This window comes from Lotus japonicus, chromosome 2, assembly GCF_012489685.1.
Source record: "Lotus japonicus ecotype B-129 chromosome 2, LjGifu_v1.2".
Taxonomy (NCBI): Eukaryota; Viridiplantae; Streptophyta; class Magnoliopsida; order Fabales; family Fabaceae; genus Lotus; species Lotus japonicus.
The window spans coordinates 89,657,459-89,729,547 of record NC_080042.1 but is presented as its reverse complement, the minus strand read 5'-3'; the positions used below and the strand labels follow the sequence as shown (position 1 = coordinate 89,729,547).

General features: G+C 34.2%; 3 protein-coding genes across 3 annotated transcripts; all 3 read left to right on the top strand.

Moving 5' to 3' along the window:
* Positions 1 to 20,786: 20,786 nt before the first annotated feature.
* Positions 20,787 to 25,674, top strand: LOC130740816 (uncharacterized). The gene is made up of 6 exons (XM_057593525.1): positions 20,787 to 21,091; positions 21,748 to 21,983; positions 22,059 to 22,317; positions 24,179 to 24,358; positions 24,429 to 24,584; positions 25,191 to 25,674. Exons 1-6 carry the CDS (start codon positions 21,062 to 21,064, stop codon positions 25,356 to 25,358), a joined length of 1,029 nt encoding a protein of 342 aa, XP_057449508.1. The 5' UTR covers positions 20,787 to 21,061; the 3' UTR covers positions 25,359 to 25,674.
* Positions 25,675 to 43,145: 17,471 nt separating this feature from the next.
* Positions 43,146 to 49,149, top strand: LOC130740815 (uncharacterized). The gene is made up of 3 exons (XM_057593524.1): positions 43,146 to 43,349; positions 44,384 to 46,241; positions 47,217 to 49,149. Exons 1-3 carry the CDS (start codon positions 43,309 to 43,311, stop codon positions 49,116 to 49,118), a joined length of 3,801 nt encoding a protein of 1,266 aa, XP_057449507.1. The 5' UTR covers positions 43,146 to 43,308; the 3' UTR covers positions 49,119 to 49,149.
* A 4,448-nt stretch (positions 49,150 to 53,597) lies between these two features.
* On the top strand, positions 53,598 to 63,060 carry LOC130737247 (protein FAR1-RELATED SEQUENCE 5-like). Its single transcript, XM_057589003.1, has 6 exons — positions 53,598 to 53,738; positions 54,097 to 54,188; positions 59,873 to 59,942; positions 60,053 to 60,124; positions 60,215 to 62,649; positions 62,988 to 63,060. The coding sequence occupies exons 1-6, from the start codon at positions 53,598 to 53,600 to the stop codon at positions 63,058 to 63,060; spliced, it is 2,883 nt and encodes a 960-aa protein (XP_057444986.1).
* The last annotated feature ends 9,029 nt before the right edge of the window (positions 63,061 to 72,089 follow it).

The following is a 72,089-nucleotide window of genomic DNA, read 5'->3' as shown; positions in this document are numbered from 1 at the left end:
TATCATACTCCACCATAAAGAGTATACCTCACTTGGAACTAAACCATTCCAAGAATTTCTTCATGTCGAAACCATGCTGAAAAGTTATGGTGCAACTTCCATGTTGACTTTCTCCGGAAGTTCATCAGCAACCAACATAGCCGCACCACACACCTTGCATCAATGTCAACCAATGCCCGTGTGCATTTCTGAATCCGCTAGCAATAGCTTATCCTTTTCCATGGCAATGCGGTAATGCCAAGAGGATACACTTGTCATTTTAGAGAGCATCATCTTCTCCCAAAATGAGGGAGATATTGCTAACATTTTCCTCAGAGCCCCTTTCTGATGTTGCTGCACCTGGACAATTTTTCTTTACATGCCCAGACCTTCCACATTTCCAGCATGTAATATTCCTTCCCTGGTTCTTCTTACCATAAGGCCCACCTCTGGCTATTAGCGCCGAGCTTGATGAAGTGTTGTCCTCACTTTTCATTCTTCTTTCCTCAGAAATAATTTTGTTGACAACATCTTCAAAGCTCAAAGTTTCCTTCCCATATATCAAAACAGGTTTGATATGCTCATAGGAAGATGGAAGAGACCATATGAGTCTCAGTGCTTTATCTTCATCATCAATATCGACTCCAATAGCTTCTAATTCGGAGACAATTTCATTGAGAGCACTAAGATAATCAGAGACTTTCATATTATTCTCCATGCGTAAATTGTGGAACTGTTCTTTCAGCAGCAATCGGTTTGAAGTGTCTTTTGCCTGATATAATCCTTCGAGTTTCTCCCAAAGTTCTTTGGCTGAGGAAATACTCTGCACATTTGCAAGAATATTCTTAGCCAAACATAGGCGGATTGCACTTGCGGCTCTCAGATCTAGTTCCTCCCACTTCTCATTCTCCATGTTGGAAGTGTTTCCTTTCAACGCCTTGTGAAATCCTGCTTGTATCAACACATCATTGACTTGTATTTTCCACAAGCCAAAATTGATTCTTCCATCAAACTTCTCTATGTCACTCTTCACAGCATTTGAATAACTTGACATTGTGGCTGCGTGCGAACTGTAAATTTTCACAGTATCACACAACACTGTACCCACAAAGCATACTAAGAATAGTCCCACCGAACCAATGGCTCTGATACCAGTTGTTAGGAAATCGCCATAGAGAAATAGAAACAATGACACAATCACAACACAAGGATTTAACGTGGAAACTCCAAAATCGGAGAAAAAACCACGGCCGTTGTCAAAACCAACAACCAGAGAATAAACACTATGTGAAAATTGTTACAACACACAGATATTTCTCTCAACTACCCCACAACCCCAGTACACCCACACTCTCCAAAGCTATTATCTGATCAAACCTCACAACACTCTAAAACAAGAGTATAAGAAAAGGAGCAAATAAAAGCTTAAGTGTTTGTACTATGAGATACTTCAGTTTGTTGGGATGCATTTCTCCTACGGGTTGCTATGGTATTTATAGGAGCTAATGCCAAGCCAATGCATATGCATTATGTGTGTATGCATACCATCATTTTCAACAAGTGCTGCACCGTCCTTTTTTACCCATGCCAATGTATTTAATTTCCTTGACTTACCAATCCTGCAATGTTAATGGGTGGCATAGTGTAGCATAGTGATTTTGACTTACAGGAATGTCAAGGGAAGAAGATGTGGGGTTTTCCATTGCTATTGATGTTAGAAAACTAAAATCAACTCAATGACCAACAAGCTGCACCTCAATATGCATAGAGAACTTAATGTGTGTATATATAATAGAGAATTCATCCAACATCTTTTTAACTACAAGTATCATAAGTCAACCCTTATCAGAGTCGACGAGTAGAACTATTATAGTATCTTCAAATATGCATTTGAAAATAAACTTATCTAACATTTTCATAATATTTATATTATACATTAAATCCAAATAAATTCTCTCAAATGTAATCTTGATGTTTATACGCGCAATAAAACAAAAGTATGTACTATCTCTTATCTTTGTTCTTATTTACTCCCTCCGTTCCTGATCTTTTGTTGTTTTAAGTTTTGGTCTAAATTCCAAAACATTTGTTGTTTTACAAACCCAATGCATTTTTTCTCAATTTATTCCATGTATACCCTCATTTAATACTCTATCTCTCACCTACCACCTTTTATTTTCACCAATCAAAATCATAACAAGTTTTTTAACCAATAATTACTATTCTCTCTCTTCACTCTAACTCAACATTAAATAAGGGTGTTTATGTCAACAAATATTTCAATGATTGCACTCTTAAACAATGTGCATAACCTTAAACAGCAAAAGATCAGAAACGGATGGAGTAATTGTTTGGAGAGGAAGAGGCACACATATTAAAAAGTGTAATTAATTTTGTTGATTTTCAGAAAATTATTCTTTAATTTGTTTTTTATTTTACCCTCTAGAATGTGATTTATTTTTCTTCATTTATTACTCATATAAAGATAACTATTAGGAAAAACATCAATTAATGTTTTCTTGAAATGATAAGTAGATAGATATAAAAGAATAATAAGTTAAAGTAGTGAATGTAAGTTATTACTCCCTCCGTCCCTAATTATAAGCTAACATTGAGACTTTTTTTGTGTCACTAAATATAAGCTAACCTTGCAAAAGTTAATATTTCTTTCCATATTCACCCTTGCATTTATTGGTAGTGGAGCACCACCATTAGTAGTACAATGATGAAAAAGTGTTATCATAAATAGGGGTAAACATAGAAAGTTGTACATTTTTTTTGAAAACCAATGCATCAATTAAGGCTTTCTTAATAAGTGTGATTTTTACAACTTTAGCTTATAATTAGGGACGGAGGGAGTAATAAAGAACGGAGACAGTAAGTTATTAATTTATGTTTCAATGATTAGCAAACGTATGAATACGGATGGGTTTTGAGGCACAGGATTTTGACTCGTAATGCTACTTATACTTATTTTAATACTGTATTTAATTGGTTAAAATATATATATGTGTGTGTGAAATCCACTAAATCAGGAGTCTCACTTTCAATTAGTTGAATCTACCTTGGGGTGTTAAAGCGGGTGCGGCCCGCGAACTCAACCTGCAAGCCCGCAAAAAAGGGGCGGGGCGGGCCATGAAAAAAGAGCCCGCGAATCATGCAACCTGCTTGTTTGCGGGCCAACCCGTAGCGGGGCGGGTCAACCCGCGTTTTTTTCCCCATATTAATATGTGAGCTGCTATTTCCATTTTTTTTCTCTCGATTTTTTCATGTTTTATATGTCAGCACTTCTCACTTTGGTATGTGTTATATGTTGTGTTTTGTCACAATAAAATGCTCAAAGCAAAAAATAAATGTTTGATCCGGATGAATATTATTCCATATTTTCAACATATATTTTCCTAAAGCTAAGTAACACTACCACATATATGGTTAAAATATATGTTTTTTTTCCTAAAATACGAGGTTTATTTATTAATTGATCTTGATCTGATTTCTTTCCCAGCCTCAAATACAACGCAATCAAATTTTCCCTTTCAAGTCAAGTTACTGTTAGTCTGTTATGACATGAAGCCATTAGCATGGAGTTGTGGTAAAATATAAGAATCAAGTTAAAACAATTGATGATTTGTTTTTGGTGAATTGGTGGAATTAATTGGGAGAGATTAACATACTGTGTGACAAGTTTTTGTGTTTATAATTCATTCATATTAATTATTATTAAGAAGTGGAGTTTGACTCTTAATATTAGGCCAATATCATCATTTTATCGACTAAAATCAGTTATTTTAAGGGAAAAATTATCATTTTATAGGTTAAAAACTTGATTTTCTTTTTTGTGCGGGCTAACCCGCGAGCCTGCAAACCCGCCATTATGCGGGGCGGGCTAGACTTTTCCAACCCGCGTCTCATGCGGGCTAGCCCGCCCCACCCTGCTTTTATGCGGGTTGAGTGCAGGGCGGGGCGGTGTGTGTTGCCTGCTTTGACACCCCTAAATCTACCTAATTACATACTTAAGTTTCAACTAATAATAAAATGTTAAAGTAGTGAATGTAATTAGGAGGCCTCAAGAATATATTATTCAATGTACATTGACCTTATAAAAATTAAAACCCCTGTCAAGTGGGGTAATGCTATGATGCTTGAGGTTAAACTAATTATACTAGCAATTCAATTGGGTTTTTCTTTATGTCTACTTTTTTTTATAATTCTAATTTTTCAGTTTGGATTTCTATTGGGTCCATATATTATTCTTACTTGAGATATAAGTGGAATATGTCTAGCACGTATTTATGTGAAACAAGAATACAGCAACATCATTTTATATAAAAATATTTGATTGACTATAATTTTATCATATTGGGATAATATCTATCCATCAATTAATAGAATTTAAAATAGAAGATAAATTTAATCAATCATATATTTAAATTAAATTTTAATATTTTTTTAAATAATAAACTTGTGATAATTGAGGGGTTAAATTAGAATTTACAAAAATATTTAGGTGGTGCAAAATAAGAGTTATAATAGGAAATAAGCAAAATCTTAAGGACGTTAGATTAAGAATAAATTAAAGAATTAGATATAAATACATATATTAAAATTGGCAAATAATTTCAAATTCTATAAGATAAAAAATTGAGCATATAAAATATAAGATTTTGAGAAAGTCGGTGACTATTTAACTTGTCAACTATTTTAAACTTGTATAAATATATATATTTCATTATTTTGGCTCGTCCTCTGAAAAAAAAAAAGGCTAACGAGTTTGTTTTACTTCTAAATCCTAATTTGCATTGCTCTCTCTCTCTCTTTGCATCTTGTCACTGAGTAGCTTCTCGTTCTCTCACCGGAAGATGGCTGAATATGATCTGACACCGCGGATGGCGTCGAGTCTAGACAGGCACTTGGTGTTCCCACTGTTGGAGTTCCTTCAGGAGAGACAACTATACAACGACAACCACATCCTCAAGCAAGGCCAAGATCAAGTTTCTCAACAATACCAACATGGTCAACTACGCTGTGGTAACTCACAAGAGTCTCTACCACACCGTAGGCGTGCTCTAAAAACATATGTTGTTATCTTTTTTTTTTTTTTGAAAAGAACATATGTTGTTATCTTAATATAACATGTTCTAAACAACTGATAGATATATAACTTAATTTGTTAAGATTTAGTTCATGTGTCGTTATTTAAGTATGCGTGCTATGAAGAAAAGACCCGTTAGAAGAGACCAACTCTCTAAAAATGTGATCTACAAGCCTCGATGAGATTAGTTTTATGATTATTGGATATCAAGATATATAGCTATTGGATTAACACTAAGTGATGGTGACCCCTAAACTACTTAAAATAATTAATAATAATCAAAAGATGAAAAATATAACATATAGCGCTATATATTGGTAAACCCTAAATTCTAATTTTTTTACAACAAGAATACAAATATACGATTTTTTTCCTAATTTGTAGGTTTTTAACTTATGTTATATTAGTTTTTTTTTGTTATATTAGTAGCATCTTAGAATGTTGAATTGTTACATAAAAAATAAAAAGTCATCATTGCCAACCTCATGATTAACCTCAACTAGGCTTTATTAAACATGTCTATTTTATTCAGCATATATAATACAAATCTAAAGGTTTTTTTTAAAGTAACATACAGTACAATTCTAAAGTTTTTTTTTGTTACAAGAGGAAATGTAAAAGAAAACTAGGCAACAACGTCCTTGTAGAGCGCTCATATCACAACAGATGGTGGAAGAGCCAAATGCGACGTGGTGAACTCCTGGAAGCTTGTCTGGCGAGACAATCCACTTGGCACATGTACAATTTGCACTGAAGTTTAGAATAGAATGGTTTTATTTTATTTTATTAATTAATTAACAATACAAAGGACAAAGGTGAATCAACACCCAGTGCAGAATTTAGAATTGTGTGTGTTTGGGTCGTTGTTGCCTATGGACTATGTACTACGGACAAATTTTTTTTTTTTGAAACCGACTTGGAGTTGAAATTTCTAGAAAGTCTATAGTGGGATAGAAATCAGAATGGCTCTTGGACAGTGGTTGGACTTATGTTTCGGGTGAAGACTACAGTGTCATCATTTTTTGGGGTTCCACTGGTGCCCTCATCAAAAAAACTTTTATAAAAAGGGGGACATACAATACCTCTTTAATTACCACCATTGATATAATATTAAAAAAATTGAATGGTTCATATTGAGTTAATAAAGTTACCAAAATACCCATTTCAAACCCTAATTCTTCTTCACTTAAAAAAAAAAAAATCTTCCTTCCAACCTCCACAGCCACCTTCTTCCACCTCCACCCAAGCCTGGTCCTTTTCCACCCACCTCCGACGACCATCCACCCCCGCGACCCCACCCCGCACCCCTTTGATCGAGTTCGAAAATCTCACCAAATCCCCACACACATCAAGTACCTCATTCACCGCTGCTGCACCGTGTGAGGCTCCAGTCGAACACTACTCGCCATCGATCGAAGATCCTCGGCGGCCGTTGCGGTTTCCCTCAAGGATTCCTCACCGAATGCTACATTCCTCGCTTGGACGGTGGATCCATATTTGGTGATGTTTTCCCAGTTGATGGTTTCCCTGACATGGCCCTTCTCAAGGTCGAGGATCTAGAGGCCGGAGAAGTCGTCGGCACCGGCGGCGGCGAGGGAAGGGGAGATGGCAAGGAGGAAATCCACGACAGTGGTTTTTGGTTGTTGGGTGCCTCAATTGTGTGTCTCGTTGGGAAGGAAGGAGGGAATTATTGAGTTGGTGTTTTCTGGTTTGGAGGGCTGGTGCTTCAAGTTCAGGTGCTGGTGAGAAAGAGATTGCAAGCAGAAGAATTATCTGGGTCACTTCAAGATAAGAATTTACGGTCCCATTTTTACATCTGCAACCTCTTTGAGTTTGCAAAAAATTGTAACTTGACCATTGATATTTAATGTATTGAGCATATGTTTTCACACCTGTTGTTTTGAGGGTAGATCTGGCAGGTTAGCAATGTTCAGATCTAGATCTACTGGTTTTTATTTTTATCAGACTTGATTTTCTGTCGGTGCTTTTGCTTCCAAGAACCTTCATGGGTCGGTGTCAGATCTTGATGGAGGAAGGTTCTTCTTTTTCTCTGTTTACAAATTTTATGATTTGTCCAAATGGTTCGAAGGTCTGGAAATGTTATTACTGAGGGTGTGGATCTGGGTAAAAATACAAACTTTAATGTTGGTGAAAGGAGATGGAAGCCAAACACAGAAATTTCGAATTTTGATTTGCAGAGGAGAAGTTGGTTTCCTGGGTATGAAGAGAAGAAGTGATGAAGAAGAAGAAGAAGAAACGGATTTGATTTTTTTTTTGTACAGAGGGTATATTTGTAATCTTATATAAAACAATTTAGGGGACACCGTGTCCCCATTTTTATGGGAGTTACCATAGGCTCAACCTATGTTTCGTAGCCCGATAACATTGAGATAAATTGATAACTTGGAAGTTAAAATAAAAAGACTTATTGACCAAAAAAAAGAAAAAAACTTGGTAGTTTTTGTTTTTGAATTCAAACTTGGTGGACTTAGGTCCGTCTTCTTGAATCTAAGTTCATTCGAACAAAAAAATAACTTGGTAGTTGAATTGGACCAAAATAGTAATAATAATAATAATAATTTGGTCCTTTAATAATATAATTATATTGCTAGTTACAGTTTATTTGTTGGTCATAGATACTAGAAGTTCAAATCAAATATAAAGACTCGGATATCTAATTTTGTTATTTGAATTTCTAGAAAGTGACGAGTGTTTGTTTTCTATTGTTAAATGTTTAAATTGATTAGGGTGAACGAGCTTTTATTAGTCTCATAGCTGTCGGCTATGGAGACACATTGGGAAATAAAAAAAAAAGAGTTTATTATGCTTTAATTTAAAGAGAACCTATTTTTTAAAAATGAAAAAAATAGCGTATGAGGCGATCGGGCGGAGCTTTGTGATGACTGGGGTAGCATGCCCGCCTCCTCAATTTATTTTTCAAAACAAGTATTATTTTGTCTCAAATTATAAGAACATTTAGATATATATATATATAAAGAAAATCATTATCCAAAAACATTGTACACATGACATTACAAGAATAAAAGTTATCACACCCCCTCTCTGGCTGACAAGTGTCACGACCAGAGAGACTCACACACATTAAAAACAGTTAACTGATTTCCCTATAATTTTGTATCTTTGTCTCATATTAAATGATAGTTATGAATGCAATTAAAATAATTTAATGTTTACATGATACGAAAATAACATGATACGAAAATCACATTAATATGTATTATTGACAATTTCAAACATTTAATAATTTTACATGTTTAAAAAAATCATAATACAACATTTAATACTAATTACTATTAAAAAGAGAAAAAAAAACTAATTTCATTATTTAACATAAATTTAATTGAAAAGAAAATAATGGTTCTGAATGCAATTAAAATAATTTAGAATATTACATGATACAAAAATACATTAAATGTCTTTTACATTAAATGGAAAATCCGGTTTTTTAGTTTAAACTCTCATTCCTTACAATTTTTTTCTGTATATCATGAGATGTAATTAGGATTCTCTATTGTAGCAAGTGGAGAACAAGAGTTCGAGAAAGATGGTACTAAACAGAAAATGATAACTATTGAACTTGCCCAAGATGGGTACACCTCATGTTCTTTGTTTATTCAATGGATCGATCCTAATTTTATGTATATGAAAATTAATTTTAATTCCTTTAATTATCATTACAAAAAATTAGGAAAAGTCATGTTTTTTAAAATTTGTAAAAAAAATTGTAATTTGAGTTTGAAATTTAAAATTAGTACTAAATAATAGTAATTGGGGTCAAATATTCCGTCAGATTTTAAAACATTTTTCTTAAATGAGTACTATATACTTATATTTAGTATACTGAAAAATATAATTATATTTAGATCACATGGTAAAAATCTTCCACGGGGAAAATATTTTACATAAAAAATAATTTATGTAAAAACTAATAATTTTTGCTAACTCTCCATTCCCCTTCAACCCTTATGTCTCATAGCTTCGCAACTCTCGGTAACAATTTTTCATCTCATTTAAGTATGTTTTTCACAATTTTAAAAATGTTTTTCACAAACTATTTAGGATTAAATATATATGAAATTTTTGACAAATTTTGCAAGTTGCGCGATACTCATTGTGATTTTGCTTGGTTGAATACTCATTTTTGCGAGATCATCGATTCACCATGCAACGCACGGGGGTAAAAACACGTGTATATTTTATATATTTATCACTTGATATAATATCTCTTACTATACTTTCAAAAAAAAATCTCTTACTATATTATATAAATATTTATTGTTGTTTTTCATGTATACGTATCCTTGTATTTATTACTCCCTCCGTCCCAATTTATAAGCGTTTTTATCTAATTCTCTAGAATTAAGAAAAGAAGTTGTTAGCATTAAATTTGTAATTTTTTGAGTAAAATACACTCCCCTCCCTTGAGGTTTACCAAAATGACACTCAACCCCATTCTTAACCAAAATCTACACTCCACCCCACTCAATCTAACAAGTTAACTACATGTTAAAAGATGCTAACAGAATATTCTCTTTAATTCCAAACTAATAAATTTAAATATTTAAATAATAATAAAATTAAAAAATTCCGTTTATTACTTTTTATTTCAAGAAGTTTAAGATATTTACAATTAAATATTTTCACAATGTTGTATAGGAATATCAATAACATTTAAGTTTACAAATATAAATTTAGACTAAACAAATACTTCTATTTTTCTTTTAACTTATTTTCATGATTAATTGTACTAACAAAATTTCATGATTAATTAGATGATATTTATTCCAATGAAAAGCCCAAAAATAAATTTATGATTGTTCTAGTCACCTTCTCAATTAGTATATTATTAGCTTCATAGATTGGTTGCACTTGCAACATGCAATATTATCTTAGCAAATAAAATGCGAAATGCAACAAATAACAGATGATTATTACGTGAGGCACTTGGTCTACTAGAATAACTGAATGAGGTATAGTTTCATATCTCAAAAAAATGGATTTAAATTCTTAGTAATCTCAATCACATAATATTGTATGTCCTCCAATGATAGCTCAAGTGGTAAGAGCTTGGGGATATATGAGTTGGGTATGGGCAGTTACAATTTATCTTTTCAATGTACCAATATAAAATTAAAATATAATTCATATATCTTGAAATTATATAATCCAAGATGAATTTTATGAAGAAAAAAGTCATATAATATCATAAATTATATTGTGAGAATATTTGTAGCTTTCGTCAACATATAATACAGTAAATAGTTTAAAATAGATTGTTATAAAAATATTAATCGTAAATTTCTTAAACTTTTTTAAATAAAAATAATAATAAAAGATTTTTTTATTATTTAAAAATTTAAATCTATTAGTTTGGAATTAAAGAGAATATTCCGTGAGCATCTTTTAAGATGTAGTTAACTTGGTAGAGTAGGTGGGGTGGAGTGTAGATTTTAATTAAGAATGGGGCTGAGTGTCATATTGGCAAACCTCAAGGGAGGGGAGTGTATTTTACCCTAATTTTGTTTATTGAGTTTCCTAGATTACCCATCAACTTCTCTCTCCAATTTAATTTCTTTTCAAAATTACATTATTTCTTTCATATTAAATATGAGGGTAAGTTTGGAAAAAAATATTAAATGTTTCATTGGTATATACTCCTTTCGTTCCTATTTATCTGTTCAGGAATAGAAGGTTCACACGAATTAAGGAAAGCAATTAATTGTGTTGTTCTTCATAAAAATGTTATTTGTTTTCCTATATCACCATTTAGATTGTATTTTATCTTTCTTCATTTATTGTTTCTGGAAAGGTATTTCTTGGAAAAACATCAATTAATGCTTTCTTGAAACTTTAAGTGGACAAATATATAGGAACACAATTTTTTCTTTAAAGTTGACAGTTAATAAGGAACGGATGGAGTATTATAAAGTGACTTACATTTTTGGACTAAAAAGACTCCAAAAATGGGGGCGGATAGAGTATATTTTTATGATTTCAAAATTTGATTATCACAATACATTTTCACACTTCTCAATAAATTTCCTACATGGGGCTATGCCCATAGCCCCACCATGTAAAAAAAAAAGTCTAAAAAATAATATTCAATTTTTTCTTAAAAAATCAAATTATGGTCAAAGAGTGTTTTCTACTAATCGGGCACAAATTTTACTCAATCGTTTTTTTCTCACATTATCGCACTAATCCTATGTGTGTATTTTTCTAATCTAATGCTACTTTAATTTTTTTATTTCTCATCCACCTCTTCCTCATTTATCTTCTTCCTTCTTTCTCTCCCACCCACTATGCGCCACCACCCACCATATATGCTAAAGATTTAGAACATATTTTCTAATTAACAAGTTCCATGATAGTTTCAATGAAATCTTCCATTTAACTTCGTCAGGTTCAAATCAATGTAGAATAAATCATATTTATTCTATAATGAGAGGACAAGAAATCTTATTGAAATACAGTGATGTATGTGAGGCTCAATATAACATGGATGCATCAAACTTTAAAAGATAACAAACAAACATATATGGGAAAAATGATTAAGTCAATTTCATGACTTAAAACTAGTTCGACGCGGTGCGAATGGAAAATGATACAATTATATTTGACAGAACAAGTTAATAGAAGATAAGAAACACTACACCAGAAAAGGGCTTTTACAGCGCCCCTATTACAGCGGTTCACCTAGCAGCCGCTGTAAAAACAAAAACACGGAGCAGATAATAGGATTTTATAGCGCTTAAAGAGTAAACCGCTGTAAAATCGTTACCTATTAACAGCGGTTAATTATGCAACCGCTGTAAACACAAAAACGCGGAGCGGATAATAGGCTTTTATAGCGGTTAAGTTTCAAACCGCTGTAAATAATTGGGTTCCACTATTTACAGCGTGTATCTACTAACCGCTGTTAATAATAGATCGTGAATATTAAAAAGTGTTTCATATGGGATTCGAACCCGGGTACCTCAAAAAATTGTATGACTTCTTATCCTCTTTTACTCCCTGAACCTCGACCTAACCATTACCCTTCTTCAACCTTTCTCTCATTTCTCAATTGTAACCTTTCTCTTAGAAACCCTAATCAGAAGCCCATCGATATCGCTCCAGTCCTCGCCTTCGATGTTACTCTTGTCCTCGCCGCCGATGTTGCTCTCGTCCTCGCCGCCGGCGTTGCTCTTGTCCTCGCCGCCTGGACTCCAGCGATCTTCGCCACCTCCGCCATTGAATCAACTCAAGCAACCTCCAACTCAAGGTGTTTGTCCTCTTCTCGATCTCTCTCTTGCTTAAATACTCTCCAAACATTAAACTCACTGCGCTTCTCCTCGTCTTCGAAGTTTCAGGTGTTTTGGTTCGTAATTCAGTGGTGGTCTCTGGTTGATTGGTAAAACTCTCCCATAACCACTTCATTTTTTAATTTTTCCTGAGTTTGAATCCGTTCTGTTGCCATCATTTTTTCCAGGAACTATAAGCAGTGTTGTGGCTCAAGATTCCTAGTTTGGTATGTTTTCCAGTTCAATAACTTCATTTTCCAATCCTTTTTAATTGCGTACTTTCTTATAGAAGATAATTAAATGTTTCATGTGAAAAGAAAAATGTTATAGAATATAAATTTGTTGACATTCAACTCTTAGAATTTGTCTATATAGGTTGTATTTGACTATAAGATACTTATGACACTAAGGAATTGAAGTAAATCCTGAAAATAGCAAGCTTGATAAGAACCAGATGGATGATTTAAGGTTTTGGTTTCCTTTCTAATTGATTTAGTTTTAAAAAAGATGTCTACACAGAAGGATAGGTAGTTTTATAAAAGTCATTCAAATACAATTTTGTGTTAATGGAAATTGTAATCTCGCTTAAGAATTTATGTAAGGTTGGGTTGTATGATATGAAATGAACAGGCTTCAGGACTTGAGGATTAACATGTGGAAGTTTGTGGGCTTTGGTGACCCATCTCTATAGTGAAATGGATGTGGGCTAACCACTTATCCAATGAAGTATGACTCTCTCTACATTGCGAGTATTTCTTAGTTCCTTCTTGGATTTCAATGTGGAGAGAAGTTACGTTAGTCCAACTATCAAGAATTCAGATAAAATTAAAGCTTTAGATGGGGTAGTTCAGTCACTGATGTGTGAAAAGGTTCTTTGTTACTTCACTTAATTTTAGTCATGTTGTGTATCCTCTTATACGGTAATAATTTGGTTTAATTTTGTCTCAATTTAGTATATTACTAGTTGCATTTGGTTAGAGTTGAATTTTGAGGCATAAAGTATACACTTAGTGAAACAAGATTTACTTTGAAAAATCAATCCATGCATATGTGTTAGGAATTTTAGTTGCAGGTGCAGATTCTAACTCATAAACTAGACACAATGACTGGGTCTTCACATACTTGGCATAGCATCTCCAATCTGTCATGTTTAATCTATAGCAATTTTAGACATGTCACTTGTAAACAGAATTAGATTTTTTTGTTGCAGATGCAGATTCTAACTGTTTTATTCCTCTGTTCTTTAGCACTTGGACTAACAGTGGCTCTTGGTTTAGCAATTGCATATCCTATACTATTTTCCTAGCCCTTATCCTTACTATCTATGCTCTAATTTTTTGATCTTTTCTGACTTGTTTGCAGATATGGTCAGGCATTTAGGTGAGTTGGGCATATGCCAAGAGCAGTAGGGAGGATACCTCAGGTTACTTTTTTGCATGCCATTTATTGTTGATTTTGATTATTTTTCTTCTTGGGGGCATCTCTTTTGCATGTTGATTATGTGGTGTAATATAATAGTTTATGCCTTAAGTTTATCATTCTCTGTTTTCTTTATCATTCTCTGTTAAATTCAGGTTGTTAGTCATGCTATAGGGAAAAAAAAAAGCATAGGACTCTATCTTTTGAGCTACTTTATGTAAGTTTTGCTATCTGGTTTTGTTTAATAAAGTAGGATTAATTTTCTGCAATCTGTTTATTGATTCATGATATTTGTTTGTAGTAGAGATTCTTATTCATTGCATGCTGAATCACTGATGCAATAGTTCTTGAAAATTCTTATCCGATCTAAGTTCCCTATACTATATCTTTAAGTTGAGTCCTCATACACAGACTAGAATATAAGCTGTCATTATTGTAATTCTTACTGCCCACTTAGGTACCTTGAGTTATTTCCGAAGCCTCTCAAAAGCATTACTTTGGTATCTCAATAATTATGGTATTAAATACACTTTCTAGGGGGTAAAAATACAACTTCTAGGTGATAAAAATATATTGTGCTTCCTAGTGCCATTTATGAATTTCTTCCTACGTCTTTTCTCTCTCTTTCTGTTTGCTACATAAAACTAAGCTTAACCACTTCTGCAGTGGTTGTTGTGTGTTGGTTGTTGTGTGTGGAGCAATTTACTTGGTCTGTCTTCTGGTTGGATATGATTCCTTCACTGAGATATGGTTCTTGCCTTCTGCTGTTGTGTCACGGTTTCAAGGTATATCCTTTTTCTTTCCAACTTTATTACTATTGTTCAGTCAATGTAGATAATTGTTTGGGAAAGGGCATTGCAGGAGCAAAACAACAAGCTAGCAAAGGTATAAGTTTCATTCCTCATTAACATTTCAATCTAAGTCTTCTAACCAATAAATGATTCAAAATTTATATTTTATTGCATTTAGACTAGACTAAGGAGAAAGCGAAGAAACTAACAGAACATCCACCTACCCAGCTCCCCAGAAAACACTTGCAAATGTTCTTCCACCTCCAACTTATATTCTTCAAAGCTAATGACACCAAAAAGACAATTTCCTTCTCTAACTCACAGGTACTTATTTTGTTTCTCTCTTCTAAGTAAGTATTGTAGACAAGGGACGTCTCAGTGTCACTTTTCTTTTCTTAGGGGTTCACTCTTTGTTTATATATGTTTGGGCATGGTTGCTTAGAATACAATGTCTTGCCAACTTTATATGTGGATCCTAATACAAGGACTATGGGGGTGAAGATTTAGTGCTTTGTAATTAAGTTACTATTGAGCTGTTTTTTTTCCTTTCTCATCTCTTCAATTGCCAATGGAGATTGATTTTTGCAACTAACAATTACCTTCTAAGTTTGAGGTCACCATTTTCTATTGTCATGACTGGTGACATTTACTTATGTTTGTTTCCAAACTGTGCTTTTGTAGGAATGCAGGTTTTTGAGAACTTGTCATGCATAATCTGAATGCTATTGGAAGGTATAACCTGTTCTTCAATGGTAACCTATTAATTATATTTTTATCATTTGCTTAATTTCTTAATGGCATAGTTATGCTAAATTATACTTGGTAGAGAAGTCTAGAAAGATACATAATCAAATATGTTGTTTCAGGTTGCCATTCATTTTTGGATTAGTGGAGTTATTATGCTCTAGCATACATTAGAATTTAAATTATGTTAGTGCTTATTGTATTTTTAAGCTTTTGATGATATCTTATTTTAGAAAAATGACGTACATTAGATACCTAGACAAAAACTCTCATGTTTAGGTTAATTATTGATATGTTGAAGTTTAGGAAATGTTGATTCTATAATGGGGGTAATTCAGGGGCTGAAAAAACTGTAATGGACATCACTCAATTATAGCGGTTAAACATAAAAACCGCTGTAAAAAGTAAGACAAGTACAGCAGTTAAGCTACATAACCGCTGTTGTAGGTGCGTATTTACAGCGGTTATTCTGAATAAACCGCTGTAATAAGGAACATTTTACAGCGGTTCGAACCGCTGTAGAGTCTTTTACAGCGGCGAGATCTACAGCGGTTCGGAACCGCTGTAAAAGACTATTTCTGGTGTAGTGAGAAGAATTAAAAAATTATAATATTACCTATATGATTAGAGTTTGATCGCAAAAACAAATGGTTGAAACATTGAAGGAATATAAATAAAGAAAGACCTTGTCATCGCCTCTAACAAAGTCTCTTGTTGCTCCTCTAGCTTATTCATAGTATCTGAAACTAGACAAGACATCTTCCGCAATATCTCTAAATCCTCATTTAAACGAGTAATCGTACTTTGAATTTTAGAAACCTCATCATTAACTGATCGAGCCAACTTCTTCTGTTTAAGGATTTTCTCCTCCAATTGCTTCTCGACACCAGCAATGACATGTTTGACACGCTGCAACTCTTTTCTTAAATCTTCAAAATGCTTTCTAATAGCACGTTCACGTTTAAAAAGTTTTACCATATTATATATCTCAAAAAAACAGCAGTAGCGACGAGGTTCAGACACATAGCTAACATAGCCATAGTTGGAATAGTGAGCAAGAGACTAAAAAATATTGTTAATGTAATATGCTGCTAGGTACAACCACTCGTATATATAATATTAGGTTAACTATAAATACGATGATATAGTATAATGCTCAAGCACATACGGGCTTGGCCCAAAAATTCTCCCTCTAACCCTAGTTAGTCAAATCTAATATGGCATGCAATATTTAAATAACAACATTTTTCCTTCTCAAATTCGTATTTTTTATATGATCAAATTTTGATCTTCTTAAATAATATTTTGTGTGTGTTAAATATGTTTCACAATTGGATCTAGGTGTAGTAGAAGCCAAAAATATCTTTAAAAATGTGTTTCCTAGGATAATTTTAAATTAAAGATATTTACTCAACAATATTTTGATTTATATAAAAACATTTGATTTAGTTTTAAAAACCTAGAATAGTTTAAAGTGAATCTATCTATATCTATCTATATATTATAGAAAAGAAGATCATTGTGAGACCCACTTAAATGACATGACATTCCATGGTTCACTCTCACCAAACCTTCCTCATTAGCTGACAAGTGTCAATCTCTCTTTCATTCTGACCAATTTATTGCAAGCCCATTTTTCTTGGAGTTTGTTATTGAGGCCCATCATTGACAAGTCATTGAATGACCAATATAAATCTCATTAATAACTAACTTTATTTTTATTTCAATGCTTATTTGATATTTAATTACAATATATATTACTCCATTAAATAAAAAATATTAAAAACGTACTTTGGATAACATGTTAATAAAACATTTTGGAATAATGAACTTTGTCTACGTAAATAACTTTTACCATGTTTATTTTTTTGAAAAAAGAATAATTAAGGTTGTTTCAATAGTTAAAAAGGAAAATTTCTTACAGATTTGAATTTTTTATTATGGGATTAAAACTGTTTTTGGTGGCCAAGATTTAAATTCAATTTTTGTTTACAACCTTTCAATTCATGGTCAAGATTTAAATTCAAATTTTTTTAATTCTTTCATTCTGACCAATTTATTGAGAAAAAAATAATTAAGGTTGTTATAAAAGTTAAACTTGGAAATTTTATGAAGATTTGACTTTTTTATTATGTGATTAAAAACGTTTTTGGTGGCCAAGATTCAAATTCAAAATTTTTTATTGAGAAAAGAATAATTAAGGCTGTTACAAAAATAAAAAACGAAAATTTCATCAAGATTTGACTTTTTTATTATGTGATTAATATCTTTTTGGTGGCCACCATTCAAATTCAAATGGTTTTAGCTTTGACAACTTTTCATTTCAAATTTAAAAATATTCTTTCTGGAGCATTATTCTCCTTCCTTATTTCACCTTCATACATCATTAACTCTAATTCTTACTCATCTATATATATACTATCTTATGTTATTCTTCACCTTCATCATTCCATTCTTTTTCCAGCATCTAATAGCTTAGACATAACATTTGTTCTGATGACTGTCAAAATCGACGATATCATCAATATCAATGCCTCCAAGGAGACTGTACTATTGTTGCAGAAGTGATATTCTATACATTTTTAAATGAATTAATGAGCATTAATTATTTATTATGAGTAGCATCATTCTCTCCATTATCAAATATTTTTCAAACTTATAGATCAATGAAAGCATTAAATAAATTTTAAAATAAATTAGTGCTAGAAGATTCATACCTCTATTTAAATTATTTATAATGGACGTAACTACAATTATGGACGGAAAATTAGAAAATACATTCTAATCATTAATATATTATTACAAAATTTATCACTGCATTAACTCATTACTTACAAAGGTATAAATGCTTTTTAATAAACATAACTAAGGCACTACATAATCCTTCCTAATATTTTTTGTTTACCAACCTAATGTATACTAATACATTGTGCTATCATTCAGATCTTCATATAAAGGATGACGAATTACATAACTTATGTATGATTGAGATTGAAAAAATATTGCAAGGCAATGGAAGGTCACTCAAGAAATTTCCATGTTTACCATACCCTAAATTTTTAGAAATTTATAATTTTGAAAATAGATTCGTTGCATATGAGTTGAATTATAATAGGGATGAAATAGTAAAGATTCATGATGAATTGGTAAGTTCTCTTACTTCAGAGCAAGAGATTGTTTATAAGAATGTTTTGGATGTTGTTTTGTCTGATAACGGTGGATTCTTTTTTCTATATGGTTTTGGAGGAACTGGAAAAACATTTGTTTGAAATACATTATCTGCTGCTTTGCGTTCAAGGGGCCTTATCGTCTTAAATGTCGCATCTAGCGGAATTGCATCGCTATTGTTACCTTGAGGTAGAACTGTTCATTCAAGGTTTTATATTCCTATTTCAATAAATGAGATATCAACCTGTAATCTTCGTCAAGGTTCCCCAAAAGCTGAATTATTGAAAAAAGCAAGCCTAATTATTTGGGATGAGGCACCTATGTTAAACAAACATTTCTTTGAAGCTTTGGACAGATCTCTAAATGACAATATGAAGACTCAGTCTACCCATGGTTATGACATTTCATTCGGAGGTAAAGTTGTGGTACTAGGAGGCGACTTTAGATAAATACTTCCAGTTATTTCCAAAGGAAGCCGGTCTGAAATTGTCGGTTCAGTTACCAATTCTTCATATCTATGGAAGCATTGCAAAGTAATGAAGTTGCCTGTTAATATGAGATTGTAAAATGCTACATCGACTTCTTCAGCAGCAGAAATAAAAGAGTTTGCAGATTGGTTGCTTCAAGTGGGAGATGGTACCGTTAAAACGATTGATGAGGAAGAAACACTTATTGAGATTACTCCAGATCTTCTTATTGAACAGTGTATGGAACCGTTGCTTGAATTAGTTAATTTTCCATATTCGAAAATTGCGCATAATTTGCAAAAAAATCCATTCTTTCAAGAAAGAGCGATTTGCACCAACACTTGAAAGTGTAGAGAAAATCAACAACTTTATGTTAGCAATGATTCCTGGTGATGAAACAGAATATTTGAGTTGTGGTACTTCGTGCAAGTCAGACGAAGATTCGGGTGTCAATGCGGAATGGCTTACATCTGAATTCTTTAATGATTTCAAATGATATGGAATTCCAAACCATGCAATTAAACTGGAAGTTGGTGTCCTTATCATGCTCATTCGAAACATAGACCAAGCTGCAGGGTTGTGTAATGGCACTTGAATGATAGTCAACGCTTTGACTAAATATATAATTGTTTCTACTGTTTTAAATGGAAACAAGATGGGTGAAACAACATTTATTCAAATGATGAGTTTAACTCCATCTAATTCTAACATTCCAATCAAATTTCAGCGCAGACAATTCCCTGTTACTTTATGCTTTGCAATGACTATAAATAAAAGTCAGGAGCAATATTTATCTCATGTTGGACTATATTTGCCAAGACCTGTCTTTACTCACGGACAACTATATGTTGCATTTTCTAGAGTTAAATCTAGAAAAGGGTTGAAGATGCTCATCATAGATGACGAAGGAGTTGTATCTAACACTACAAGCAACGTGGTGTATCAAGAAGTCTTCGATAATATATGACATGTAAGTGCTTATTTATCTTACAATTAATTTCAATTTAAATTTTAATAATAGGAAAACTGATATGGTTTTTCTTTTTATTGTTGATAGCATAAAAAAATATCAAGCATTTTATTGATCATTTAATTTGAAGGTTTATTGACGTTTCTATAAAGTTAGTTTAACATTTCCAAATTATACACAATTTATTTTTGTATTGGTTACTGACTATTACACTTATATTTTTTTTTCTGTGTAGGTTCTATAACTCAAATATGTTTGATTGACAACAAGTTCGGTTATGAAGTTTTAATTTAATCATGGACTACAACTTCTAATAAGGGTTTATGTTGTTGTCATTGTTATGTTTATTTTATTTCAATTTCTATGTAATGCATTACTTAAAAACTTGGTTTTTATTACTATTCAAGTGTTGACATTGTGAGGTATCTACAACCTCATCAAATTAATATATTTACTGTGGTCCATTCATCTACATGTTTGTAACATAAGTTCGGTTTCATATCTGTTATCCTTACTGAAAAGAGTCTAAACTAAGTTAAAGCATATTACTACTTATTCATCTTTACAATAAATTTAATCGCCGTGCAACGCATGGGTAAAGAACACTAGTTTGGTTAAGAAATCATTGTGACGATCCAACGAAGAAGCTATTTTCTCTTTCCATCCGGGGTCGTATCACGCGCCTCACACCTTGCCTAATAACTTTTTGCTTCGTGGGACCCCACTAACACAGTGCATTTTGATTACGGCACCACCGTTTCTAACCACGCGGCAAATTAGCAACTTAATCATAATTAATTCGTACCAATATGATCTTGCTTTCGAAAATTAATCAATAAATGTAATTTGAAAAAAGAAAATTAAGAAAGCGAGAAACCCAACGAACATAGGGAAAGGGTATCTTCTTCTTCTTCTTCTTCTTCTTCTTCGTCAGTCTTTGACTGTTCTTGTGTGGTTCGCCTGGTTTTGTTGTCTGTGTTGGGTTCTACGACCTTGAATGCCATTTAGGGTTTCTCCCTCTCTTGCAATCAAGCTCCAAAGCTGAACCCAGATTCTCCTTCTTACATTCCTCGCTCTCTCTCTCTCTCTCTCTCTCTCTCCCTCCATGTGTTTTAGCTAGAATAGCAATGGTGGGAGAAATGTGTTTCATCTACAAGGTACTACTACTACTACTTCATACTCCATCCCTTTCTTGCTCCTTCTTCTTCTCCTGCTTCCCTGATTTGGAAACTATTCTAAGTTTCCTAGTTTGGTTTTTCACTGTTAATTTATCCTCCTACTGTGTTGCTTTGACTCAGTCAACTAGGGGAAGAACTAGTCAAAGGAATTCTAAGAAGAATGCCTCCTTCAGTTCTGGAAAGAATCATTCATAATGATTGACTGACGAACCCTTTGAGCTTATTTTCAATATCTGTTCTATTGTATGCTAATGGGAGCTCATTGTTCTTCATTCTATATGTTTATTGCCAAATGTGTGTATATTTTCTGCATGGTACAGCTCCTGCTTTTGTGCTACATCTACATGCCTTATTGGAACTAATCCTCCTAAGTTTTCCACTTTTATTGTTTTCATTTATGTTCTTTGAAACCCTAGTATCCTAAGAAACCAACATAAATATGTCTTTTTCCCCCTTGGAAAGAAAAATCCAGGTCTAGATTCAACAACTATTTGACTATATCCTATGTTTATTTTACCATTCATATTGTTCATGGGACTGACTACATTAGTTTACCGAATTGACACCCTTCTTAGCAATGAAACTTTTCCCATTGTATTCGTTCTAGTAACTTTTTCCTCATATGTGGGTTGCAGGATATTCTTGTCATAAAGCCTCCAAAGAAATCGCCAATGTTATTAAGGACATCAGTCATGGTATTTTCGATGGTGTGCTGTATTTTTATCTTCTCTGTATGTCTAAAGCAGATAAACACCCAAGCAAGGACTAAATTTGTGGACTTCAAAGTCATTGACAACATTTCTCAGAGTAGAGTGAAGGAAAAATATGTTCCTCACCTAGTACATTATCCCAAGCCGGTGTCCTTTAACAGGTATTGGTAGATTTCGGTTAATCATGATCAGTTGGATTTTGTTAGGAACTTATAGATTGTCTTGTTCTTTGTCAGGAATGAATGTGCTCATAATCCTGTCATGTTCTTTGCCATATTGTCAAATCAGAGATCAGGCAGCGGGTGGTTCGAGACCCTTCTCAATAGCCACATTAATGTAAGCTCAAATGGAGAGATATTTTCCGTTAAAGAGAGAAGGGAAAATGCTTCTTCAATTTTACAGACTTTAGATAGGGTTTACAATTTGGACTGGTTCAGTAGTGCTTCCAAGAATGACTGCTCTGCTGCAACTGGCTTAAAGTGGATGCTTAATCAGGTATATATACTTCCTGTCAAGTCTTCTGAGAAGTGTTATCAACAAATCCCCACATGTCTTGATATTAATGTTAGTCCACACGCTTGGGCAATTTGTGGCATTTTTGCTAAAGAGCCTGTTATGAAACTTTGGTTAATTATCTGTCAAGGTATTGCGTATGGTTTTTGCTTGTGTTTATGATGAGTTTCTCTAGTTTTACATACATTGGCCTGAAGGCTGACAGATTGTCTGGATTTTCCATTAAATTGTTCATAAGTAATTCCTTAAAGGGGTACAGCCTTGGCACAATGGTTGTAGTTATTATCATATGATTGCCATGACAAAAGCTTTATAGTACCAGGATTCACTTTCGTTTAAAAGTCATTCCCCGGTCACCTCAAATCTTTTGTAGAATATCACTTACCAATCATAACATGTTATAGTTCGCTAACTCATTGGTTGTAAATTAAATCCTAAAGTCTGTATTCCAAGTTCTTGTGAGTTTTTCTTTTGGTTATGGTTGTTTCAAGAAGAAGAAAAAGCACAGGTTTTGTTGTTTCTATTTGAGGCATAATTTCCCTGTATATTATACTTAGACTGCAGTCAAATTTTATTCCCCATAAATCTCACTTAGATTTCTGCTGTGGAAAGGGTTTAAGTTAAAGTTAACCCCTGGCTCTTTAAATTTAAGAACATGTTTTCTCCCTCAGTATCTTTTTCTTTTGGTCTTTGGTGGGTGTAAACCCATTCAGGAAATTGTGGCAGTCCTTCCCAACATATGACTTTCTCAGGGTTTGAACTTGTGTGACCACCCTTATGGGAATCTAGTTTCCCTACCACTAGACCAACTCCTTGTTGGTTTTCTCACTCAGTATCTGGAATTTATATATCTGCTGTGAAGAGGATTTAACTTAAACTTAAACCCAGGGTCTTTAACTTCAAGAACACGTTTTTGTCACTCAGTATCTGTAATCAACTGTTTTTCTCATTTGCTGACTACCAGTTGCAAGCATTGATATTATAGAACTACATAGCTGCACATGAATATATTATGAAACGCAAAATTTGCAGTGCAAGTATTGTATCTGATAGAAGCTGTGACTAATTTTACCAAAAGGAGATGATATGTAGTGCATAATCCTAATGAGTAATTGTTATGTAAATAGAGTCAACTATGGGTGTATAGACCTTATCAACTTTGTGAAAATTTTAATAGAACTGCTAACAGAAAGATTAGGGATCATAACATCTTGTGCTCAATATTTCCTGAGTACTGACATCTAATGTCAAAATGATTTTAAAACACACAAACAGTCCCAATAAACTATACTTTTAAAATCTTGATATTTACGCACATGATTTGTTTAAGGAGTGGTGACTTGTTCACTTATGTTTTATAAATGAGAGGATGGCACTTATTAAGTATCACTGCTACTTATTACTGTCGAAGCTTTGCTCTACTGTATGATGTTTCACATGACATTGTGCCTTCTTCCAGTTCCCTAAGTCTTACTTTTTTTTTCTCCATCCTCCTCTTTGTGGGTATCAATAGTGCTAAAATTCAAGGATGCTGATCGGACAAATTTGTTTTGCTTATGTCTTTGACCTGCAGTAACCATGTGTTTAGAACACACTTCTGCATTTACTTCAGGAAACATAACAATGAAAACCTTCAGTAATATGCTTCTGGGTGGGAATTTTCTTATGGCTATAAGAATCGGTGGGATGTTGTCATATATGCTGTGTACCTGACACATTTACCTGCTCTTTCTTCCCTCTCTTTCACTCTGTTTACTTCCACCAAGTTTTTTGTTGATGTTTGATCTAATGTGGTATTATTAGTAAGTAATTGAAGAATCAATACATATATTTGTCCATGCAGGGATTAATGCAGCACCATAAGGAAATAGCAGAATACTTCAACCGTAGAAATGTTTCTGTCATATTTCTTTTCAGGAGAAACTTACTTCGCAGGATGGTATCAATGCATGCCAATTCCTATGATCGTTATGCTAAGCTATTGAATGGAACACACAAGTCTCATGTACACTCTGCAGAAGAGGTATCTCCATATATTTTCCCTTGTAATTTTTCTTATATTCATGAAATGAAGCTCATATTTGGTCTTTCAGGCTGATATTCTTTCAAAGTACAAGCCATTCATAAATTCTACATCGTTGCTGGATGACTTGAAGGATATGGAGATGAAAGCTGCAAAGGCTTTAGAATACTTCAATAGCACCCGACACATGATCCTTTACTACGAGGATCTTGTGAGAGATAACACAGTAAGTACCTCATCATAAATTCCTAAATCTTTTACCATTAAGCTGCAAAAAAGTTCATTCCAGAATGTGATAAGTCACCATTTAGGCATTCACAGTAATAACTTTTATATGATTCAAAGGGTACTGAAATTGATTTTAACTGTCCCAAGATATGATAATACAGGAATAGGAAGAAATTTCAATTATATTGAAACATATACGTTAACCGATCCCCAACAGTCTTCCTGCACTCCCTTTTAAGGGTAAAGTTGGAATAGCTGTTTTATTTGGGCACGTTTGGGTAAACAACTTAATTAAGCGCTTATGGTAAAGTATTAATCACATTAGCTCTTGTTCGTAAGCTAATTTTTTAAGTTTATTAAAATAAGCTCAAAATTGCTTGTAGGTTAGTATAAGATCTTATTTACAAGCTAATCATAGCAATTTGCAAAAACTAGCTTCAAACAGCTTATAGATTTGTCATAAGCCGTTTTCGTAAGCTTACCAAAAAACTTGCTTAAGCGCTTGTATATACTATATAGGATAAGCTCAAATAAGCTTTTCCAAACGTGGCCAAATTTTGACTTCTGATTTCATTATGGGATTCACTGTTTGTGTTTCTTGCAGAAGCTGAGAGATGTGCAAGAGTTTTTAGGATTGCCAGAGATGGAGTTAACAAGCCGTCAGGTTAAGATACATAGAGGACCATTATCAGACCACATTAAGAACTGGGATGAGGTTAACAAGACACTCACAGGAACCATTTATGAGAGTTTCCTTGAAGCTGATTATTAGTCGTAGTCTCTTCTCTAACTGTTGGAAAAGGTGTAGATACCAACCTCACTGATCTTTTGCCAGAGTTTGAAAGTTTTTGGTTTTGGTTCTAGAACACTGCCTCGGTGTTCTTATGCCTTCTTTCATCACCGTCTGTTGATAACATGAATGCTTGTTATTCCTTTGTAATCCTTTTTTTTCCTGAGTCTCAACATGTATATGTGCTATTGCCAACTAATTATTTTAGTAGAGCATTTGTTTTACTCAAAATCAAACAGCTTTTGTGTAATTTGTTTATTTAATTATATTTATATTAACCCTTTTTGCCATCGATAAATTTTGTCTGATTGAAAACAAATTAATTGGATTCATGGAAAATTTGTTTCATGATTAAAAGTAAGTGAAAAGTTGTTGTTAGCATATCTTTCTTAAGTAAATATAATTTGGCAATCAAGTACTAATAGTTTAGTTTCTAATGGTCATTACTAATGACTCGTTAGCATCAAGAATAAACAAGTGAGAAGACAGTCCAATATGGATCCGCTCGTTAAGGTGGAAAAACAAACACCAAACGGGCTTCCCGCTTCATACAAAAGAAGAGAATAACTAAAGAGAAAGAATTATGTAGACACCCTCCTCTCTCGTTTGATTGGAGATAGAATATTATTTTTGTGTAAAATGAAAGTTTACTATAAATATTTATAAATAGAGTTTAATGGATATGCATAGTCACCGTAAAACAATGTTATACTGACAACTAATTACATGTTACATTAAACGAATTTTGTTTTAGATTTTAATTGACCATACCTATATTTTTTATGTGGCGGAATTCAATTGGATGACTATGTAATGCATACACCTTTAATCCTTACAAATATTTATGATAATGATAAGATAAAATCAACATAAAAAATAGAGATAAAATGAGAAGTGAGTATAAAATGTTCAATTATTGTTGATACTCTTCGCAAAAATGAGAAATTGGAGGGTGCTCCCTCCTTTAGGATGGCTTCTCCTTCTCCATGTATACTAGTGGTTTAGAGCATGCTAACTTGAGCTATAATGGTCGTTTGACTTTTCCTCATTTTTCTTTATATCTCACATTCTTCATAACATCATATTATTTTTTCTTTTTTTTCCTTTTTCTCTTTAGGTATTAAGTATTAACATCTAAGAGAGGTATATGAATCATTTTCCTTAGAAAGATAACTGGATCCTGTATAGCCTACGGTGTAAGCTAGATTCCTTATAGATTGGTTTAAATATTGTTTTGACAGCTTAGTTTACTGCGTAGCTTTAAAAAAGAGCAATTTCAAACGACAAAAGGAATCGAAAGAACAACATTTACAGGAGATCACAAGAGTCAAAGCTAGCTCCCACCATGTGCATTACTGGTCCATGGTAGTCTGTCTTAATTAGCATAGTTGCGGTTCAGACGCAATATTGCAAGTTGCATCACAAACCTTCCTTTGCGCTTGTTTTTTAACTGCGCAGATTCTAAGACCCGTGCTGTCCATATTGTTATGTTTTGAAAAACTAAAAATTCATAGTTTGATTTCTAAAGCATTTAATATAGGGTTCGATGCGTATGGAGGATAATTTATTCGGAGAAACCTACTCACTTGATGTGATTTTTAAATTTTAAAATAATTAGTCTCATGACTGTCGGCTGTGAAGAAATGTACTTAGAAAAAAATACTAAAAATTCCACACAAAAAAAGTTCTTTAATTTTTGTTCTAATGTTTTAACTATATGAGGATAATTTGTATGTATCTATTGACTTGTTTTTTTCTGATCCGTCTATAGTGTTTTATGCATCATAGTGCACTGATACCACACAAATGCCAAACTCGCTGGAATTTCACCGAGGTCTATCGGTCCAAATTGCATAATAGTTTGAGCAAAAAATCGCTGCAGAACCAAATCTAGTTGATATATAGTTAACTGGCTCTAGATACATTATATGTTTAATTTCTGATCTTGAAATCTATCAACCACAAGGAAATTAATCACTTACAGTACGTAAAGCTAAGGCTAACTTAAAAGAATGGTGCAAATTGATTATTCTTCACACATATCTTGCCGAGTAATGAAACGTATTACTCGATCTTCACACATTCTTGAAGTATAAGGACAACTAATGGTTGTAGGTATAATGCTTATTTGGTGAAATTGGCTACATCCCATTACATATTCTTAACCATCTAATGACAAAAAAATCCCTCCCCACCTCACGCATGCCACAAATAAAAAGTAGGCAAATGAAGTATTGGTTTTTTTTGAACATGAAGTATTGATTGAACAAAAATGTTTTTTTCTTAATTACTATATATGTTTTAAGTTTCTCAAAAGAATTAAGAGCAATAAAAGTAAATAAGAAATAAACATGGTAAAATTTAAAATATATCACCTCCCTTCCGCTTCCCTCTGTTCCCCTCAACTAAAATCTATGCTCTACCCATAAGTAAGTCAATGCAAATGTCAATTCATGCAAACCTCACACTTCATATGTCTAATATTCTTGGATCCATTCATTAGGCTACTCATTAATGGGTCATTCACGGTCGACAAATGTTCAATCCTGCAAATTTCACGTTTGAGATGTGGATGGAGTGCTGTTTCTAATTTCTCCCTAGCTAAGTAGCTATATGTCCATGGAATATTTACTTTTTGCTCTTAATTTTAGCTTAAACTTAAAATTGGCAATAAAGCTGGTGTCCCAACTCACTCGGTTCAAATAACCCCCAAGGAGGTTCACTTTTTGGTGTTGTTTTTCATCACTTTTCCCATATACTATTAATTTACAGTTCTTCACGTGCGAATATGTTATATTCTAACGGAATCTCCTTGATGCTTGGCTCTTCACTTGTTTCTTCTGTCACTTTTTTATTCTTTGAACTCTTCCCTCAGTGTTTGGAGCACATGCATCTGCTTTTCGTGGCCTATAAATATGAAATACTAATGAGGTATAGTAGCATGCAATTCATACATCAATCACTCTTTTCCTTCCCCGCTGCCTTTTCATTCTTCATTTTCTTATTTCATCTTTGAGCATGGCACATTTCGCACGCACTTGCTTGCTCTTTGTTCTGTTATTTGTGTCATGTGAACTACTCTGCATAGAAGGAAGGACTTTGAGTAAAAATGTCCTTGATCATTCCCTGAAATCTTCCAGCGTCAAGGCAATGAGCATTGCAACTGTCAAAACAGAAAATGGTGTTGTTGCAAGCCCAAGCCAGTTGAGGCGAAGCATGGAAGGATATGTTGAAGCTTTTCGACCCACAACTCCAGGGCATAGCCCTGGTGTTGGTCACTCTGTTCACAACTAATCAATTAGTAATGATATGCAAATGTAACAGTTGCATATGTGTTGTTGTTATCCTTGTAATGCAAAACCATTTCACGGTTAGTGTTTTTAATTAGAAGAACAATTAATCTGTTTCTTTTCTAAGTTTAGGTTTCTTATGATGCATGCATAAATGAAGTATTAGTGCAGTTTGTACTATAATAAACAACATAAGTTTCTTTTCTAGCTAAATGCTAGCTCCCCCCGGTTCATTCAAATGTAACAGTTTCTCTTCTTTCTCGGGCCTTGTGTAAATAAACTTCATCTCATGAGTAAACTATATATGATCAATGTTTCTCTTTAGAACTGCTCACAGTTGTTCATTTGCTGCTGATGATTTTATGGAGTTCTGTCTAAATAATTGGGCAGAATGAAAATATATAGCTACGAGGAGCTAAATATGATGTTTAATGATCTTCAACCATTTCAATCCATTTTAACATATCAATCTTAAACATGTCAGTAGTCTACTATCCCTCATTTTACTCTCTTTTCTTCATACCCCTCCCAAGTGGAGGTGGAACTGATATGTGAACCAAATATTATATATAGATGATTTTCCTATGAGAAAAGGCAATGCAAATTCAACACACAATACACTCACATGTGCATGTGCTTTGCATGGCAAGGTTGGATCTCTAATCGGTCCTGCAATTCACCCGGTTGACATTCAAACGAGATCTGAGTTTGTGTAGGTTTTAGGCCGCGCCGCAAGTTATTAGAAAATATAGAGAACACATTTCTCGTGATCTCACCACCAAGCATGTGTTTTTCCTTTTCTTTATAACTCTGTCATTTATTATTGTTGAAAACTGCTGCAGATTGTACGTGTTCAAAGTATGTGAACACAATTTTGTGGTTCAATAGTTACTTCGATTTCTAATTGTCATATTTCTTAAAAGCTTCTAATAACTTATTAATTAACATTTTACATCTTGTCAAACTCATCAATTTAAAAAAATGAAATACAAAATACAAACATTTAAAATGTACAAAAATGACTACTAAAAATTATTTTTAAAAAATAACAAAATGTTAAAAAGTACTAAAAACATTTTAAAAGAAAAGAAACTAGCCACTAAAAACAAAGTTTTTAAAATCACAAATAAAAATTATTTTTGAAACTAAATAATAATATAATAACAAGTCAATCCACCTTAACTATAACCTACCGGGATCATTGCGAGCCACATTTTATCAACCTAATTACTGGTGAGTCAGGTTGTGTTGACTCACATGTTGCAACCTATATTAACACCTCTAATTTGAAATAACTATTACAATGGCTCAAGAAAACGGCCTAGAAAAACAGCCCAACCGGTTTTCTTCATACTGTGGTTTATGACCAGTTTTCTTCCCTGTTTTGAGCTTTTGTGCAGCATGTGGTGCTCTGTTTTTTGTTTTTTCTCTTCCCTTTCAATTCTTTGAGTTTGGAGTACCCTAGCACTCCTTATCTTAACATATTTTTAGCGTACCAAAAAAAAAAAACTACTATTGCGGCGGCTTAAAACGACTGCAACGTAGTTGGAAAAATATTTCATGGAGGTAGTGGAAAGCAACGAGGAGCTAATTATTTAGTAAGTTAAATGTTTGTGCATGGCGGCTGCAATCTCAGCAAGAAAGTTGCAACTAACAAAATGTTCACACATTTTTGTCTAGCCTCAGCACTCACAAATTAAATTAAGGAACGATGTTTCAAAAGTACCATTTACGTTATTAGTTTAATATTGTAGAGTAGTCTTATATTTTAATCATATATATTCTACATTATAATTTTCTGTCTTCTTTCGGATTCCTACTTTACATACTAAATGAACTGGAGGGTAATCTGATTTTCTATGTATTCCTAAAGCACTTCAATTTAATAATTCGTGCGAGTGCAGAAACGAAGATCCCCCAAATTGAGGTAAACCACTATATATTATTAATTTTTGTACTTATTCATTTAGTTATATTACTCCATAGAAGGAGAGGAATCTTTGATTCTTCTTTCTTTCTCATTTTTCTCTTGCTTTCTTGTTTATTCTTTTTGGGTGTACTGCATTTGGAGCCTCTCTCATTTCAAGGTAAGAATTGCCAGCGGGGTGAGGGGTGAGAGGTGAGAGGTGCGAGAGGACAGGGAATAGTCTTGTGGTAAAACCAAAATAAAAGGGTAGGTCACACAAGCAATTTGTAATACTAATTAGTTTATGAATGTGTGAATGCATTGAAAAAATAGCATTTAATATTTGTATGTCATTATTTTGTACTGATATGCTGTATTTATATCCTCCATATTGATATACCCAAATATTCTCAAAGCACACGACAATAAAACAAAAACTTAGAAGTGACCTTTGGTTTGTATGATGGGATAAAGTCACTACCATAACCAAAAAAAAAATTACAAGCAATACGTTAGAGGATCCTTAAAAACTTTTTGTGGCGGTTTTTGGTTGAACCGCAGCAGTAAGAAGATTAAACTGAAAATCATTCATGCAAGCTTTATTCATTCTAAATTTCAATCATTCTTTATTCTTTGTAAAGCATCTTTTAGTACTTATAAGTTGTATGCTTAGAAAAACATAGTGCTGTTCACATATTGTCCTCATCAACTCTTAAGTAGTAATTATTTCATCTTGTGAAGTAGTGAAGAGCCTGAAGAGGTTTCAAAAGCAAATACTAATATATCAATGAGAAGTCCTAAAGTTCGAAAAGGACTTATTTAGTGAATAATCTTGGTGGTAGTTAAGGGCCGAACATAATTCACGATTTAAAGTGAGGAAGAATATAAATTTTCTTGTGCATTTTCTCTATTCTTATATTACTTATTTACTTGTATATTATCTGCTTACTAACAATGGGTTTAATTGAAAGTTTGGGAAAAGAGTTTTATTTAAAATCTAAATAACATTATAATTACTTTGTCAATTGTACCTTATTTGTCTTTTTTACTTTAACAATTGTACCTTATTTATCTAAGGTTCTTTATCTAATTAATGAAAGAGATAAATTATAATAAAGATAACGAATTAAAGTGATAATTAAAAGGTACATAAATAATTAAGGCAAACTTTTGCATGTTGTTTGGTGAGGGAGGATTACAATGTTGTTTCTCCCATAGCCATTAAATGAATGCCAAGTGAATGCTTATGTCATGTCATTTAAACTTATAATAAATTATAATAAAGATAATGAATTAAAGTGATAATTAAAAGGTACATAAATAATTAAGACAAACTTTTGCATGTTGTTTGGTGAGGGAGGGTTACAATGTTGTTTCTCCCATAGCCATTAAATGAATGTCAAGTGGATGCTTATGCTATGTCATTTAAACTTATAAAATTCTTAAATTGGTCTCCAACTATTTGTATTATAAATTTTACAATATAATAAAAGTACATTTAATTTTTTAGAAAATGTTTATTTTCTGGTTTATAAATTGATTTTTTTTTGAAAATTATAAATTAATTTTACCTTTATTAAAATTAATTTAAACATTTCAAGTTTGTTATGGGAAAATCTCTTTAACCTACTCCTTCCTCCACTCCTCTCCTCCGCCATGTTTCATCTTTCCACCGTGTTTCATATAAAATTCAACATTATAGATAAAGTGACCATTACGTGAGTGTTCTGGTTTTTCTTTTTTTGAAACAGAGTGTTCTGGTTAAAAGAATCAATCATGATTAAAATTATTAACCTGATAGTGTTTTTCCATATGCCAAGCGTGAACCTTTTCACATTGATTAATATTAGGAGATTAAATACCATGTTCTTTCAAGTCTGATGCAAAGGGAATTCATAACACCCGTACAAAAACATGATAACGAGATTCAAAAACATTACTATAACATGTACAAATTCTCATCTTTATGATTACGGGATTCATAAACTTGATTACGAGATCATACAGGTCAATAAAAAGAATTGAATCAATAGAAGTAATCTCCAAAAACAGAACCAGGAAAGGTTTTAGGTTAATGAATGTGTTGTCAAATTTTATTTTAGGTTTAATTTGATTTTTATAAGTTCAAAAATAATTAAAAAAATATAAATAGTTGGAGGATAAAATGTAAAACTTAAGAAGTTTAGGGACCCAAATTAAAAATATTAAAATTACTAGTCGAATGGATGACATGACAGTCTAGTACCCTAGACATCTTACTATTGGCCAATAAGTGGGGGCATGGCTGCTGGTTTTTTTTTTTTGCTGTTGTTTGTCTAAATGACCCATGGTGAAATTTGGGTTAAATAACCCATAGTTTAGGTGGACCAATCACATTAAAGATAAATTGATTGAATTTTTTAAATTTTATTTAGGTTAAATATGTTTTTGTCCCTAACTTATACAAATAAATCTAAAATGGTACCTGAAAAAAAATACAAAAAATTTAGTCATTGAAATTTTTTATTTAATCTACAATGGTCCTTATGTCATAAAGCGTAGGTAACAATTTTGGTCCTCCAAAATTTCTTCCATCAAATTTAGTCTTTTTTCCTTCATAATAACCATTCCAAAACCTAAAAATTCAGATGAAACTCATAAAATCATCCCAATAAAGGAAAAGAAAATATAAGAAACACAACAACTGTGATTTTATATCCTACCCAAGTCGTCCTTGTGATTTCATATGGATTACACCAAGCAATACGTCCTTGTGACTTGCTCTTGAGACTAGAGATATGTTTTCGGTGCCCACGACCTCGTCTGTGTTGTTCCCATTAATAATTTGCAAGTAAATGAATCAACAAAACATTAAAACCATTTGCCAAATTCATTATTCTATATTTCAATTTTTAGAATACAACAACATATATAAAACCAAGTGAGCTGAGAATCCCATGGCTAAGTTCTTTGAGTTTTGGGATGAGATATAAATTTTTAGGTTTTGATATAATTATGAAGGGGAAGACTACATTTAATGAAAGAAATTTTGGAGGGACCGAAATAAATCTGAAAAATAATTTAAAAGACTAAAACCTTTGTGTTTTTTTTCAGGTACCATTTTAGATTTATTTGTACAAGTTAGAGACCAAAAACATATTTAATCCTAAATAAACTAATAAATAAAATATAAAAAATTCAATCAATTTATCATAAATGTGATTGGTCCACCTAGATAATAGGTTATTTAACCCAAATTTCACCATGAGTCATTTAGACAACCCCTTAAAACACAAACAACATTTTTAAGTTTGCCTTGCCAATAATTAAATGTTAATCATGATGTAATTTTAGTTTCATTTAATAATTTTATTCTGATATCAATAATCATTACCTTAAGAGTATTGAATAAGACTTTAATTCATTCACACTTTATTTTTACTATCTTAATTTCACTCATTTTTTATTTATATTTTTCTCACCGTACGTATCATCTATCTCATATCATACTTTCTTACTCTTTATTTTTTCTTTTCTTTGTATCTTACCCCATTCCACTTATTTTTTTCCACTCTTAAATGAGTGTGAACCAAACATTAGCCAAATATAAAAAAGCCATTGTTACCATATCTATGATAAACAGGCAGGGAGACAAGAAGAACAAAACAGTGAGACAAAGGAAAGAAGATGCCACAGCCCTCGAGAGGTTGGGCTTAAACAGTTAATGCCCGCCATCCACTATACGTCTATACTTCATACCATGTCTTCACGGAATTTTTTCCCAACGATCAGGAGTGAAAGACATCACATGCTCTGCTCCAAACAATCACTTCCTCGTCAAATTACATTCACTTTTTTCTCCTTTCCCTTTTTCACTCATATAAATATCAACCTTGATGTAAGACCATTCATCAGTACAGACCTACCTAAGTATCTTAATTCCCTAAAGCTAGTTCTTCCACTATACAATATTGTTCATGGCAAAAACTAACCTCAAATTTGTTTGTGTCGTCTTTCTGTTGCTGATTTTGCATCACCAACATGTCTGTGTCCAGGGGAGGCATTTGAGGTCTTGTTTGTGCAGAGGATGTCCCAAAACTTGTGTAAAAATCAAGAGTGGTGTAGCTCATGGTGTTGGTGATCGTGGAAACAGAGCCACTACTCATGATTATGATACACACCAAGGAAGAAAAAGGCTAGTAGAATATGAAGTGGAAGCTTTTAGGCCCACATCACCTGGTCACAGTCCAGGGGTTGGTCACTCCATCAATAACTAACTTTGCAATAGGAACATGCACTGAATCAATGTGAAGTATTTCCAGCATTAATTTTATTCGAGTGAAAAGAAGAGTTAGTTAGATTAATTAGCTTGAGAATTCTAGTTTTTTCTTCTTCTCCATTGTTGCTAGTTATATATGTAAGGTCTAGTTGGTATATTGACCTTACGCTTGGCTTCATCATTTCACTGTATATACCATTTCAAACAATTACTGGTTAGTACAGAGTGGTATGTACACGGTGTGGATTATTAAATTTCTCTATTAAAACAGGATCATAAACTAGTTCTCAAAATCGATCAACAACTCTTTCCATCAGTCTTAATTATTGGTTGGTATCAAAATTAAAATAGGCGCCGCAATTCCATCAGAATCAGGTATCACATCGACCCCTCCTCAATCCATGAGGGTCCCAATGTTATTTGTAGACCAACAGCTGAGATTGGAATATTTTTTGAGATTAATCTCGCGCTAGACAAACAAAACACTGCACGATAAAGAGTTAATCAATGAATTTTTTTCATTAACAAGTGTTGAGATTTCAATCTTTAACCATTTATTTAAATGACAGAGTGTTGAACCACTTGTTTGGTTAATAAGAAAGAAAATGCAGAAAGGATGTGTGTTTTTGGATTTTTTTTTTTCAATCTAAAAGTGATTCTACTTTTTCCGCTCACAGTTCCCTAACCTGTGTAATTTTTTTTATTAGAAGTCTGTTTTATTTTTTATAAGTTTACTCAATAAAGGAAAAAAAAATCAATCTATTTTGAAAATGATTTTTCAAATAAGTCTAGACACTGAACTCGTCAAACCATTGGGTTAAGGACTTAAGGTTCATTATTTCATATTTTTTTTTGAAGCACGTGATTTCATATGTTAAAATGGTAACATTGAATATTTTTTTATAAATAATATTCAATAAAAATATAAATAAATTCTCATATTACAAAAAAAAAGTGACGAATTATTATCATTATCTTTAGAAGTATTTATCAACCAGTTCTTAATTCATTTTTATTTTACAGTTTTTATTGAAAGTAAACGGGTTCCATATTTTATCTAGGAGGAGCCATTGTAAAGCCTATTATTTTGACTTTGGGCTATATGATGTAAGCTAGGCCCACTCCCACTACCCTGACCCACAAACAGAGCCTACTATTTCAACAGCCAACACACATGTCTCTCTTTTCATCTTAGAATTTAACATTGCGTAAAAGTTTCAAGATTTTCCTTGATTTTTTATAAATATCTTATTGATATATTAGGGTGGGATTAAATCAATCTTAGAAGTGATTGAAACAACCACTCCTATTACATTATCTCATTCACACTAATTCATTTATAAACTTTTCACCAACTAGTTAACAGTAGGATGTTACCATATATACACCACCCATATAAATGATACATCTTATGATTCTATTTAATGTAGTTTAATTCAATCAAATTGAATCATATAAAATTCATTTTAGGTCTATGTGGTGTTTTTATAGCAGACAGTCATGAGACTAATATACGGGATGAAAAATTATTTTGCTATGTTTCTCTTAACGTCATTATATAAAAAAAAAAAATTTAATTAACACTCCCTCAATCTAATGTAGGTTTGGTTGAAGGGAAAAATAATGAGGTCCGATGAACATGGGAGGCAAATGCGAATGATGGATCCACTTGAAGTTGAGGATGAGACATGAGAGGCCATAGCATGAGGAAGTGGATACCTTTCCTCCTTGTGCATATGGAGTATATAAGAGACATAAAGGTGTTATGGTAGTTTAAGCTTAAGCTATACACCTGTTAGAATATTATCCGACCCCACAACAGTGACACTCTTTATTAACAACTAACAAAACTAATTCAAATGGAAAGAAGGATGTCCAAATTAAAGTTCTAAAATCTAGTTGTTTTGTAGGTTTCCAAAAGCAGAACAATTCAATTATTTATTTTTACGGTTTGGTTGTCCATGGAGAATGAGAATTAAAAATTAATTTTTTGATGATGTGTCTTTTCTTTCTGTGATGTAATGAGAGAATTAAGCAAATGGTTGACGTAGTGGTTCAGCACTTCATCTTCTAAATAAGTGGTTGGAATTCAATTTTCAACTTTTGTAAATAGAAAAACTCATTGATCATCCTCTATCATTTAGTGTGTTACCTATCGTTGTGAGTTGTGAGGATACCTTAATTAATAAAATTGTAATGAAACAATTATACTCATCTAGAAAGAATAAAACTTAGGTATAGTTGTAAATGTGTTGTTTTTTTTCCCGGTATTTAGCTATAACATATTAACATGACACGTAAGTTAACAATGAGAAATTGAGAGAAATTATCTTATTAGTAAATATTAAAAAAAACGAGTGAACGAGTTTTTATTAGACAACAACACTTATATATCTAGTACACGTACCACGCGATTCTAATAGAATGCCTAATTCTAATGAGTTTTGGAAGGTTGGGCCACAACATTTCTTTTTATTATTGGAAGCTTTATTAATTTTAGTTATTATATTGAGTTTTTAGAAGTCTAACATATTCTATCTTTCATGATATGGTCATCCTAATTACTCTAGAGAGTAGATATTTAGTATAATAAATAGCACTGTTTCTATTATTATGAATGACAATAAGAAAATTCACCAAATGTCTCTTTTTTTAAGTTAGTTTCTTAGAGTAGATACTAGGGTTCTTCTTTCCTTGATAGAGAATTTCACTCAATCAGGTTTTCTTTTCTCAGTTTTGTCCATAAGGAAAAAGAATTGGTAATATAAACGAAAACCTTTCCAATGATAATCCTAGCTTCACCACCCCTTAATTAAGACTAGAATTAATCCAAATGTCATAATGGATTTCTTGATGGTACAACTAGAGATCCAATCTATCCCTTTTGGTATTTCTTGAGTTTGCTGATCAAATTCATGAGCTAGCTGCAAGAAATGTTCTATTTGGCGATTTTTTTTTTAAGTTCAGATCTACAAAAAGGTTTATATTTTCGATCAATGCAACATTACAAATGTTTTCACCTTTTTATTCAAGAGATGAAAACGGAATCCAATTAAATTGATATTGTGTAAGAATGTTTATAAGCCGAACAAAAGGTCTAATACTGAATTAAAAAAAATGCAAATTGTACTATAAATCTAAATACATACTGACAAATATTTGATCTTTTTTTTTCATCATTCTTCTTTGAGTTAAATAAATTTTTATTTCCTAAAATAGTAAATAACAAATTGTGATCCCTTATAAGTTGTTTTTTTGTTGATTTTAAACCACTACGAAATCATTTTGTGGTAATTTCTATGCATTAGTAACGATTTTTAGACCGTCACAAAATATGCCAGTGACGATTTAAATTGTCACAAAAATAGATAAAAAGATCAAAATCCATAATTCACTATTTTTCAGAAGATTAAAATTAATAAAAAAAAATTAAAGGAGACCTAAATCAACGAATCATTATTTTAGGGGAATCCAAAACATGTTTGACCTTTTTTTTTAATTAACGCAGTAACCAAAAATAACATTCATTAAATAAAAATAGAAGGTCCATAAGACTGGATTAAAAATGCTCAATATCCAATTCATAGTCCTCACTCCTGAATTCAGATATGAACCCTACTCTAGCACAAAACCCCAATTTCGCTAACCCTCTACTACGACGACACTAATCTACAGTATTGAGCTAGCTTCATGTGGGACCTTTTGATTTAATCCAACGGTGGTAAACGAGGGAAGGAAATGAAGCTGATTGAACAACGCCCTGAACCTATGGAATGGAACATGGGGAGTGTAGTAGGATTGTGACAGCGCCGCCAAGTGTTACTTCATCATTCTCTTCTCTTCTCTGTTTACAGAAAGAAATCACTTCTCCATTCCATTTTTCTTCAACTCTACCTACGCTCCAATAGTATAATTTGTTAACTGGGTTGTATTTTATAGAAAAAATAGAGATAGAGATATGACGTGGGGTAAGATAAAAAATATTTTGTTTGCATATATGTTTTTTTTATACATTTTATACATATTTGAAAATTTAATCATCATATCATTTATTATGTAATGATTTAAGCTTATCAATTTATTTAGAAATATATAGAGGCTCGTTTGGTGCATCATATTATGCACATAAGTATAAGATTAGCCCCTGCCATCACAACTATCACCACCACACGCCACCATCGCAAAACTACCACCCTCCATTGCCGCCATCTCTACCACCACCCACCACCATTCTCCACCAAACATATGATTGTATCAATTTAAATTATATAATGAGTTATACAATATATGAACAAACTCTATATATTATATTAATTTGTTATTAGGTCTTATCATATCGAGTCTAATACTGTAAGGGATAATACTATCAGTATCAGACTTTATATAATACAACATATCAAACGATATCATACAAAAACAACTCCAAATATAAATAATTGGTTGTGGGTTAACCTCCTAAAATATGGTGGGTTGACGAATTGACCCACACAAAATAATGGGTTAACCCACTTAAATTTGCTCAAAATTTTCAAAAATTAGCTATAAAATAATTAAAATTTTAAAAATAAGAATTGAGCCTAATAGGTTCACCCATTCACTCTACCTCTAACTCCTTCTTTAGATGGTTATGGGGGCGGGGTTAAAATGGTTGGTGAGTTTTGGACTTCACCCTGTACTTTTGCCTTTGGTGAATTGAGCAAGTTGACCCGATGGGTCAAACTCACTTTACCATCTATAGTAAAAATGAACTAAAATATAAAATATATTTTTAAATGTTTTTAGAAAAATTAAATGAATATAACTTTGTAATTTTTTTTTTGTATTAGAAGGAGGAAGCTTCGAGATTTGATGAGGTACATCATCCCAAGAAGATTGTTAAGGTAACACATCGACTACATAAAATTAATGATTTAATAAACGCATATAGTCAAATTAAAGTTTATTTACATTTACATTTAATAGTTTGTTTTGGACTCCATCCTGCCGTTTCGCCTTTGGTGGATTAGCCAAGTTGACCCGATGGGGTAAACTCGCTTTACCATTCATAGTAAAAATGAACTAAAACATAAAATATATGTTTAAATGCTTTCATAAAAAAATAAGTGAATATAGTTTTGTAAAAATATTTTTTCTTTGTACTAGAAAGAGGAAGCTTTGAGATGTGACGAGGTGCATTCTCTCAAGAAGATTGATAAGGTAACACATCTGCAACATAAAATTAATGATTTAATAAGCGTAAATTGTCAAATTAAAATTTATATTTAATAGTTTTTTTAGACTCCATCCTGTATTTCCGCCTTTGGTGGAGACCCAATTGGTCAAACTCACTTTATCATCTATAGTAAAATGAACTAAATCATAAAATATAGGTTTAAACATTTTTGTAAAAATTAAATGAATATAATTTTGTAAAAATAGTTTTTCTTTGTAATAGAAGGACGAAGCTTCGAGATGTGATGAGGTGCATCCTCCTGATAAGATTGATAAAGTAACACATCCACTGCATAAAATTAAGAATTCAATAAGCGTGAATTGTCAAATTAAAGTTTATTTACATTTACATTTAATAGTTTTTTTTTTACTCCATCTTGTACTTCCGCCTTTGGTGGAGACCCAATGGGTCAAACTCGCTTTATCAGCCATAGTAAAATGAACTAAAACATAAAATATATGTTTAAATGTTTTCGTAAAATTTAAATGAATATAATTTTGTAAAAATAATTTTTCTTTGTACTAGAAGGAGGAAGCTTCGAGATGTGACGAGGTGCGTCCTCCTGATAAGATTGATAAAGTAACGCACCCGCTGCATAAAATTAAGAATTTAATAAGCATGAATTGTCAAATTAAAGTTTATTTACATTTACATTTAATAGTTTGTTTTCATATTAATTTCTTAATTAAAATAAAAAATAACGTCATTAGTTATTAAGTGCTACCATCAAACGCGTAGATCAAGTGATACAAATTGTCCTAACTTAAGTAGATCTGTAGACAGTGGCGGATCCAGGACCCCCCGGCCAGGGGGGTCAAATTTTTCACATGAACACATCGATAAAAATATAATTAAAAACAACTGTAATATGTTTATACATCAGAAATTATACAAATCATAGTTGTCCTCTACGCGATTTCATATTCTGAAATCGTTGAACAATAAGCTTGATCCACATTGCTCACTTGATGACCTTGCTCTCTTGATTAAAAATTTATCCATGACCTTCACAAGATAGAGTAGACTTAAATTAGATTCATACATGAAGTTATATACAAATCATTCATGACAAACTTGAGCAATTTGAAACATTTTCATTCAAATTCCAATCTCAAACCAATTACTAAATCAAACCATTTAAATCAAACCAATTACTCTCATGTAAAATTGAAAATAACTGGAATGTTTTGTAAAATTAAAATCAAACCAATTACCCTCATGTAAATCAAACCAATTACTCTCAATTCTCAAACCAATTACTCCCATTTTAAGCAAACTAGTGTATCAGTGTATGTAAATTGTTTTTTTTTTTTTGGATAAGCAAATTAGTATTAGAATAGAGTACTAGGGTACTCTAACCCAAAAAAGTACAAGAGATATTTACAAAAGATAGACAAGGAAAACCAACACTAGTAGACAAAAACCAGTGTTGGTATAGCACTCCAAACCCAGTGTCATTTACAGAACAAAGCAACACTGAAGGAAGTTCCCTGATACCTATTCCACCTTAACTCAAATGAGAAACTCATTGTCATTTAACTCATAGACTAACAGCAAGAGACTTAGCTTTCTTCTAGCTGTTTGCTGTCAAAATGCAGCAATAAAGATCCCAAAACACAACCTGCAATCTCACGCTTTCTCCAATCAGACCAAGCACCATGGGCCATGAATCACAAGGCAAATAAATTGTAAAATACAATATCATCTAAATATCTAATCATCCCATGACCGAAAGCTCCTGGTAGTGCTCCTTTTGCACAATGACTAATTGTCTAATTCAACAACTGACAAATTGATTTAAGCAAATTCAACAATTGACAACATACTCTACTTTCAAACTCAGCAAAAGGGAAAGCAAATCAAAATAATAGCAGTTAGGGTTTTCAATTTGGGGTTTAGGTTTTCAATTTGGGGTTTTTCAATTTGGGGGTTTTCAATTCCAACCAACCTTCAAGCTTCAACAGAGAGAGAGAGTGGGTGGTGGCGTTGTGCAGTGTGCGCCGGCAGCCGGTGGTGGTGGCTGGTGGCGTGGTGTCACTGGTGTGTGTTGTGCTTGAGATTTGAGAAGTAGAACCAAAGACCAGAGAGTGACAGCGTGAGAGAGAGAAGGTAGTGAGCAGAGAAGGATTGTGGTGGGTTGGTGGCCGGTGGCGTGGTGCGTCGGCTGGTGGTGGTGGACTGGATCGGTGGTGGTCAAGAGAAGGAGAAGAGGTGTGACCGTGTGAATCGACAGGAGGAGAAGATTCGTGAGTGTGGTGAGAGAGAGACCGAGAGTGAGAAGGAGTGCGTGCGTGAGAGAAGGAGTGAGGCTGGGACTTGGGTGCAATTTTTTAATTTCAAGGGGTTCAAAAAAAAATTACTATAGGGGGTAGGTAGGAATTTTTTTTTTCAGGGGGTTCAGTTGAACCCGCTGAACTGCACGTGGGTCTGCCCCTGTCTGTAGATGTCTCTTTGACGCAATTGCGTCAAATACCTAGTACAAATAATTTTGTTGTCCATAATGATAATATTTGGCTCGATATTTTGAAAAAAGATATATTTTTAATCGTCTTATATTTTAGTGATTCTTAAGAAAACCATCATTAATCATAATAGACTTTCGTGATAATAGTTTTTTCAAATATTTTGATTTTTTTTAAAAGTGGAAACAAACACCTTAATTTAAAAGTGTTTTTATTAAAGAAAAAACTGAAAAATAAACGCATTCTTAATTGATAAGAAATTTTATTAATATTGACCAACATATTTCCGGAAAAGTCGGTAACCGTGAGATTAATCACTAATTTTACAAGCAACACATTAAACAATATTAACTGTAATACGCAATTTTCTTGATATTTCCCAACATATGTCCAGAAAATCGGTAATTATGAGATTAATTACTCATCTTACAATCAACGCATTAAACAGTATTATCTGTCATAAGAAATTTGTAACCTACTAGCTTTACAAATTTACATAGGTTGCATGAAAAATATGCTAAAAAATTAAATGCATGTCACATGGAGCACACCAATTTCATTTTTCCATTTCACAAACTAGCAGTTTTTTTTCAATGGTGAGAATATTATTGATATATATTTAACCTTACCTCTACCTGGGTTGTTCTACTCTTGCTTTTACTTAACCATACACACACCACCACTGTGTCAGCAAAGCATTTCCTATACAGTTTCCCTGGAGACTGCAGCCATTCATCTAATCGGCCACTATCACCCTCAAATATTCCCTCTCCGTCGTTGTATGGGCTTTTCACTTCCACCACCATGAACCTTCAAACCCTAATCACCTCCATCACTAGCCGCCGGTATCTTATCTCCCTTTTCTTCCTTCATCTTCCATGCTTGCTTGCTTGCTTTCCCCCTTTTTTCAATTTCAACATTCCCCCCTTCCTTCAACTTGATCACTGTTTTCTTTTTTGGTGTTTTTTTTGGGTTTATCTATTTATTTAACTTTCTTTGTTCTGGGTTTCCATTTTCCAGTACTTCACTGTTACTAATTTTTTCCATGGTGCCCAGTTGTTGTTTTGAATAAAGTTGTTTACTTTCTTCGTTTTGAGTGGGAGTACTGTGATTTTTTTTCCAGTTTGCTTTGTGGGTTATTGCTCATTTGCTTGTTTTCTATTTGTGTTAATGTTTCATTCAGGTAGTTAGAATGTTCTATTCAAGTGTTTATGGTAATTTTTATTTAGTTAATTTTTAGTTCAAGCTTGGTGTGATAGTTATTTTAATTTTTAACTTCATTCACATAACGATGGTGTGGATAAGTATGAACTATGAAGTATCCTTATCTTTTTCCTTTTTAGCATGCAAAGCTGAATTTTAATTACTGTTTTTCCTTATGTGCTGTTTATTTATTAATTTTTGGCTTTATGTGCTGCTTTATATAATCCAACTCATCATTCCTTGCTTGCTCTATATAATCCAACTCATAACAGCAGTTAGTTATTCTGTAATCAATGCTGTGAGTTGTAATGTAACTGCATTTGGTAAAGTTTTGGTCACATAGTACTTTATCCATTTCAAACATGCTCTTAGTCTTTGGTCAAGCCTTCTGTTATTTATATATAATGTAGGTTTTTGTTAAATGGTATTAATATCAAATTGTCCTTTCATTGTTTTTTTTTTCTATATCTGTATAAGTCATTGTAATTTTTATTCCCTGCTGAACTGAAATGAAAAGGAAGTGATGACTTGAAATTTTTTTTGGCTGACATTTTGCAACTTTTTCTTTTCCTTTTCTGGGAGTATAAATATCCTGTGCTTTAGTTGTTTTGCAAATCAATTTATATATGAGGTGAAAGAAAAAAATCTTTAAAACATCTATTTTTTGTTCAACTAGGGGATTGTTGCACTTGGCCAGATCATTCACTTGTTATGCGGTTCTGCTCTGTATCTTTTCATGCCTTGCTGCATATGGATTAGGCTCTTTGAATGGGATACAAAATCAACCAGATTATGATGCTTGTGCATCTCCTGGGAAAAGTTACTCTTTTGGCTCCTCAGACACAATTGTCAGCAACTCTGGTTCAGGCCATGGGTTTCCAACTACCCATAACAGTGTTGAAAATGTGTGTCCAAACAGTCATTTGTTATGCTTTCCTTCAATGTTGTCTGAATTTTCTCATAAAGAGAAAAATATGAAGGCAGCTTCTGTAGGAGAACCTGGCAGTCATTACAAAAGTCCATTTTGTGTACAGTTAGCTCAAGATAGCAGGCAAGCAAGTAACAAAAGCTGGTCATCTGATCATGGTGTGTTTAGGTTACATAATGGAAGGGCTGTGTCTTGTTCCCTAAAATCCAGAGAAGCAGTGAATGAGGTACCATTTCTGCAAACTAAGGTTGGTCATAAAGATGATACTTTACCCTGTGGAGGCTCTTTACTTAAGCAGAAGACAGCACATTTTGGGTCCAAGAACTCTGAGGTGTCCAAATCAAATTCCTATGATGGTTCTGTCTTGCCCAATGTAAGGATTAGCCCTACTGTGCTGGACTGGGGAGAAAAATATCTGTATTCTTCTTCAGCAGCTTTGTTAACTGTAGAAAATACATGCAATGAGAGCACATTACACCTCTATGAACCATTCAGCACAGACTTACAGTTCTACCCTTGTAACTTCAGCGAGATTTCTCTTAGACCTGGTGAATCAGCTTTAATTTGTTTTGTTTTCTTCCCTAAATACCTGGGCTTGTCCTCAGCTAGCCTGATCTTGCAGACAAATTCTGGTGGATTCATAGTAGAGGCTAAAGGATATGCTACTGAGTCTCCTTTTGGAATTCAGTCCTTATCAGGTGTGGAGATTTCTCCAGGTGGAAGGTTGAGCAAGAATTTTTCGTTATTTAATCCATTCGACGAACCCCTTTATGTGGAGGAAATAACTGCTTGGATATCAATTTCTTCAGGGGATACTTCAGTTGAAACTGAAGCAGTTTGTCGGATGAATGATTTTGAGGCTTCTGATACTCATCTATTTCCAACCATTAAGGACCGATTGGTTGTGAAAAGTAGCCAAATTGGTTCACCGGTAGTAGCAATCAGGCCTCACAGGAACTGGGATATTGGTCCACATAGCTCTGAAAGTCTCATCATGGAGATGGATGTTACAGTTGGATTTGAGGGGAAAATATTTGGTGCATTTTGTTTGCATTTACTGAGGTCCTCACAAGACATGTCTGATACTGTTATGATTCCTATTGAAGCTGAAGTCGATAATCGTTCTGCCTATGACACTGGTGGTTTATTTATTTCAGCAACTCTTGAGGGTCTAGCCACATGTGATAGTGGTGAAAGTGCTATCACTATAACTGTAAGAAATGGTGCCCCTTATGTTTTAAGTTTTGTTAAAGTCCTACAAGTTGCTGATGTGGAGCTTTTCCATATCAAGTACAAGGAAGGCTTACTACTTTTCCCTGGTACTGCAACTCAAGTTGGCATTATTTACTGTAGTCAGATGCACTTAGATTTGAGTGACATCCCACCTGAAGTCTCCAAGTTGCGAGAGAACTGCAAATTGCTGATTCTTACAAATGACTCAACTAATCCCCTGATTGAGATTTCATGTGAGGACATATTACATATTTGTTTTGAACATCAAAGGCTTTCATCTGTTGGAGCAGAAGGCAAGTCTAAACATATCCAATCTGGCAGGGCAGGGTATGTGGACAGAGGCATGCAGTTACCACCGAAGTTGAACATAAAGGTCAGTCGATTCCCTGTACTTTATTTTCAAGAAAAAGATTGATGATTTGTCATTTGTTTTTTAACCTGTTACTTGGAATATAGACTACTAAGTGTTATGAATACTGTTTTTTTATCTATTAATTCTTGAGAATGGGGTATTTCAAATTAATCTAGTAGCATATTTTGTAAGTTCCTTGTATGATAAATTTATAGGTGTTCCTCTAGGATATTATTGCATAAAATGCTGATCTTGACAATTATTGCCAGCTATTGCGTACTATTTATTTATTTTTGCACTTGAATCTTGTGGCAGTGGCATTTTAATGATAATCATCTGCTTGCATCCACAATATTACTCTACAAGTCTAATTTTGTTTCTTCTTTTCGAGACATTTGAATCCAATCCTGGAGTGTGCTTAGAGTTTGACAAGACAGACAAGTGAGAGAATAAACAAGCTTATTTCTGCTTATTTATATTGCCCTGACCACACAAATAAACCGCAGCATGTACTTTCATTGTTGGCTCTAATCTGGAAGCCTGGAGTCTCATCAATTTGTATAGTGTGCAGCTATTGTTCTATAAATTGTGGAGGGATCTAGTCCCATACCGCCATACATAATGCCTTCTCGTTGTCTCAATTTTCTCAGACCCACTCTGCCCCATACCCTTTTTTCTTCATGGCTCTTTCACGTTTATTTATTCTTTGGCTACTTCAACTGCCTTGTCTCTGAAGTGAAAACATATTATATTTAGAGGGAATGAATCCTGATTTTGCAGAATTTTTAAACGGAAGGGAACTTTCATGATAATTTATTTTTCCTTCATTTGAAATATGTCTTTCTGCAGATTGTTGTGTATGTTTATAATGCTCAGTAGGGGAACTCACTCAATTTACTATTGGAAACAAATTTTATTTATTTTTCTTGAAGTTATTATTATACATATTTCAAATAATCATTAAAACTAAGTCTTTCTGCTACTTTCTCTATGAAGGTTTCAGAGACAGCAGGTGTAGATGAACTTGTTCTTGCAAACTGGAAGTCTCTAGGAACCACTGATGATATGTCTGTGCTTGAAGACCGTGAGGTGCTGCTATTTCCGAAGATTCAGGTTGGAAGTTATGTCTCTCGGGGGATCACTGTAAAGAATCCTAGCCAACATCCAGTTATGATGCAGCTTATGTTGAACTCAGGAGAAATAATTAACGAGTGTAGAGGTTTAGAAGATTTATTGCACCCTTCTTCATCTGGTAATTTGGTTCTGGATGAAGATGCTACTCCAACTAAGTATGGATTCTCAGTACCAAAGAGTGCACTGACAGAGGCTTATGTGCACCCTAATGATAGTGTAACTTTAGGGCCGATTATTTTTTATCCATCCAATCCTTGTGGGTGGAGTGGTTCAGCATTGATTAGAAACAATCTTTCAGGTGTTGAGTGGATACCTTTAAGGGGATTTGGAGGGTTGCTTTCTCTAGTTTTCCTTGAAGGGTCTGAGCAAGTGCAGAGTGTAGATTTTGACCTCAAAATGCACAAGCCACTCAATTTTTCTCTTCCGTATGCCTTACTTCACATGAAGGAGATGACATCTGCCTGCTCACAACCTTTAGTGAAAGAGTTATATGCCAAGAACACAGGAGATTTGCCCTTGGAGGTTAAAAGTATCAGAGTTTCTGGGAGAGAATGTGGGTTGGATGGTTTTAAGATTCTTAATTGTTGGGGTTTCGCTCTTGAACCTGGGGAGTCAACTAAACTTCTGATATCATACCAGACTGATTTTTCTGCTGCTGTTGTGCATCGAGATCTTGAACTCTCCTTGCAGACTGGTATTTTTCTGTTACCCATGAAGGCGAGTTTCCCACATGATATGCTGTGTAACTGCAAGAAATCTATGTTCTGGATGCGAGTTAAGAAATACCTGCTTGGATTCCTTTTCGTTGCATCCTTTGTGTTTCTGATGTTTTGGTTCATATTTCCTCAAACCCCTGCGTTGGGATCCTTGGATTTCACATGCAAGACTGATGATAAATTGGTCCAGACCACAATAAAAAGTGCTGAGAAATCCTCTTTGCTACAAAAGGGACCGCATAGGCTATCAATGTGTAATAAGATAAATCATCTAATGGAGGCCTCTTGTGGCAGATATTCCTTGTCTCAGGATTTGAGGCAGAGTTCTGAAAATCAGAAACAACAGACTGGTAATTTATTGGATGCTCAAAGTGAAAGAGTATTGTCTTCTTCCACAACAGTTCAAAGCTCTGATTCAATGAAACCATCCCAGTTGGGCAGTCTCGTTGTTAAAAATGGTAGAGAAAAGGGAAGAAGAAAGAAGAAGAGGAGTCTCGGTGCGAAATTGGCAGCCTTATCTGAAGTTTCTAGTAGTCAGAGCGGGAACTCCACACCCTCATCTCCATCATCGCCAATGGCTTCTGCTACACCTAAATGTAGCTGGCCTTTGTCTTCCAATGTGGAGCCACCCCTTGAGACTATGGTGACTGCTCAGCGTTCTGTCATCAAACAAGCTTTTAAGACTGATGCTGAAGCAAATGTGCTGAAGTCAGCTTCAAAATGTCCAGCTACTAGCATACCTGTTCAGATACCTTGTGCTGCTACTCCTCCCATTCTTCCCTTTTCCATGGTTTCAAACTGTCCCAGTACCGCCTCGCATGCTCGCGCTCCGGGATCCAAACTCCACAACCAAAAAGCTGCTGAAGCTCAAGAGACAGGACTTGCTGATGAGTATACATATGATATTTGGGGTGATCATTTCTCTTTGCTTCACATTTTAGTTCCCAAAAATGCTACTCCCATGAAGTATAGTTCTGTGGAAAATGACTTCGACAGCTTTTTTGTAAAGGGTCCACAAACCCTTGTGACAAAATCTCAAGAAGGCTAATAAAAAAGTAATAAGTTGAAAAACTATTTCACGTTTTCTTGCCTCCGCTTTAGGTCTGTGTTCATAACTTCAAAACAAAGTTCTTAGCTGCACACTCACTATCATCTAGTTTTGCAGAAGGAACTAAAATTCAACAAAATTCGCCCATGAAAATTAGATGTTATGACTATTTTTGGATATCCGTTTACACCAATATAAATAGATATTATGATAAAAGTGAAGTTATTGAAACTTTTTTAGGTGAAAATTCGTTCATATAACTCGCTATTCAAACATGAACATATTTTTGTACATTTTATTTTGATGCAAACAACAGGAAGAAAGTAGAAAGAAAAAGAAAAGAAACTAGAAGCAATGAAAAATTTGGGAAAAAAATTGTAACGAAAATGAATGAGTTTTAGATATTATCATGTGTAACATCACTGTGTTGCATGTGTTTATTTACATATTTTTTAAATAACATTAATAGTTAATGTTTTAATACAATTGAAAAGTTTTACTATTAGTATTTAATAAAATGAATGATATAAAAGGTTATTAATATCTAATTAATAATTTTTTATTAATGAACTCAATTTTTATTTTATTTATTATTATCATTATTATTTTTAATTTTTTCTTAAGTTGTGATTAATAATTACAATTTAAATAATTATTTTTATAATATTTAAATATGAGGAAACTAAAAAGTTTTACAATTATTAATTAATATAGAGAATAATATATTTTTTTATTAATAACTAAATAATAATATGATTAATATATAGTCCAAGTCAATTTTATTTATATATATATATATCTGATAAGAATTGAAATGACTTGTCTTCCTACGGTCATCTGTCTTGTTATGTTTTATTTATCCAATAATCCAGTAATTTTTAGCATATTTGAACACAAGACTCTAGCCTCTACGCCAAGGATTCCTATAGCTTGGTAGTTTTTTTTTTTTTGAACGGCATAGCTTGGTAGTTTTACATTGAGGTATGATATATACACACACCTCTCCACTTTTTTTTCACCTCCATTTTATTTATTTCTCTCTTCTTTATCAATCAAATCACATATCACATTTTTACTTTCTCTTTCTTTTCTTCCTATCTCTCTCTTCTTCCACTTCTCCACACCTCAAAAGTGAGGTGTGAAGATATAATTATCCGTTTTACATTGGTAAAGGTCGTAGGTAACGAAGGGTTTGGTTTGGTTGATGTCATCATTTTTGGATGTTAACTTCTTTTTGGTTTGCGCTTACTAGTGACTAGGATAGGACTATCAACCAGTCTTGGGTTCAGTTTCAGTCATGTTATTGGCCAAGCACCGTGTGACTCGTTACCTACCTAACCTAGCTTCCATTTGCATGCTGGAGAATGGAGACCTTTTTTTCCAGCACACAAAAATTATGTTTCTAACTATGGTCTTATTTTTCAGTCTAACGACTAATTAAGAGGTCTGTCTTGGCACTAGCTAGAAGCTAATAGGAAAAGAAAAGACAATAAAATAAATATTTTGTGTGTGCATGCTTGAATTTTTATTAAATTCACGTTGAAATTAACTTGATAAAATTGCACTTCTTCTTTTATGCTTGAATGTGTGTTTTTTCATTTGCATTAAGCGAAATAGAAAATCAAACACACATTTATTTTTTGCAAATATATGATTTTTCTGTACGTGTTCTAAAAATCGGGACGGATTGATCGATTTGACTGGTTGGTTTAGTTGAAAAAACTAGAAAGTTCAAAATCGGTAAAGAAAACCGGATTGAATAAATAGTTTTGATATTACTCTATTTTTCTTTTTTCATTTAATTTTTTTAATACTTTATCTATAATCTATCTATCTATCTATCTATCTATCTATAATATATATATAAAAGTAGAGTTTCTGCAACTTTGGGGGCAAAAAAGTCCTTCAACAATTTATTCCAAAAATTATGAAAGTTGGGCATGGATATTTTTGTAAAAAAAACATTTATTTCACTCAGATTTGATCTCAGCCGTTGATTCACAATTGTATCAGTTTCACTCCTTCTTTTTATTCATTCAATGTGAAAGGCTTTTCAGTTTCGACAAAATAGAAACTCCTTCCCCTTTCACCTTCTCTCAGGCGTTTCTCTAGGTTTCAAAATCGTTTAAAACCTTCTACAGAGAAGCCGTTTCCATCTGCATCCACATGCCCCTCGACGCCCTCCTCCTCTACGCCCACATGAGAACCGCCACTTCCCCCACCCACTTCGATTCCTACAGAGAACCCCCAACATATGCCTCGCGGATTTGAGTTCACCATGACGTTTTCTTCCCTGTGTCGATCGCAGACTTAGGAATCAACCCCCACTTCCTCCCCTCGAAGAGACATTGGCTGTGGTATCTTCTTTTGTGATCGATGGGTTTCTTTGGAGCTCCTTCAAGCCATGTTTTCTGCATATCAGGCACATGATCTTGCGCCGTTTAGGTACGTATTTGATCTCTGGTGGTGTTTTGCTATTAATTTAGAAAGAAATTATCTGATTTCGTTTGTGATATGCTAGGATTCATAACTGATATCGATGTTCCAGCGTTTCCAGTATTTGATAAACGTTTTCTTTGACATTCGTTCGACCTCAAGGCTACCTCCACCACCATGGAAGAGATTCAACGGAATCCAGCGTCGACATTCAACATGACGGTGTTCTGTCGTCGACTTGCAACCAATTGCAGAGACGACCAACAAGCGATAAAGCAGGTTCTCCTTCAATTTCGTGCCCCTTCCTTGAAAAAGTGTCTATGATAGAAAAATTAGAAATTGGTTTTTGGGTCTCTTTATTTGTCACCTTTTATTTATCTTTTCATGATAATTTTGCTTCTTTTGTTTACAGAACTTTACGAGATGGTCTACAGATCCTGATACAACTAATGTGAACATACCCCCATACATGATGTAATTTAAACATGCACATACATGCTGCCATGTTCCCACTAGATGCACATTCAAGGCTTGAAAAATGCAGATGATTTACTTTATATGGTGAGTTTAATTTCAGCTTTATGTAATTTGATGGCTCTTTGACATATTTTGTGGACTTACTATAGTTTCTATTTAATCCAATGAGCTAACCCATGGTCACAACATCCTTACTTTTTTCTGTTCTATTCTTTTTCTTTTTGCAGTGCCTATGCAGCTATACTCACCACTTCAACCTCCTGTTTTCATAGCAGAATTATTTCTTTGGCTGATGACAGTTCTTACCATATTCTGTGCGTCATATTGGTCAGTGTGAAGGCTCCAAACTGTTTTAATTCCTTTTGTTTCTTCCTTCCTCTTTTGTGCATAAATGGGATTTCTTGCAGCATCAAATTTTCTTTCATCTTATGTCTAATTTTTTTTTGTTACATTCATCTTATGTCTATGTTCCCATTGATCTTTTCAAAAAAAAAATATGTTCCCATTGATAGTGATCAGGATATAGAATATTAAATTGAGACCACCATTTATAGCTTTCTCCTTTATCTTCTTATAAAAAATGACTGATGATGGTTGTATGCAGTTCTGGAACCACAGAGGGAAGACCAAAAATTGTGCCCTTAACAAGCCGTGTAGCTCTGCCGCTGCTGTGCGTCTCGGCTGGGTTCATCATGGTCTAAGGTTTCTTTCTCTGCAATTGTTCTTCTGAGATTATCTTCTTCCTACTGAATTTGCATTGAACTCAGTCACTCACCAATTACATTGGCTGAGGCCTATAAATACATTGTTCTTGATTGTGGTATTGAAATCTGGCTGATAGTAGAATTAGGACTATCAATTATTGTTAATATTGAATTTTCTCCATACATTTCGCTTTTTTTTGTGAACGAAAGTTTGTTGATCGAAAGATAATAGCATGTTTTATGTGCTTCTCCATTTAGGATCCATGAGTACTTGATGCATGTAAATGTTATCTCTGATTTTTTGTTTTGTTCTCATATATGTTTTAATGGGTTGCTTTAGCCTGATTTCTATCTTGGGTTACATTATGCTACAGGTGGAAGAACCCAATCATGCTCATGCGTCTCATCGGATAAGTGCCAACCAAAGTTCGGCATCACTAGCCCCTCATTTTCTTGAGTGTTTTTGATATAGGTTTGTTTCTAAATTCATTCTTGAAATAATTCACTTTTTATGGTGCATGTCATTTGGCACAAAAGTGTGCAGTTAGAGGACACATTAACCAAATGTCTATCCTCACAACCTTTCATGATTCAAGTGGGTTTCTTAGATCACATGCCTCAGCCAAAACATTTTCCAGTTGCTCAATTTTGGTTTTGGGCTGAATTGAGAGAGTATGTTGGTCATGGCTTCTCACATTTTTGTCTACCACCCATGTTTTTCTTATAACAACTTGATTTCTGTTTTTATGAGTTTCTTAAAAATTTTGTGTATAGGAAAAATATGCTTTATGTATGACAATAAAGCATGGATTTAGATTACATTCAACTTATGGATATGAAATAGCAAAATTACCATCCGTATATGGTTCAATTGTTGGTAGTGACTGATATGAGAACACGTGTTAGGATATTAGGTTTAGATCAAGTTCCAGTGGTTGGTGTGGGCCTGGAGATAGAGAGCGTATTTGCTATAATGGAGCAGCATTGGAAGGACCTGAACCAGGTAATCATAATGGATATATTGCTTACAATTTATTATGGATATGAAATAACCAAATTAATATTCTGACTTCTGGGTCAAATTCTTATTTTTTTATTTATCAAAAAAATGATTTTGAAGGGACCATAGTGATGATAGACCTGAGATCTACCTAAAAAGTGAATGTGAAGAAAAGCAAATAAGACGGATTTTAGTGTCAGAAGCCTGCTATCATGCTTAATCTTTATGCCTATTTTGTGAACTGGATCATTTTAACTTTTTCGTTTAGCCATTTGCAACTGTAATTTGGTTTCTCTTTTCCTGCTATTGTAACATTTTTATTCATATCTCAAGGCTAAGCTTCTATATTGTGATATCACAGATACTTCTCTTGAAGCATAAAGGTGAGAAAATATGTGGGGCCTTTAGGCTGGCAGTGTTCTCATATGATCAATTACTTGGAGGTCAGCATCAGTATCTCTAATTACTGAATTAGTACTAAATACTATCTGTATTATCAATAAGTTTTTACATCAAAGTAAGATGTGCATGGTCTAGGGAATTAATGGAGTGCCAAAAATTAATAATGGTTATAATCCTGCCCCTTGGACGTTGGAGGTTACTTTACAAGCACAAGAAGCAGCTCTTGGAGTTAATTTCGATGAAATATACAAGAATATCATCTCCATGTCATTGGAAAACTTGATTCAGATGTTTGGAAGCAAACACTGCTCTTTAACACATAATTTTTTTATGTATGAGGGTTTGTCATGACTCATGATACAGGAGTTGGGTGCTCAAAAGGGAACATGTAGATCTTGGAATGGGAGGAAGTGGATATGAGGGGAATGCTATGTCATGTGTAAAAATGATTAAGAATGGAAATAAAGAATAATGGATGGAGATAAAATCTTTATATGATTCCAGATAAACATTTTGTTCCTTCTTTGGTTTATTTTTTGCATTCTAATTTCTTTAAAGCATTCTTTTAATCTTTTTATGCAAAGCTTTCTGCATTTTGTTGAGTATGTGTGACTCTAATGTTGTTCTCTTCCTTTCGTTCTTTGCTTTAGTTTTTGGTGCTACACTTTCTTTACTGTTGTAGTTCATTTGTTTCTTTCAGAGTCCTTTCTCTTTTGTTGATTTCTCTTTAGCCTCTTTTTGTCTTTCAATTTTTCTTTTAATTATTCTATCCTATTTTCAGGTAATTAGTGGGTACTATGTTTAATTGCTTTGAGGACGGTGACAGTTTTGAAAGGTAAACCCTGCAATGCAATTATATACCTCATCCTTATTCATAGTTATTTGATTCTTAGTTGCCTATTTGTGCATTGTATGTGTGTTGTGGTGTGACTTTCACTATGCACTATGCAGTACTTTCAGAAGTCTAAACCGGGCAAAATCAGTGAAAAAAAGTTATAACTTTTTTTTAAGCTTTATAAATTATCTCTCTTTGTTAGTAACTGTTAATTAGACTATTTTTTACCAAGTAGCTAGGCTACCTCAGTATGTGATCTAATTCTTGGGTTATGTAGGGGTTATAAAAAAGGAGACAGAATATAAGTGATGTAAATTAGGTGATTTATTATTTGGGACATTAAGAGTCCAACCAAGTGCCTCTCAATTTGACGTTAAGGATGCTTTTAGACACCTTACTCTGCAGGTTTTATGCATATTCGTTGACTGAGGGTTCTTTTAATATTTACTATTGTTCCCATGCCCACCTGGATTGCTTTTCCATTTTCCATTTACTTGACTGAGGTTAAGTATGATTTTGTGAAATTCTCTCCTTTCTTTTCTCTAATGCAGCTGCTTACTTTGTCTCTTTGAAATTTGAGTGCTTGATGTTATTTGATCATTGGATTAATCTGATGAGAGGGGATGCTATTTTTTAGAAGACAAAAACATTGATTTTGGTGTTTTATTGTGTTTCAGTACCAAGGGAGCAAATCTGAGGTGCAGTTTCAGCAAATCTACAAATCTTATGATATGATATCCCCCTTCCCCATTTCTGGCCTGCTCCTCCTTTTTGCATCCCTATGACTATACACTCAACATGGCTCTTGACTAAATGCAAGGAAGTTACCTTCATACTGAAAAGAAGGCAGTTTCAGTTACACCTTGGCCAGCCACATAAACTAAAAAGCAGAAAAATTATGTAGGCTTTGGATGTCATGCTGACTTAGCATCTGGAGTATCTTCAGATGATGGGCATCTGAAGCAAATCAAGTAACCAAATAACCAATTTGCATGTAAATCATCATTGTATCCTATCCTACCCCTTTTCACTATTTGTTTTTTATATTCTAGAACTTTTTAATCTGCCAAATAACTTGCTACTAAAAGACATGATAATTGTTATTTAAAGTTTGTGTACAATATTTAGTGCAGAATATCCAACAATGGGACCCATTCTTATGATTTTATTTTATTTTTATCTTTTATTCGTGATTAAATCAAGGAGTAACAACTCTTCCATTAAAATGTGAGTCTCTAATTGTAAGTTAAATGTCATCTTCATCAGTGTTATTCCTTTAAAGTCTGTTAAACTCCTATAGAGTGGATATGACCTATCTCCCTTTTTTCACAGTGAAGAAAGCTTTTGGTGATCGAAGAGATTTGAAAGCAATTTTCAATTTCTTGAGGTTATATCTGTAACTATGGGCTCTATACATTAAAAGGTCACTAATGTGTGCACTCAGTAAAATAAAATTCAAATTTATGATTTAAAATAAATTTAGTTATATTAATCTATAAAATAACTTTAAAAACACAAAATTAAAAAAGAATCATACTAAAAACAAAAATGAATGTCCCCGTGCGATGCACGAGTAAAAGGACTAGTTTTATCATAATAGATAAGATAGACAACTTAATTATATAATTTGAAATTTAATTAATTTACATTTCTTAATATTTTGTGTAATTTTTTTTTTGACAACATAAATTCATATTATTGAAAGCCTTAAAACAGGCAAAGAAACATGACCAACAACTGGCAAACCTGCGCAGCTAGAGTGAACAAACCCCACCCAATGACCACAAAGAAACTTTGAGATAGGGCCTCATTAAAACCTTCCTAGGAAAAACCCAGTGGGAAAAATCCTAGGTAAGGAAAAAGAGTACCCAAATCTCAAAGAGGTCATCCCTTACAAATGAAACCAAATTAAAATATCCCTCCTAAGACTGAACATAACCTCATCAGACCACACCTAATCATATATTTGGATAGCAAGTACCATAAACCAGACTACATGCAAATACTTCTGGCCCAATGACTTGAATGAAACACCATGTGATCAGTGGCGGAGCTTGACCGAAAAATGTGGGGGAGCCATGCTTATAAACCATAAGTACTAAAACCAGCTAGCAAGACATACACCGAACTCATTACACCACAAAGTTTCCTTGTTTCTTGATAGTTACAGTTAAAAAAACCCAAAAGAACTCTAAATGTTCAAACTACCCTTTGGATTACAACATCAAGAAATGAAAAAAAATATATAACTTCTTTTGATATCATCCTTTGTTGAGAGATTAGAACAAATATAGCAATACATAATATCAAAATAGAAAGTTCATATTAAATTAAAGAACACCCACAACCAGATGTATCGCCAAAAAATTTAACCACCTAAAAAAATGGTGTGCACTAGATACATGCTTCACCATTTCCATGTAGATATTATATTAATTGGAACCAATACCAATAGATGTGAACCAAATATAAATCCACGACGTGACCACATACCTATGGAAACCTAAATTCTTTTCACTCATGTTAATTTATGAGATTACTTGACACTTGTCAATATTTCCCAGCACAGTTGAAGATAAGCGCAAAAATATTGGCCCATAACAAGTAACAACCATAAAAAATTCATTTCACTTCACAAATCAATCCTTCTACCATATAACAAGATTTTTTTAGAAACATTTGGGGGAGCCAAGGCTCCCCCCTGCCATGCAAAAGCTCCGCCACTGCATGTGATCCCATATTTTGTGTAATTATGATACATATTATAGTAAGAAATATAAAAATTATTATTTTATTACTATCGGTTAATCATAATTTGACTATCAAATTTTGAATCGGTCTCTCCAACAGTTTAATGATCGGTCTGATTTTTATGGTTTTACCCGTAGACTGGTTGTGTTATGAGTTATGATTACAATAAGTGTTTTTTGTTCATTTGTAGTTACAATAAATTGCAATAATACTCTTGTACGCACAGGTTTAACTTTCGAGTTAAAAAAATTCAGTAACTTCTATTTGACATGCAAACTTGTATTTTCCGATGTATCAAAAAAAGACATGCAAACTTGTATAGGGTTGAGAGTTATTTGAACATTTTAGACATTTTATCCAGACATGTTGAAAGGTACCACTCAGTCCGTATTTTATCATTTGGTCCCGACAGCAATAGTTTTCACCTAGCAAAGTGGTGGTCCAAAATTCCAAATTCTATTTTAGGGCCATTTTTCATGGCAACAAAGATTAAATACTGCCGTTACTGTCACTATGCATAAAAAGTAGTCGATTCAGATTATGTGCACAAGAAGTCAAGAACAATCCATTTCAGAGTTGTGTATGCAAGTGCATTACTCAGAGAATTTTTCTCTAAGTAATTGACAGTGATTCTACCCGATTCAGATTATCTCCAATAAAATATACATATAGTATGGGCAAGAAAACCATTTTTCTGGCACCTACACCTTTAAACTCCATTGGTATGTTTTCGAATTTGGATTCTCCAACAGTTATTCTCTGGTAAGATTTTTTTTTGTACATCAGAAAGATAAATTGCACCCGCCAGGAATCGAACCCTAAACCTTTCCCTACCCAACCTATATATCCTCTAGGTCCTACCACTTGAGCTATCTTATTGAGACTCTGCCAAGATCTCTAAGCTAATAATTTTTGTATCTAGTGACTAAGTTCACTTATGACAAAATGATTGCTTAAATGATTCAATAATTTGTTAATTTTAATAAATAATCGCACTGTAGAGGTTGTATGAGCAGATGAACCAAATTTGTATATTCTATTTAGTTCATATGACCTTTTTTTTCATAAAAGAAAAGGTCATATGGCCATTTCTATTCAAAAAATATGACCTTTTTTTTCTTTTGAAACATTGAAGATATTCAAGTATTGTATAAAAATATATATATGGAAAAACCAAGTGGGTTGGTGTAGTGGTTCAGCACTTCATCCTTTAAGCAAGTGGTTGGGGGTTCGAATCCCAACTCTTGCGAATAGAAAAAACTCCTTGGTCAGCCCCCTACCGCTTAGTGCGCTAACCGTGGGGCGAGGGATTAGTCTCATAGCTATCGGCTGTGAGGATACCTTGGTCAAGACAAAAAAATATATATATGGAAAAATATTTTTATAATTTATTTACTTAAATACTTTTATACATTAATTAATTGAACCTATGTTGTATTTTGGGCTGAGTTCAACATCCAGAAAAGTAAAAGCTGACTTTGGAGGAAAAAAAGAGTTATTGGGCCGTATCGATGCCCCACAAAAGCTGTTTTCTTTTTGTGCAGCAAGAGTGGTTGTAGGCTTTGAGTGTCATTATTGTGTTCCAATACATCTTGATGGTGGGTTCTACGGTGTCACCCATTATTGTGGGTTCACCGGTGCCCCCCACTGACGACCTATTACATCCTGTTTGGTTTACCGACACTGTTTGGGTCTAATTCAAAATAAGCAATTTTTCGAAGCCTATTTGTGATATAGGGAAGAATAGGGGTTTAGAAAATGTAATATGGAGGGTCAAAAAAGGAATTGGAAAAAATTGGTTAAATAGGGTTTGGAAATGGGGGCGGGGAAAGTTGTTCTTCCACTGTTGCGCCGTAGTTGGATCGATTGGCGTATGGTATTTGTTTGCTGGCCGCGGTTGATTCATTACAACAGGTCCGGTGCGGCTCCTTAGTTGTTATCGTTTTAGTTTGTGGTCCTTTTGGTGGCGCAGTTTTCGTGAAGGTTGTGTCCGATCCGTCTGGAAAAGGTTAGGTAACATTAACACTTTGCCTGCAAAGAAAATTAGTTTTATTTCAGGGAATTATGCCTTATGTTTGTGGATCTTCTTTGCCCTGGACTATGAATATTAATCTTGTTTGTGTATTTGTTAAAATTTTGGTTATTATAGTGGATGTGCTGGCATGGAAAATGAAAGTGGAGAAGGATGGTCAATGGGTCTGGGAAATGAGATTCTTGAGGTAGAAATTTGTTGTCATTTTGGGTGTAAATTTTTACATAACGTTGCTCATTAGGATTGAGTTAGATGATTAGGCTTTCTGTAATTGAAGTAAAATCTGATTGTTTTCAGAGCGTTGAACATGTGCAAAACGAAATAGGGGCAGAAGACACAACACTGACACCGGAGGACGATAATATTGAGGTATTAAAATTTGTTTTACATGATGTGCATGGCATGTAGATGGAATTGTTATATCTGATTGAAAAATGTTTGATCCTTCTATGGTTTTAGGACTTGCATGACATTTTGGGTTCCGATGAAGATGGCATTTATACAGACGAGGCAAGAGACATGGATGATTCAGATGAGTCAGATTGTGGAAATTCCGAATACAGTTTGGAGGGCAATAATCGTGTAGAAAAAACTGTGTCAGAGTCAGATGAAAATAATGTTGATGGTGAGGATGAGCAAAGCCAAGAAGGTTCAGAGGAACTTGTACCAATTGACTGCAAGGAAGATTACATGCAGTTAGATTTGGGTTCTGCAGGCCCTGCTGAAGTTATGAATTTTCATTTTGCAAATGTGGAGGTTGCTTATGACTTCTACCACTGGTACGGAAGAATTAATGGGTTTTCAGCGCGTAGAGGAACAATACGCAGGAACACAAAAGGTGAACATGTTCAACAAACCTTTTTGTGCCACAGACAGGGTTTTCGAGAAGACAGAGGGATCCCTGATGAGATGCGAATGAGACAGCGTAAAACTGATTCTAGATGTGGGTGCCAAGCAAAATTTCGGGTTCACATTGATACTATCTCACAGCGATGGTATGTCACTTGTTTTGATGATGCACATAACCATGATTTGGTTCCTAAACAGCAGGGTGGCATATTAGCTGGCCATAGGAAAATGACTGAAGCAGATATTATGTCGATGAACTCGTTCATGAAGTGCGGTATTAGTGCTCCTGAAATATTCAATTCTTTTGCTAGTCATGCTGGCGGTTATGAGAAAGTAGGTTTTGGACCGAAAAATATGTTAAATCAGCTTGCGAAGCAAAGGCGGTCTTGTTACTCAGATGGTAAGAATGCAATTGAGTATCTAAGATGGTTGGGATTGAATGATTCGCTTATGTTTCAGCGGCACACGGAGGATGCTGAACATGGACTTGAGAATTTATTTTGGTGTGATGGAATCAGTAGGATGAATTACAAAGTGTTTGGGGATGTAGTAGCATTTGATGCAACGTACAAAAAGAACAAATATCGTCGTCATGTGGTGATCTTTTCTGGTGTTGACCATCATAACAGAACAATTATATTTGCTAGTGCTATAGTGTCGAATGAAACCGAGCAAACCTATGCATGGTTATTAGAGCAGTTTGTTGAAGCTATGAGTGGGAAGCTACCAGGTGCTGTCATAACTGACGGAGCATTGGCAATGCGAAATGCTATTAGAAGAGTCTTTCCGAATGCCCACCATCGACTGTGTGCATGGCACTTGTTGAAAATTGCTAACAAAAAGCTTGGCAATCCAGATTTTTTGAAAATGTTTAAGAGCTGTATGTTAAGTGATTACGGTATCGGTGAATTCAAGCGAAGGTGGGCAGCAATGGTCACAGACTTGGAGTTGGAGGATCACCCTTGGGTTAGCGAAATGTATGACAAACGAGAAATGTGGGCTGCAACTTACTTTCGGGGAAAGTTTTTTGCTGGTTTTCGGACGACATCGCGGTGTGAGGGCTTTCATTCTCAACTGTTGAAATTTGTCCGTTCAAGGTACAATTTATCAGACTTTGTTCAACACTCCCATCGATGTCTCTGCTACATGCGCTTCAAGGAATTAGAAGCTGATTTTGCTTCTGGTTATGGAGATATTGTTTTACAGACTAATTTTAGGAGTCTAGAAAGGTCAGCATCAACATTACTTACGAAGGAGGTTTTCAACTTGTTTGTACCTGTTATTAGCCTTGCATCAGAGATGATTGTGACAGAATTTAGACGGCCAACAGGGGATTCAAGATACAAAGTGATACAGTATACCAAGGAATCTAAGGCCTGGAATGTGTACTATGAGCCAACCACATGTGACTTTAGATGCTCTTGTGAGAAGTTAGAAACATATGGTCTTCCTTGCGAGCACATATTGGGTGTATTTGTATTCCTTCACATCACTGAATTGCCCAATAGTGTAGTCTCAAAAAGATGGACTAAAGGTGCAAAGGATGGTTTTAACTTTACAGCAGGGGATGGTGCTATGTTATGGGATTCTGAATTGATTGCTAGGTACGTGTGTTTGGTAGAATCATGCAGGGAACTTTGTACATTGGCTTCTAAGACTGCTGAAGATTTCAACAATGTGAACGGGAAAATTGCGTCTGAAAAACAGATGTTGAAAGACAAGGGTGTAACCGAACAAGAAGGCGATATTGGTAGCACCTCAAATGGTCTAGGTGGTTTGAACAATGGTGGACCTGTAAGGAGAGCCCGGGTTCGTACCACATCATCAGCTTCCGGTTTAACAACGAAACGTACAATAAGATGCACTGCTTGTAGGGTGGCGGGGCACAACAGATTGACTTGCCCATTGTTAAGGGACATTGACATTGGAAATGACAGCGAGGATATGAATGAAGACATGGATGAAGACGATGTCAATTTGTCTGCTGAACCTGAATATTTCAATTATGAGGGTGTTGACCAGGGTATGTTTGTCAGTTTTCCAATGTTAGTATTTTATTTGTTCTGCAATTTTCCATGTTAGTTATTTTAGCTTAATTGAATGATACTGTTAGGGACCCTGAGTAAAATTTGTAAATCTTAAGCCCAAATGAGAGACTGGTCTGTTGGTCAAGGTTTGGACAGTATATTCTTATAGCTAGGGTTAGAAGGGAATTCATAAGTAAATGAATAACAGAATGATTTTTAGACTTGGTCATTGAAATAACTTCACCATACCATAGCAGGTTGTCTATTTTTCACTTATTTCCTTTGTTGTGTGATTCTCACAAATTTGACTTCCTAATAGATACTAACTGAACTTATGGAAAAATTGGTATTTGCAGATTCGGATTGATGATCCAGGACTGTTATGCTGCCCTTGGCTGCCATAATCATGAACTTGCAAAGGCTGTTTGAGCGTGAATGTGAATGCAGCTGTAGAAGGAAAGCAAAAAATCTTTTAATTGATTCCTTGCATTTTGTTATGGGATTGTAAAGGAGGTCCATTAACACTTTTATGGCACCCACTTTGATGTGTGTAAAACCTTGGATTCGCTATAGTGTAGTTCAAGGATTCGCTATAGTTCATATTATCTTTTGTTGAAGTATTGCCTTTTTCCCTGCATGTTGTTTATATTTATATTTAGTATGAATAGACCCTAGTGCGTTGGTGCTATCAAGAGCTTGGCACCGAATAGCCTCGTTTGTAAGCAGGAAAGCATTTGGCCCATAAATGCATGTGAGATAGAGTTAAAATATGAGTCAGAGTTTACACCGTCTAATGGAAGCAACACTACCTTTTCGTGACAACTTTGTGTGGCATCAAAGTGTACTTTACTAAATGAAACAAGTGAATGATTAAGGTAATGTTTGTGTGTGCTTTGTCTAATCTGTTTAATACTTTAGTACCATCGAACGATAGATTATATATTACAAGCAACAAGGTCCATCATATGTGTCACATGAAACAAAACAAGTTTATAGGTGTTAAACTGATTCAGTTCTATTACATTCATCCTCTGACTTGTGTTAACGCTTGATCAGACATGTTGGTGAAAGGAAAATAAAACATATCAGGAGCTGCCAACAATGTACCTATCTACCTAACAGTCAACCAGAATTTGTCGATGTTTTTTTCGAGTGTGGGCCACAACTCATTGTGCCCACCTGTTAGTAGTTCAATGGCCACCCTCATTCTCACAACCCGCTCATTCTCCTGAAATGAAGAGATGCTATAATAAAAAATTATGTTTTTAAAATAATTGTACATCAGATATTGTATAAGGGAATGCACTCACAATTCCTGAAACATTAGGCTTGAACATGTGTTCCATATCCATCCAGTCCATAACGCACACAGCTGAATCTTTGCTGTACCATATTTTATCCCGTGATAATGGATTAAAAACATTAGATACACAGATAGATGAATCATCATAATGTATATTGTGAAACATTGGGGGTTTTATAGATAAATATGGGAGGAACTTTAGAAGACCCATGTCTCACCTATGTCCACGATTTGCAATCCCTCTAGCCTCTGATAACTCCCAATTGTCTTGCTTGAATATGCCACCCAAATAATCATCCGGGTACTCAGGTGTTGTCAACATTTGCGCAATAACTTCACACTAGACAAATATTAAAGTTCAAATCATTTTAAAAATACAGGCATAAATGTGTATCAATGGTGTCACTACCCTACTTAATGAAACAAGGATGGTTGAAATATGTACCACATTTTGCATTGTTTCAGTCCTAGAGTCCGTCATTTCAAATTCAAGGTGTGAATCAAAGTGGTATATAATCTTTTCCTCAGTACAGACAACCATTAGATACCAATGTCCTGACGTTTCGTGTATTGGAACATAAATCTACAAAGAAATTTGCTTTTTTAGTGGAGGTTCTGAAATACTAACTACCCAAGACCTACAAGAATTTAAAGCAAAATTAACAACTAACATACGTGTGACAGATTTTGGAAGGGCCACATCCATTCATTGACATATTTGTCCTTCATTTCCTCAGTAGTCAATGATTTTTTGACATCATCTTGCAATGTTTCATACAACGTACATGTCAACTACGCCAAGAAGCAAGCAATGAAAATTGTTTTTGGAATTGCACTTTAGACATATATGCTCACTGCAAAACTTGGTGGCAACGACCACATTGTCTGTTCAGTCGCATGTTGTTGCGCCCAAGTTCCTCTAATGGCCATCCATGTAATTATCTGTTGGGACCCACATTTGCACTATAATTTTAACCAACAAATCCCTATACACATAAATAAGTACTCTACAATTAAAATTGATTGTAGCTATTTCTACGTTTACCTCATCTGTAATCCTCTGAGGAAGACAAAAACAATCAAATGATTGTCTTGTGGCTTCGTTGTCACCGCTCTTAATTAAAACCTCGCTAGCACTATAATGTAAGACAATTGCAATTATTATACTCATTTCACCTTCAAGCAATAACCAATTGACTTTCTAATAAGAGAATGAATAATACCTTTCTTCGTTCCCCACATGCCAGACATATGCACACAACTGTATTTTTTGAGCACTCAACTCCATCTGCACTGTTGGTCTGAACTTGCACTTTATATACTGGGGGGCAAAGGAAAATAATTTAATACACTCATTCAAAATATAATGTCCAATTTTACCAGGTTATTACGACAATGATGGGAAAAGTTATGAAAACCTACTGCTGGCGTCAGTCACCACAAATCTGGTGGCAAGATGACTATTACTCCCAAGCAAGAGTTTATATGGAATAAATTAGGTACTCTACAGACAGACAAAATAATCCAAAATATGCATAATCACATTTTTTTCCCAATTACGTAATTTATCATCTCGTCTAACATGAAAATAGATACACATTTAACCCGAAATCAACAAGTTTCCATTCCACATAGGCACAAACATAACTATAGTGCAAATGCATCAACCATTTCATTACAATCCAGTTGGACTCTTGCAAGCAAGTGACCAAAATACCAACCAAAAGACTTTCAAAAACTACAAGCCCCTACATAAAACTATTACAACTTGGAATCAAAATGATAGTATAACAACAACGCATGCCCTATTACAGTACCAAAATATATGCCCCTTGTGAAATATATTTGAAGGTTATGACCCAATATCTTACAGTAACCGGTGGTCATGATGTGTGAAGCTAAATCACACATGCACCAAATACAAGGGCATTTAGGATATAGGATTAGCCCCCCCCCATTACCTAACTATTTACATGCACCAAATCACTATTGAAATCAAATGGTGCTCATGAGAATCAACTTCCTCCAGTTAGCTTCTGCCATAGTGTCTACATCCTTCCTTGTTTCGTTGTGCTCCCCCATTATAAGCCCTAATGCCAATTTCATCCTCAGCAACCGGTCCTTAAGCTGGAAAAATTCTGTATTAGAGATGCATCCGTGGCAGCTATAAAAGTTAATGTAGACCTAATTTTAATGGTAGACAATTATGGTGTTTAGGCTAGGATTATATTTACCACTCCAATGACATTTGGTGTGAAGTAAAATTCCATCTCTAGCCAAGAAAGAACCCATAGAGCCGAATCATCGCTGTCAAACACCAGATCAATTGAATGTAATCAGAATTCAGTAACCTTTCAACGCAACAAGATGGTGTATAATATGGAGATTTCGACAAAATGAGTTAACCAACCTGCCTCCAACGTTTGGGATTCCCCTAGCTTCCATTATAGGCCACTGGCCAAAGTTGGTAGCCCCAATCCGATAGTTCAAAGGGTACATCTCGTGATGCACCATATTGGCAAGTGTCTTAGCCTGTTGATTGTTAGCACCCGTGAGAATGCATATCATCTACAGCTCTTAAAGGAAATTTCTGAAGCATTAAAAATATGTAAACACACAAACCACTATACGAATGGTTTCATCTCTTCCTCTAATCAAATAAAGACTAGCATTTGAGTCAAATTTGTAAATTCTTTGATCCTTAACAGCAACCACCATCAAATACCAATGGCTTCCAATCTCCTCAATCGGGACATATACCTACATATTCAATAAGAATAGCGATGAGTCATGGATCATATGGATAGTCAAATGATTATTTTTTCAACATCATTCATAGTGTACAACATATTACATGGGATAGTTCATTGAATGGGGGCATCCATTGGTTAGCATATTTCAAAAGGAGCTGTTGTGTGTCACATCCTAAAGCCACCACATCCTCCTGAATCAATTCACAAATATTAATGTATTGACTTTTGTAAACATCATCCTGCAACATGCATTTATACCGGTGGAATGAAAGTTTACCGCAAATGTAGGTGGGAAGCACCAGATATGATTGACATTCTTGTTTATCTGTTTCCAGGTTATTGCCAAGGACTTCATGTTGATGATCTACATAGTATATATACAAAATTAGCGTGGTATTTTGTCATGGTTGTGACAGAAAGAATCATTACAGTTAACTGCTCACCTCTTCCCCCACATTTTTTTCCAGGACACAAGCAATCAAAGGCCCCTCTTCCGTAGGTAGTGTTTCCAATTTTGAACATAACCTCACTTTCATACAATGCAACACATTAATGTACAATAGTATGCACTACAGTATGACACTTGTATGTAATAAAGTATAACATAACAGAGTTCAGTCACAAACGATTAAGTGCTAGATTACTTTTGTAAAGGACTTTTCAGGGTGTTTGTCATATTGTACCTTGATGACTTATCACGACTAAATATGTATGCACTGTTTTGCAACTCAGAGAAAGAGAGCTTCATTTCAATAGTAGGTCTGAACTTTGACTTCATGAACTGTGAAAAAATGATGCAAAATTTCAGCAAAATCTCTCAATATGCCTTGAGGTAATATGCTTAAAGGAAAGCATGTTGATTTTCTAGGTTCAAACTTACTTTGGGAAGGGTATTGATCCAGACCTTAGCTGGGCGGGATACATCATCACTGACCAACCCTTTACCCTTATTTACGAAACGAGTTGGTGTTGTGTAGACCATAGATGAGGTCCTGAAGGCTAGGGGTGGTGTGAAAGCAAGTTTCTTTGGCAGCATAGCTTGACTAGATCCCTCTCCATGATGTGAACCAGCCTATAGTGGACAGCATACATAAACAAAAATTTCTTTCAATACCTTATCCATTAAAATGGCCTGTATAAGATCAGCAATAACAACTTTTTCATAATATGTTACCTGTCTTTGAATGCCCCTCCGATATTCACTGCCTGGTGCTTGTGGGCTTTGACTCGGAACAACAGTTGAGAGCACAGGCCTTGGTTCCACGTCGTTGGGAGCACCTGTTGCACCAATATGTGGTGCTACAACGTCACATGGGATTGCAGTGGCAACACAATTTTTTTCCATGTAGCGTGGCATGCTAGGACCATGTTCTGAACGTGCCTCCGTGTCATGACCCAAATCACCAGGCTTTTTTGTATTGTTGAGAGTTTCTGAGGTTATATCTTCCAGCTTATCCAATCTAGAGTGTATCTTCTGCACATAGAGAGGACAAAATTTAGGGAATATTCCATTAACTGCTAGAGGCATGTGATTGTGTTAATTTTAAATGTCAGGGACCACTTGGATTTACTACCAGTTACCTGCAGAAGTTCAAACAAAACATTCAGGGAAACTCTGGTGCCGTTTTCACCAACATGCGTCTCCCCAGCAACTTCTGCAGGTTCCTTCGACTGTACGAAAAAAGGGTAAAAAGTTAGTATCTGCACACCACAAATAAAGTAATGAAAAGGCATCAAAAATGGAACGTTGGATCGCACGTTTGACTGTTCCATTTCCGGTGGTGCAACGGGGACATTCTGGTCGCTTCGTTGAACACCTGTTTTAGTCTCATCGTTTGGTTCATTCTCTGATGGAAATAGCCTGGAAATATACAAGTTTGAAGATGGCATGTTAGATAAACATCGAAGATTATAACCTTTAACGGTTGAAATATTTAACATATATTAAATATGCATACTCCCATGGATCTTCAACGCCATAGACCCTGTGGCGGCCCATTTCTACCTCAAAGCTTCCCGGATCCAAGCTTGAGTCAGAGTCTGTGATGTGGATCATCTCAAAGATCAGAGAAGGGGCTAACTCTTATTAATATTAGACCGTCAATTATAAGGATGATGAGGGGGGTGATATTTGAGTGTGATTATCAGTTTGTTAGTTGGGAAAGCAAGTATGCGAAAGGTTATGTAGATGCACATGAACTGACGTTAGGATTTAAAATAATAATATTTCCCACTTCGTATCCTAGATATCTGTATTCAACATTAATTGCGATGTCAATTTGATGGATGGTAGGCAGATTGCCTCTCGCGCCAACTTGGTGCCCGCGGGACATTTTGGAGCTATAATTAGAATTTGGTTTGGACTTATAAACGTGGTTTATTAAGGGCAACAACTTCGTTATAACTGACCCTTTCATTTTTAAATTTCAAATTCTTATCTATTTCAAAATCCTTTATAATTAACTTTACAGAATTAGCGTGGAGAACTTCAATCTGATTGGCCTAAAGTTAAATAAGTTAGGATACGCTATAGTTTAATAATGCATATCACGTGTGATAAGTGTCAATTTTACCTAGTTTACCATTGTTATTAAGACACTTATCTATGTGATTTATGGAAAATTTATATCAAAGTACTCTCCTTTACTAAGAATTTATAGATTAATGAATTCTAACTAGAAAGTGTTTAAAATTTAATTCCAATCTCAACTTTTGTTGTAGGAATGATGATTTAAGGAACAAATGCAAGAGACCAAGGATTTTGAAGATTTTGTGTCAAAAGAGCTGAGCTGATTTTGAAGGTGTTCAGCTGATTTTTAGTGGAATGCTTCTGTCCTAAAAGAGTTGAGCTGATTTTGAAGGTGCTCAGCTGATTTTTAGTGGAATGGTTCTGTCCTAAAAGAGCTGAGCTGATTTTGAAGGAGCTCAGCTGGTTTGAGGCGGTTTGGAGACAAAACCCATCAGTAAAGGTAAAACAAACTCAGCTCAGCGCACGGGAAAAAGAGCTGAGCGCCCTGTGTCACAAATTTCATATAAAAAAGCCAAAAATCCCATCAGAAAAAAAGAATGGAGGGAGCCAGAACTTGAAAAAGGAGAAAACCCACAAAGGAAGGAAGAAAGAAAAGGGAGATTGAGAACTTTCGCACCCTCCGTCGAGCTGGGGACACGCCAACGACGGCACGGATCATCTCCATATTCTCTATTCTCTTGTAAGCTTTAAGCATCCATGAAAATGGATAGCTAAACCTCTTTGTGTTGGGATTGGATGTAGTCTTTTATCTTGAATGTATCCAACTTGATTCTCATCTATAAATTTCTATTCCTATGTGTTGATTTCAATGATCTTGTCTTGTTCTTCATGCTAGTTTTAGACTGATCAACTAAAGCTTGATTTTGGATTTGATTGAATGGTGGAAACTATTCCTTTGATTCTGAAATAGATAAGATCATCTAGTGAGCTTCAGTTTTAGGAATGAAATTGAAATCCATTAGTCAAGAAGCGTCTAAGCTTAAAGCAACTTGTGTTCTAATTTACTCAAGGAATTGATTATTGGAAAGTGGGGTGATAATCCTTTTTATGAGGGAACTGTGAAAAGGATAAGAAATCATGTGATGGAATCCAACATAGGAAGTGACTTATATGTGAAATCATAAGGATGCTGAAAAGTTAATCGGCGAAATCCAATTCCAACTATTTTCTCAACTTGTTCACGACTCATTTTATTACAGCTTTCTTTTAGTTTTGCAACTTAGTTTAAAACAACCAACCAAAACACTCCTTGAATTCATTGCTTAAGTATTTTCACTAAAGAACGGCGTTGTATTTCCAACTCTCTGAGGACGATAAAAAGCCTTTACTATACTACGATTGAATCTTGAAAGGGATTTGAAAGTTAGGATAATCTGGTTTAATTATGTATATCGCGTACCTTTCGGACCCATTACTACTCAACATATCTATCATGAGATAAGTTACAATAATGTATATCACGTACCTTTACCCATGATCGCCTCAAGAATGTAAAGGAACCTAATATGCTTCAAGTAAAGGATCAGGATGATGTATATCTAGTTTAATTTTTTATAGCAACCGGCAAAAAGTTTATCACCATGCATGATATAATTGTATGCAATAAGCTAGTGCTTGTTGTCTTATGTACATATCCACATAAAATCTTATGTTTCTTTATAATGAGGAACTCGCCAAACCGAAAACTATTTGCCTCTTTTAATCTCCTTAAACGATTTATGTTGAGAATCTCATTAACCGAATCACCTCAAGAATCACCCTAAATTAATCACCTTGAGATTTAGGATTAACGCACTAAGGTGTTGTTTATTACATAGTATAAAAACAAGCAAAATATTTATAGAGTTGTCGTCAATATACCTTATAAGAGTAATTCATTTTTTTGTGACCATTTTACCCTCCGTGATATATGCTCCATTATATCTTCAAAAAAGAACTAAATATAGTAAAAACCAATGACGGGTGTTGTTTGTAAATGCATTGTGTGACTAATCTACCCACGAATCACCTATTTGATGGGGGCTTGCATGATTTTTTGACAAATCTACCCTCAGTCGTGGGTGCTATGTTAGACAGTATACGAAAGAGAGGAAATTTAGAAAGTAATAGAGTTCAATGTCAAAAGGGCCTGGAACATAAATCTTCATAGGCAGGATAATCACGGTAGTGCACAATACTGTACATTACAATCACCATTGGTAGTCTTCAACATCTCAACATTAAAATAATAAAACACACAATCAAACACATCCATGCACATGCCCTGGGCATGACGACAAGTTGACCAAATAAGCGGGATAGTAGGATCATGTAACGAGAATATAACTATTGAATATTGGTTTTCACAAACAAACCATAAACTGTCCTTCCTGATGACTACTCCAGAAACCCGATCACTCCCTCACTCCCTTCAAGGTCATGATTTCGTGTTCTAGGAGAGCGATTTCAGCAGCCATGGTTGCAATTTGATCATCCTTAACGCTCATCTGGGCAACTAATTCCTCCACAACATGGTAGTTATAGTCTTTAATAGGTTTTCCAACCTTCCCAACCAGGTCATGCAACATTATCCAGGACGCACTATCTCGAGCTTCGTTGTGATCAACGTTAAAGTCTCCAACCTTCAACACTGGACTGTCAATTGTGACGCATGCAACGTACCTGTGATGAATAGCACCATTGAAAGTTTTTGATTCTAACAGGGACAAAGTCGCTGGAGGCACTCGTATGGCTTCACAGACGTCACGCAGTAGAGATTCGTTGCTATATTGAATCAAGAACTCGTTTGCCTTCGGATCATTGCCAAGCCCATCATTGCCAAGCCCATCGTTGCCAACCACCTCATCTGCTACGCAGAGGTTACATACCGATT

Bases quoted from the DNA above. Each gene is read 5' to 3' on its own strand.
- LOC130740816 (XM_057593525.1), top strand. From the start codon at position 21,062: ATGGTGGGAGAAATGTGTTTCATCTACAAG. The intron at 21,984-22,058 runs GTATTGGTAGAT...GTTCTTTGTCAG, and splicing joins AAGCCGGTGTCCTTTAACAG to GAATGAATGTGCTCATAATC. The intron at 24,585-25,190 runs GTAAGTACCTCA...TGTTTCTTGCAG, and splicing joins ATCTTGTGAGAGATAACACA to AAGCTGAGAGATGTGCAAGA.
- LOC130740815 (XM_057593524.1), top strand. From the start codon at position 43,309: ATGAACCTTCAAACCCTAATCACCTCCATCACTAGCCGCCG. The intron at 43,350-44,383 runs GTATCTTATCTC...TTGTTCAACTAG, and splicing joins ACCTCCATCACTAGCCGCCG to GGGATTGTTGCACTTGGCCA. The intron at 46,242-47,216 runs GTCAGTCGATTC...TTCTCTATGAAG, and splicing joins CACCGAAGTTGAACATAAAG to GTTTCAGAGACAGCAGGTGT.
- LOC130737247 (XM_057589003.1), top strand. From the start codon at position 53,598: ATGGTTCAATTGTTGGTAGTGACTGATATGAGAACACGTGTTAGGATA. The intron at 53,739-54,096 runs GTAATCATAATG...GTGATATCACAG, and splicing joins ATTGGAAGGACCTGAACCAG to ATACTTCTCTTGAAGCATAA. The intron at 60,125-60,214 runs GTATTAAAATTT...CTATGGTTTTAG, and splicing joins CGGAGGACGATAATATTGAG to GACTTGCATGACATTTTGGG.